Genomic DNA, 69,578 nt, shown 5'->3' on the forward strand with positions numbered 1-69,578 from the left:
ACCAACTACATGAAATTCTTTTTTATTTTATTTTAGATTTACTTATGCATAGGGTGTTTTGCCTGTGCACACATTGCCTGGATGTCTGTACACCACATTCATGCAGTGTCTTTGGAGGTCGGGAGAAGGTGTAGGATCCCCCAGAACTGGAATCACAGAAGGTTGTGAGCTGTCATGTGGGTGCTGGGGATCGAACCTGGGTCCTCTGCTAAAGCAGTCAGTGCTCATAACTGCTGAGCAAACTCTCAGCCCTGGTGAGACTCTAGTTTTAGTGAAAGAAGGAAAGGAGCGAATAAAGGGGAGGAACATGGAGAAAGGAAAGGGGGAGGGAGGGAAGGAGGAGAAGGAAAAAGGGGAGAAGGGGAAGGAAGGCAGGCTGCAGAGATGGCTCAGCTGGTAAAGCGTCATGCCTGGAAGCCCAAGGTTGTCCCCCTACCCTCCACAGATCTGGGGTGGGGGATGCTGTGGGCACCCTGGGGTGGGGGGATACTGTGGGCACCCTGGGGTGGGGGAGTGATGTGGGCACTCTGGGGTGGGGGTGCTGGTGCACCTTGGAGTGGGGGAATGCCATGGGCACTCTGGAGTGGGGCAGTGCTGTGGGCACCCTGGAGTGGGGGTGCTGGTGCAAGGGTTATGTTTGTGTGAGGCTCTATTAGACCACCAGGGTCAGAAGGGCCTCTTGATTCCTACCCACAGACTGGGGAGCTGAGGCAGGGGAAGGCGTGGGTCTCAGAAAAGACCCCGCTGAGATGCAAGTGGGCACCAGAGCTCTAGGATGGCTTCCGGAGAGCCGGAGAGCCAGCTCTCGTCCTGCCAGGGCAGATGCTCCCAGGAGGCCTCCTACACAACGTGTTCACAGCAGGCAAGCAGCAGGAGAGCAAGGAGAGCAAGGAGACCTGGTGTTGCTCCGCGGGAGGCCTCAGTCAGGACTGGTGAGAATTCTGTAAAACCCAAGACTGTTTTGAAGATCGAATTTCTTGAACCATGAATTCGGCTATTTATTTACTGGTTGATTGTTCCGCCTGGTATGGAAACAGCCTCACATATTAGACAAGAAGGAACGGGCCATACTTCCAACCTCAGAGCCATGAGTCTGGGACTTTAAATGCCCAGGTCTACTGGTCAGTTCTGTCACCCTTCACCTGGTATCTGAGGCCAGAGCCTCAGTGACCTCCCTAGACTCTCAGCTGTCCGGCACTTAGCCTTGCACAGGGCCACCTCCCCCGGGATAGACATCCTCAATACAGAGACTCAGAAGACAAGGCAGGGTGATAGAATTCTGGTTTTATCCACAGTCATACAGTCACAACTGATATAGATATATATATTTGTATTTATATACCTTTAAATTACACAATCATGTACAAAACATTGCTGAGACCACAGCACTTCTCGGAGTTTCACAAGTGTCGGAACTAATGGAGTCAGGAAGCCTAGGGTGGCAGACGCAGTGGCGGCGGCGGGCGGTGGGGCAGCCTGGGCTCCTCCCTGGAACCAGGCTGCAGGATGGTGGTTTAACTGGGGACGAAACACATCACTGACCGAGCCCTGCAGGGTCCTGTGCAGCATCAATGGGGCCCTTGGGGAATACAGGAGGGGTGTGGACACGGCGAGGGTATGGGTGCCCCGACACCAGTCATGACAGGTGGGGCCAGGCTCAGGGCTCTAAGGACTTCCAGGGACCCTGCAGCACTGGGGTGCTGAGGAGCTTGAGGACCAAGTCTGGTCACAGATGGGGTCATTGAAGGTGGTTGTTCATAAGGGAAAGAGAGAGATTTTCCAGTCCCTGCCCAGGAGTGGGCAGCTAGTGTGCTGAGGGGGGCAGATGCCTGGGGTCTAATCAGGGCCACAGTCCCTCTCCAGATGCTGGGAAGCCGCTAGCGCAGAGGGGGAGCCCAGGCCCCAAGGTGCAGACATGGCGGCTTCTTGCCTTTCTGGGGTGGAGGACTCCTGCCAGCCGGGGAGGCAGGAGGAGCTATGGAAAAAGGAGGGTTCTGAATCCTGCTTCAGGTCCTGAGGGGCCCAGCACCCAACCTTGGCTGCAGCTGAAGTCCCTAGGGCAAACAGTGACAAAGGAGAGGATGCCATGCTCAAGGTCCTGAGGAAGGACTGACCCCCACAGGCCCCTGCTACCGCCTTAACCACGAGAAGGGGGTCAGAGCCCTGATGCCTGAGTCCAGGTCCTGACAGTGTCAGAAGTAGCTAAAGGGGTCCTAGAGAACATAGGGACACATGCTCTTTCCCTGGAGGCTAGAAAGCTACCCGATCCGGGAGGCAGAGTGTGTCTGTAGCTCAGAGGCCTAGCAGATACTGGCTGTGAGCATGGGACTTCTCAAAGTTCCAGATAAACAGACTCTGACCATTCTCCCCTCTGGGGTGTTATCCAGTCTGTCTGCTTCCCATGCCATCCAAAGGAGAGCTGCTACCCACTTTCCACCCACAAGGGTCCTGTATCCCCTCGCACCCCCCAGAGTCCTTTAATGGAGACTCAGGCTTAGAAAAATAGGGGGAGGGGGCTGCCAGCATTCAGGGGGTAATGTTGGAAAACTAAAAGGGACAAGAAAGATATGGTGACCATCCAGAGTTCCTTTCTCATGCCAGCCTGGGCTGCTGGCTTCCGCTTACAGGGCCAGGCTGGATGCTCCCCTAAGCCCAGCCCACGGGTCTCCCCAGCCGAGAGGGGACTTGGATTCTCCCCTGAGCCCGTGCCTCCTCAGTCAAGAGGGGACCTGGATGCTCCCCTGAGCCTGTGTCTCCCAGGTTGGCCAGGTGACAGAAGCAAGAAAAGGGAAGTTGAAAGCCTACTGGCTCCACAAAGCCGATGCGGACACAGTGAAGGGGTGGAGCATTTCTGGATGGCCATGAAGGACAGGGGACGAATGGCCAATGCCTTTTCCCCAGGGAACGGGGAAAGGCTGCTACTGTTGCTGGCTTTGCCCTGGGCTTGGGTGAGGGGGGCTTTGCCCAGTGTCAAGGCCTCAGGAGAGGGGCAGGGCCTCTGCTAGCCGCAGAGTGGCTCTGGGGAGCCTCTGACCACAGGCCCAGACAAGGCTTTCATCCCTCAAAATGGGTCCGGCACTGGGAGGTTGGCACAGCCTGGATAGGATCTGCTCTTCCCCTCACTCTCCCGTGTGCCAGGGACACCATCACTTCCTCCAGCTCTGGAGAGCCCTGGAAGCTCCACAGAAAAGGGTGATCAAAAGATCAGGGCTGGGAGAACAGCACCCCCAGGGCAGAGTGGAAGACTACAGATTGGGAGGCCTCCTTCTTGGGATGTGGAGGAGGCCTTTAAGAGGAGGGCAGTAAACTGGGCGGTGGTGGCGCATGCCTTTAATCCCAGCACTCGGGAGGCAGAGGCAAGTGGATCTGTGTGAGTTCAAGGCCAGCCTGGTCTACAAAGTGAGTTCCAGGATAGCCAGGGCTACACAGAGAAACACTGTCTTGAAAAAACAAAAAATAAATAAACAAATAAATAAATAAAAAAGAGGAGGGTAGTGGTAGAAGTGGGGAGGGGGAGCGGGGGAGGGAGGAAGAGGTGAAGAAGTCAGGCTCAGGTGACAAGGGCAGCTGCTGGCAGCCTGAGGTGGGGCAGGGGAGCAAAGCATGGTAGAAGGATCCAGAAGGTATCCCTCGGGGCTCAGGAGACTCTTTGGTGGACTCTGTAGAGCAGATGTGGCATTGGGCTAAATCCCAAGACCCTTGCCCACGCTGGGGCCGTCGTCCTAAGCCCCACTACCCTGGCCTCCATCCAGGTAGGCCGCAAATGCTGTCTCTGTATTTCTTCTTTTGTTCTGTTTTGACTTTTAAAAAAATAAAAGCTTGATCGGAAAATATGTCTGGAACTCTATGGCGAGGGGAGGGAGAGGGTGGGAGGCGGTGGACAAGGAGCAAGAGGACTTGGATGGGCAGGGTAGCTAGATGGCCTCAACGTAGTTGGCAGGATAGAGGCCCAGCTGCCCGCTGTCAAGCCGCCCGCGGCACCAGCCCTGCTCATCTTCTTCTCCCAGCTTGGTGAGCTCGTCTCCTGGGGAGGGGGACACGGGGGCACTTTGTTAAGATGGACAGGCACTCAGACCCGAACTGTCCCTTAGCCCAAAGCGGTTAAATGAACCCTCCAGAGCACCTCAGGGCTCCAACTTAATTACCTGGACTTCGATTCGGGGTTACACCCCACTCGACAACCAAGTGCTGCCCCGGACCCACTTCGGCCAGCTCCCGAGTCTCGGCCCCACCCTCCATGCCTAAGCCTCTGCCCTGGCTCCCTTACCTGCCAACCCTTGAAACACCAGTCTCCAAGCCTTGCACTGCCCAATCCAAGCCCAGTCTTCTCAGCTAGCCCCGCCCCCTCAGCCCTGCCCCCTTACCGGCCTTGAAGCTGAGTTCGTCCTGTTCCTGGCCGTCGTAGTCGTAGAGCGCCCGCACACGTACCCCCTTGGCGTCATCCTCGAAGGGGTTGGCGCCGCCGTTGGCCTCATTCCCCCCGAAGGGATTCCCGCTCTCATCGTCTGACCACTCGGCGGCGTACGGTTGGCCTCGGTCATAGCTGCTAACACTGGGGTGCAAATGGAAGTCGGTCGGGATCAGCGGTCTTGACCCCATCCTATCAATACTCTCTCCTAACCAGAACTCGGGTCCAAATTCTACCCTTAAAAGGCATTTTTTTTTTCAAGGCAGGGTTTTTCTGCGTAGCGTGTCGCTTTAGAGCCTGTCCTGGAACTTGCTCTGTAGACCATGCTGGCCTCGAACTCACAGAGATCTGCCTACCTCTGCCCCTCAAGTGCTGGGACTAAAGGCGTGCACCACCACCGACCGACAAAATACACACATTTACACATTCCCAGGCCGGTCAGAGGTTTGAATCCATTAATGTGGGAGCGTGCCTAGAATACCCTGTACCTCACTCACAGCAGGGGTCTTGAAGGGTCACCCACCTGCTTCTCAGAGGATACATGGCAGCTATAGTCTGGGGTCACTTCTTGTCTTCTTGGATAAAATGTATCTGTCCAAGTATGTTGGCCTCTCTCTCCTACCCAGGAGCTCCATGGAAGGTACTCACCTGCCGCGGTCCCCAGCCTGGGATGTGGACTCTACAGCCCCTGTGGCATTGCTCAGTGTGGCCCCCTCTGCCTTCTTAGGCTGTTTCTCCTTCTTGGCAGTGGTGTGGGGGAGGTCTGGGTTCCACTCCTGGGGGTGGAGAGAAGTCAAGCCGAGGGGTGTGAGCTGGCAGGACCCTCCTAACCTGCTAAGGATCCCCCTTTGCCACCCTGCCCACTCTCACCTCGAACTGAGGCCAGTTCATAGGCATTCCAGGGCCACTGGTGCTGCGGAACCACCTGAGGTCCTCCTGGGCATCGGCTCCCCTGATGGCCTGCTCCAGTTCTCGGTAGACATGGGTGTAGCTGTGCAGGAGAGGGCCATAGGGTTCCCACCCCGTTCCAGGAGCAGAGCTCAGGCCTTTCCTCCAGCCCCAGCCAAATGCTTCCTGGGGAACAGCTCTGGCTCTCTCAGCCCCAGTGGCCTCGCCGTGGCCATGCACAGCCACCCAGGCTCATGTTTCTGGGGTAACTAGAGAGCACCGCCCCACCCCTGCAGCAGCTGCATCTGCAGACTCCCCCAATACTCCCTGTAAGTCCCGACAACCCCCCCCCCCCCGCCTTCCATCACCAGACCTGGGACTCAGCCCGGGTACCTGCTGTTCTCCGCTAGATTGAGGTGCCGTTTGATATCCAGCAGGACTTCCTTGAGGAAGACCAGGCGCTTCTCCTCAAACTGCTGGCACTGCTCGAACACCTGCTCCATGCCCTCCATGTACTGGGGAGTGGTTTTGCCCACATCCTCCAGCACCTTCTCATACTTCTCCTGAGTCTGTGGGCACCAGGGCGGAAGATGGGGTGAGGCCTTACCAGACCTGCAGCTCCCAGCTGCCACCCTCAGGCACCCCCCACCTCCCCACAGGGACCCTTTACATGTCCTCCCGACAGGTACCTTTTGCACATCCTGCCTGCACTTGTCCACTTTGTCCAGAAGTTTCTTCTGCTGTTCGGGGGTGACTGACTGCTCCGTCTTACTGTTCATCTCCCGAGTCATGGCCAGCTTCTCCTCTTTGCAAGCCAGATGATAGGCCTTCTTGGCCGCCTCCAGCTGTGGAGAGAAGGCCAGGGTGGGTGTGCACGTGGTCACCCCCCACCAATACCTGCCTGCCCATCCCCCCTCCACTGTGGAGCTGCCCTTTTAAGAGGCAAGCCGCTGTTGGCTCTGGCTATGAGGCTTTATGTGATGCCCTCGTCTGCAGGAGCTGACCCACACGACACTGCTCACAGTCTCTGCAGACATGCCAGTCATGAGATCACATGACATTGTTCACAGTCTCTGCAGACATGCCAGTCATGGGACCACACGACTGCTCACAGTCTCTGTAGACATGCCTGTCATGGGATCTGCGGAGCCAGCTGGCTGTGTGCTGAGGGAAGCACACAGGGTGCTAGAGACCCCATGTGGACAGTTCTTTCTGCAGGCACTGTTGTCCTCTGTGAGTGCCCTCCCTCTCCACAGATGCCCTCCTGTGAAACGCCCCCTGCCCCGCCTGGCCTGTCTGAGGCACCTCCTTCATCTTCTTGGCCCAGGGCTTCTGGGCCTTGCGGAAGCCGTCCTCTGCCTCCTTGGTCTCCTTGAAGCCACCCATGATCTGCTTGTGGTAGGCGTCCTTCTGCCAGTTCTTGACTTTCTCCAGGTCCTCGTTCAGCAGGCTGTTCTTCACCTCCTGGTGCAGCTCGCTCACCTTATCTGCCTCGGTCATCATGGCGCCCCAGGCCCGCTCCAGGCTGCCGTACTGCGGACCTGGGGGAAAGTCAGGGAGCTACAGGGACCCCAGCACAAATTGCCTACAGTCCTCTCCGCCATCTCCCTTTCTCTGACGCTTCCCCTCTTCCAGTGGCAACAGAAACCCCTTCCTGCACTGTCCCCAAACTTTTATCCATCCTCTTATTTTATTTTATTTTTTTAAGTTTTTGACTTTTTGAGACTGGGTTTCTTTGTATAGTCCCGGCTGTTCTGGAACTCGCTCCATAGACCAGCTGGCCTTGAACTCACGGAGACCCACCTGCATCTGCTTTCCAAGTGCTGGGATTAAAGGTGTGTGCCACCCTGTCTAGTTTTTGTATGAGCCTTTTAAACTCCCTGATTATGACAGCTGAAGGATGGTGGCCTGAGCAACTGGTGTTCTTCGATATTTGGAGAGTTTGGGAATGGGGGTTAGGGTGATAGTGCTAACTTCCCAAAAACAGTTCAGAAAAAAATGTGCATGCTAATGGAGGAAAAGCCTGGGACAGATCTCAAATTTATGGCCAGCCTGGGCTACATGGCAAAGCCAATAAAAAGAAAAGGAAGAAGGAGGAAGAGGAGGAGAAGGGAGAGGAGGGAGCAGACACAAGAGAGAGGTGACAGAGGAGAGGGGGAGAGAGAGAAAAGCTAGGCATGGCCACTACACCCGGAATCTTCGATTTAGGAAGGTGGGGCAGAAACACCAGGCTTTCAGGGTCATTCTCAGCCACACAGGGGGTTGGAGGTCAGCCTGGGCTACAAGATTCTGTCTCAAAATGAAACAGAAAGTGCCAGTGAAATGTCAATGTTAGCTGGTGAAGCCGGCTAAGGGTACCAGGGCTTCTCTGCACTAGAAATGTGACTTTTTTGGAAGTTTCTTTCAAAAGAAAAACTCCTGATTGTGTGTGTGTGTGTGTGTGTGTGTGTGTGTGTGTGTGTGTGTGTGTTCACTCTCGAGTTGTACAAAGCAGGAGAATAAAGGGACACCCCGATTGTGAAAAGCCCTGTGGCTGGGATGCTGGTGCACTGGAGTCCCGCGGGTCCGGGGATGGGGCACCTTTCTCGATGAGCTGGCGCCAGCGCTTGGCCCAGTCGGTGAGCTGCTGCGCATAGGCTTTCTCGATCTTGGCGCGCTCCTGCACGCAGCTCATGAGGTCGTTGCACAGGCGGTGGCCATCGTCAATGCGTTTCACCGTCCGCTTGTAGTTCCCCACCTGGCGGCAGAGCAGCAAGTGACCGGGCAGCCCCTGTGCTCCTGGCTCTGGCCTGCAGGGGGCGCGGCGCCTCCTGCCATCCACCTCGCGGAGTCCCAGAACTCCACGTCAGACCCCACGGTCTCCACCTACCCTCCTCCTCCAAAACCTCCTTACTGCCATAAAAAGCAGAAGGGGTTTTATATAATTTGGACTTGGGCTAGAATGAATTATTCATTTTGCTCTTGTGAGCTAAATCTATTATATTTATACGAGTCATATAAGCGAGAGCGGAGCTACTGTTTCTTGACACAATATTATGTTTTGTGGACATCTCATTAAGCACTTATTAATCTAGGCCTGCCAGTTTCCTTTTTGGTTCCAAAGCCAAAAGCAATTTTTTTTTTTTCTCCAAGGCTGAAATACTCTCAGAAGCCCCTGAAATGCTGGCTTATAGTCTTGCCTCTACCTCTGTGAGGTTGTTGGATCCCGGGGCTCACCCAGCTCTCGGGTTCAGAAGTCCACCCTCTGCCCACCACGCAGGGGGTAGAGCGGGAACAGCTAGGGAGGCTATGAGAACTGTGAAGCACAGCAGATGCTGGTGGGAAGGGCTGGAAATTGTCCAGTCCAGAGGGGCCTGGTCCCAGAGTGTGAACTGCTACAGGCAGCTGGGGCAGCGTCCAGGGAGCAACCGCAGGCCATGGCTAACCCTACTTTCAAGGCCTCAGCTGCCTGTTGGACACTGGGGATTCTGAAGAGGCCCAAGGAGTTGAGGTCACAGGTTGAGTCGGGGTACAGACAAGAGCCTAGACCTCTGCTCACCTCCCAAAAGCTGTCTGTGACCTCGTCCGAGGCTTCATCATAGGAGCCAGACATGGCGTAGCTGGGGGGAGCCGGGCAGGTGTGGATCGGCAGTCAGCAGGCTTCGTGCTCACAAGCTGCAAGGGAAAAGGCCACAGAGATGAGGGAAAAGGTTCATGTCCTAGTCCAGGCCTGTGTCTCTGACTCTTGCAAAGGTGCCCAGCGATGAGTCAAGGATAACCCCAGGATTCAGTCTGTAGTTTCTGGTGCCCATCTCCACGCCTGCCCCTCCTGCCTCCCGGGATTCTGCTGCGAGCCTCTCCTCAAAAGCCAACTCCCTGAGGAAGCCCTCTCTTCCAGCTTGTACATGCCTTCTCACATACCAGAGAGTGCCGGTTGGTTTCCTAGCTGGTGCCCCCCTCTCCTCAGCACCGCCTGACCCAGCTGGACCCTGACACTAGATCCTGGATTCCCCTGGCCCCAACACAGAGCCTCTGGTCTTGTCCCCTGGTGGTTCAGCTTCTGTCATGACAGGAGATCTTTTTCCCACATATATCCCGAGCTAAGGGTTCCCCCAATTTTTCCAGTTGGATCCTGCCCATCTTCTTTTGGCTGTCTAAGTCCTGCCTCGACAGCCCCACTAGCTTGGTTGCAGTCTCCCCCACACGGCTGAGCACTTGGTTCTCTGGCCCTGGGGTCACACTGTGATCTACACAATATCCCTGGCCTGTGTCTGCCCTGGATCTGTCATCAGGCATCACAGCCGACCAATCTAGGCCATACTCTGCCCCGGGGGCCAGGGGGCACACCCCTCCCCTCCTGGGCCTCGCTGTCACCCAGCTGAGAATGGTTCAATAATCAGGAAACAAGCCACAGAGGGCCAAGGGCTTAGCCTTCAAAGAGGCAGTCACGGCTTCTGGGCATTTCCTTGTCTGTGCAATGCAGCTATGGGCTTGAACCCTGACCCCTGAGGTCTCTGAGTGAGGGCTGGCCAGCACTGCAAGCTTCAGCTCCACCTGGGAGAAGCCACTGTCCCTCAGGCTCAGGGCAAGTGGTACCAACACGTGAGGATCCTTGGTGAAGGATGCCCCTCCCTCAGCCCCGTCTCTCTCGTTCTGGGCCTGGTGCCCCATTCCTGTGATGATCCAGTATGGCCTCCTAGTACCACCTGGGACTGAAGATCTGAACTGCCACAAGCCTCTTGGCCTCTGTGATGGGGGATGGGGTGGTACTGTGGAGGGACCCACTCCTCATGGCCTGGTCTCACAGGATGCATTCTCCCCCGCCATGCCACCGCTAGGAATTCCCCTTCAGAGCGCAAGCCAAGCATCCACAAGCTGGTTCGGTGCAACAGGATGGGTCAACACAAAGGCTGGGGGTGACCCAAGTCCATGCTGCTGGGGCACTGGCTAAGGGAATGACAGTGCAGACTTGCAGCTTGCACCTGTCCCAAGCCACACAGGCCAAGTGACGCGACACCACACAGAGCGGCCTGGCAGGAAAGGGGACTATATATATGGGACTATTTTAGAAAGACCAAGGAGCAAAGTGGGAAGGGTGGTCAGCTTCGGGGAAGCGTGGGACTGGGAGCGGGATGGAACGGGTCTCTCACACTGGATTCGCCTGAGCGTCTCACGCTTCTGCTTGTAATAAATTGAATTTCTTTTAAATCATGCGTGTGATTTTAAGAATCTCCGTGGGAGCATTCTCTTCATTTAGTGTTGACGTAGGAGGGCCCAGCCCGCTGTGGGCAGGACCACCCTGAGCAGTGGTCCTGGGTCCCATGAGGAAGCAGGACGAGCCAGTGGAAAGCAGCATTCCCAGTGTTCCGTGTTTCCTGCTTCTGCTCTTGTTGACCTCCTTCAGCCACCAAGAGTGATTGGGGTGTGTAAGTCACATGAACCCTTTCCTCCCCAGCTGTTTTCTGTTGTGGTGTCTGTTGTTACATTAACAGAAAGCCAACTAGGACACGTGGTGACCAGGGGTCAGGTTCTCAGGTCCGTGTGGGAGTGCTTTACCCACTGAGCCATATCCCCAGCCCACGAACCGTATTTCAGAAACAAAACTAAAGTCGTGTGTGTGGGGGGGGGGATGCGTGTGCACTCACATGTGTATGTGTGCATGTGTGTGTACGTGCGTGCACGCACGTGCGTGTGTATGGTGTATATGTGTGCATGTGCATGTATGTGTGTGTGTGGTGTGTGTGCGTGTGGTGTTTGTGCATGTCTGCGTGTGTGTGTGCATGTGGTGTGTGTGCATGTGTGCGTGTGTTTGCATGTCTGCACTTGTGTGTGCATGCATGTGTGCGTGTCTGTGTGTATTCGTGTGCACACGTGTGCGAGTGTGTGCATGGGGTGGGGTCTGGCTACTCTTCCAGAAGACCTGATGTCAATCCCAGCACCCACATGGTGGTTTACAACAAGCTAACTCTGGCCTCAGGGGATCCAATGCTCTTTTCTGGCCTCCAGAGGCACTGTATACAATGTGGTACACAGATGGACTTACAGGCAAAACACCCCTACACACTAAGTAAAAAAATTTTTAAAAAAGGTTGGACTGGGAGGTGGTGGCACACATCTTTAATCCCAGCACTCAGGAGGCAGAGACAGGTGGAGTTCTGTGAGTTCAAGGCCAGCCTGGTCTACAAAGAGAGTTCCAGCTAGGGCTGTTATACAGAGAAACCCTGTCTCAAAAAAGAAAAAGAAAGAAAGGAAGGAAGGAAGGAAGGAAGGAAGGAAGGGAGAAAAAAAGAAAGAAAGAAAGAGAGAAAGAAAGAAAGAAAGAGAGAAAGAAAGAAAGAGAGAGAGAGAAAGAAAAGTTAGGTGTGGTGGGTGGTGGTACAAACCTTTAATACTAGCACTCAGGAGGCAGGAGCATCCCTCTGAGTTTGAGGTCAGTTTAGTCTACACAGGACATCCAGCGCTACATAGTAAGACTTTGTCTCAACAACAATCAAAACCAATTCACCCTCTAGCCCTGGAGTAAGAATCAATGTCCTGGGAGCTTGGCTGAAGGTGTCCTCCCAGCATGCGGCAGGGACAGTGTGGCTAGGACCTGGAGTGTCAGGCCGAGAGTGCCTAGGCTCAGACAGCTTGGCTTGCAGGACTCTCCTGGGCTCCCAGCTGAGGTAGCATGTGGTACAAGAAAGGTCCAGTACCAACTTGCTCTGTCTCTGGGCAGTTATGTGGTCCCTCTAGGCCTTCTGGAAAATGACCTGACTTCAGAATTAGACGTGGGACTGGAGAGACAACCCAGTCGCTAGGAATGCTTGCTGCTCTTCCAGGGGACCTAAGTTTGGTTCCCAGCACCCACGTCAGGTGGCTCAGACTTCTGTAAGTCCAGGCACCAGACCCACACACAAATATGCACAATACACATGATTAAAAATAAAAAGTCTTGGGGGCTGGAGAGATGGCTCAGAGGTTAAGAGCACTGAGTGCTCTTCCAAAGGTCCTGAGTTCAATTCCCAGCAACCACATGGTGGCTCACAGCCATCTGTAATGAGGTCTGGTGCCCTCTTCTGACCAGCAAGCATACAGACAGACAGAACACTGTATACATAATAAATAAATAAATCTTTAAAAAAAAAAAAGTCTTGGGGCTGGAGAGATGGCTCAGTGGTTAAGAGCACTGCCTGCTCTTCCAAGGTCCTGAGTTCAATTCCCAGCAACCACATGGTGGCTCACAACCATCTGTAATGAGATCTGGTGCTCTCTTCTGGCCTGCAGGCATGTATACAGGCAGAACACTGTATACTTAATAAATAAATCTTTAAAAAAAAAAAATATATATATATATATATATACAGAGAGAGAGAGAGAGAGAGCAGATTCTAGGCCCTCTGCATTCCTACCACTCTGGGTTGTACCCACATGGGATGTGCTTAGAAGGGAAGCAAGTTAGATGGTGGAAGGGGGGTGTCAAATGAGCCCCCAGTGCCCGCCCCCCACAGGCAGGAGGAGGTTCCCCTCCTACAAAAGGCCACGTTCTTCTTAATGACAGGGCTGTTTCTGTCAGGGGTCAGGAAGTGGGTGTGACTGGCATCTGGCACTTCCTGTGACACACCCAGCAGGCTCCTAGGCAAGGCAGAAGGTCACCACATCCGTTTCCCTATAGTCGTTCATCAGTATCAACAGGTGGCAATCACCAAGCCACAGGCTCAGGGAGGTCACTGTGAGGAGTCTGTGGGGGCCTGGGGAAGTATGACAGGGTGCCCGGGAACAGTCGTTCCAAGGTGACCAGTCACCCAGCAGGCTCAGGGAGGCCACTGTGACGAGTCTGCGGGGGCCTGGGGAAGTATGACAGGGTGCCCGGGAACAGTCGTTCCAAGGTGACCAGCCACCCAGCAGCTAGCACTGCTTCAGGCCATGAGGGTGACGGCAACAGCCAGTAAGCACGGGTGCTGTCCGTCCTGTGCTTGGGGATGGAGCAAGGACCAAGCAGGTGGGAGACTCTAGGGGCAGATGCCCACTTGGTGGGACTGAAAGGGCACACCGGCTGGCACATCCCTGGGCAGAGTGGAGGGGGCTCTGGTGGAGAGCGTGGTATGAGGGACGGACACAGGAAAAGGAGGCTTTCCCCCAGGGTGCACGGGCATCTACAGCCGGGGGTGGAGGACAGAGGAAAGATAATACTACTGGAGGCACTCCTGCCCAGCCACAGGGGAACCCCTGCTTCCCCAGTCCCCTGATGCTGGGGTTGAGATATATACCAGCAGCTCCCCACTTTCCTCTCTCTCTCAGCCTAACGGAAACCCTCTTCTCCCCCATCTCCTTCCAGCTGCTGGTCTGTGTCTCTTGGGAACCCTAACTAGCAGTCCCTGAAGGGAAAGAGCGCCTAGGATTGGGAGCCCAGAGTCCTGCTCCAAGTCCACTTTCTTTATTATATAGCACTTATTATTGTTGCTGCTGGCAGGTCTTACGTAGCTCAGGCTATCTCACATGTCTTATGTAGCCCAGGCTGCCTCACATTCACTATGTAGCAGATGATGATCTTGATTTTTTGATGCCCCTGCCTCCACCTCCCCAGTGATAGGATCACTGGGCTATCATGCCCAGTGTATACTGAACAGGACTTCTGCGTGCCGGCAAGAGCTCTCAGCTGAGCTGGAGCCCCAGCCACTGCTGTAGAAGCGGTGTTGGCATCAATCCTGGCGGTCACCAGCTCATATTTGCTGAGTGTCCACTCTGTGCTAGGTACTGGTCTCCATGCTTTACACATACCTCATCTACATCTAAAGATGGAGAAACTGAGGCACAAGGCAGATAAGATGGCACAGTCAGGGCCACAAGGTGGTGAATGTTGGAACTGGGTCCAACCCTGGCCACAGATACAGTCCCCACTACTCTTCCCGTCCCCTCCCCAGGAGGAGAGAAGGAAGCCAGAAACAGGGATGAGGCCAGAGAACATGGGTGTGTGTGTGTGTGTGTGTGTGTGTGTGTGTGTGTGTGTGCACGCGGGCAGAGAGGTGAAGCAGCAGGCCTAGGTCATACAGCACGCAAGGCACTCTGGACTGGCTGGGTCCTCCTCCGTCCCTGCTCCCAGGTGTCCAGCACTGCAATGTCCTTCAGAGTCCTGGGTCAGTCAGAGCAGCCTCAAGTTCCACACACACCCAGTGGCTCCCACATCTCTTCTCCCTTAGAAATCATCAGGGCAAGCCAGGCAGTGGTGGCTTATGCCTTTAATCCCAGCACTCGGGAGGCAGAGGCAGGATCTCTGTGAGTTTGAGGCCAGCGTGGTCTACAAAGATAGTTCCAGGACAGCCAGGGCTACACAGAGAAACCATGTCTAGAAACAACAACAACAAAAGAAATGGGCAAGGCAGACAAGCCTCTGTTGGGATGCCAATGCAGCACAAAGAAGTGGGCTTAGTGGTGAGGTGCTGTGTTGTCCCCCCCATCCTGCCCCGCCCCTCCTCCAGTCCAGCCTCTTCTGGCCATGGTCCCTCAAGCCTGCTGCCCCTAGTTACTCACACAGAACTCTCCCAATCCACTGTCTCCTTATACCCCTCCTTCAGTGTGGGTTCAGGACCCCACACCGGCTTTTCAGCGCACTGCTCCCAGGCCATGGAGGACTGAAGACTGGGTTCAAATCACAGCTCTGCCACTGCTCAGCGGTGGGACCTCAGCAGGTTACTTCAACTACCTGTGCCTCAGTTTCCTCACTTGAGAAGCCGAGGGAGTGCATACCACCTATCCTGGCCCAGATGGAGAATGCAGTGGGCCACTAACACTGTGGGTCACCAGCACAGTGGGCAGAGGCAGGCCTTGCTCTACGGTCAACACCGCTGAGTCAGCTAACGGATGGCGCTCCTCCTGAACTGCCGGGTTCATCTAGGACGCCGGGGTCCTGGTGAGAAGTCGGGCCTGGGCATGTGTAGCGGCACACACCTGTTCTCCCAGCAAGCAGTGGTGCAGGCAGGAGACTCAGTCTTCCCTATGCAGTTAATTTAAAGTAGCTTGACCTACACGTCTCGGATAAAACAAACAAATGCTTTTGACCCCATTTCACACGCCTGCAGGTCCCCAAGGGACTTCTCTTCGAAATGATGGCTTCACAGACGCTGGCTCCTAAAGGAGACAGGAAACAAAACTCCTGCCTCACCTGTGCTGCGGGGCACCAGGGGGCACTACTGAGCAACCAGAAACTTGGTGGACTCCGCCAGCAGAAGGGGTTGGAGGGCAGATCCTCCGAGGGCACCCTCTGACCTGCTCTTACCCCTATCCTACCTGCCTCGTGTGAGCCGAGCACCCTTTCTCCCCGCTCTGGAATGTCACCCCCAAACACAGTCCCACACTCAGCCTACTCCCAGCCTGGTGAAAGATTCAGCATGTCCAGCCCCACAGATCTTCCCTGGGTGAGCTTCCCTGAGTGAGCTGTCGCTGGACAGGGAGGCACAACATGTCCCCGCCACCTTAGGGGACACACATTCTGGTGAGATGGTGACAGGAAAGAAAGGCCAGGTCCCAGGGGCTAGAACTGTCCAGCAGGAGTGAGGCTTGGCCTTCACCCCAGGCCGTAGCTCCAAGTCTGCAGGGCACAGGGACCCAAGGGACTTTACCTTCTCATCCTTGTCTCAAGGCAAAGTGTGAAGGGTCTTAAGTGAGTACCCAAATATGGAGAGCAGAGGTGGGGGAGCTGGGAGCACAGCTGTCTGCCCTCTGCTCCAGATTCACCCCTTAGCCAGTGATCAAATGCCAGTGCCCTCTCTAGACACCAGTCTGTCCAGTCTGTCTGTCCTGACCCATGCATCCAGGACAATTTTGAGTAGTGGCTGGGCTGCCAGCTATGCGGGCGAGGATAACACCCCTGGTAGGGACACGATGGGGTTTTCCCACAGTATAGACCCCAGGTGACAGAAAGAAGGGAGTATTGGCTCTTTGGTGGCAAGATGAAGTGTGGTGGTGGCAGCTGCGGCAGCTTCCTCTCCCAGCATTCCAGTCTTAGGGGAGTCACACCGCCATCACAGCCTAGGGCCTTGAACCACTGCCCAGGTAAGGACGCTGCCCTCCCACTACGGGCACCAAATCCCAGAGCCCCACTAAAGCTCAGGAGTGCACCAGCCCCTCCTGAGGCAGGGACCCTGGCTCTCAGGATAGAGGCAAGCTGCAGTGGGAAGCTCTGAGCCTGGGACGACATTCTAAGGTGCTGGACTGGCAAGAAACCCGAGGCTGGGTAAATGGGTGACAGAGTAGGCTACATACTGACAAGATCTGTGGAGAACAGTGTCATGGAGGGGGCAGGGGACCACGGCCGGGGCCGGGAACAGTGCTATACAAAGACCAGAGGGAGGAGCATCCAGACAGCGCAAAGGCCCTGAGGTAGAACCACAGTACCTATGGTTGCAGCAGACTGAGTAGGGGGAGGGAAGGGAGGGGTCTGGGAGGCGTAGGGGGGCCAGATGGAGGACGCAGATGACTTGGGTCTTCCAGGCCAGGAGACCTGAAGTTTTCTCCCAGTGACAGAGGGAGAGTTGGGGTGAGGTCTGGGTTTTATCTCTAAGGTTTCCCTAGAAGGCCTACAGTGCGGGCAGGAACAGGGCCTCAGAGCTCACCGCTGGGGGGCAGGGCACAGGAAGGGGGCAGAAGGTGGGTACACAGGTCCTGTTACTCTGGACTTCTAGTGGTTGGGATACTGCTGAGAGAATTGGGGGCTGGGCAGCTGACATATACGTGGCCTGGACAGAGCCCAGGTCTCTCTCAGCTCCAGGTCTTTGAGTACCAGGGCCCCTGGTGGGCTCTCCATTGTGTGGGAGGAGCTCCTGGGGAAAATGGGGTCTCAGCCTGGTTTCCAAGGTGTGGTCTGGCTGCAGATAACTGGGTAGGGGAACTACACCCCGCTAGTGACAATGGAGTATATAGCAAACACCAAATAAAAACAGAACCCTGTCAAGAACGGGGTGGGGGATGCGACAGACGAGGCAGGAACAGGGAAGTGGAGGCCAGGCGACCGGCAGGTGCTGGTTAAAAGACCCTGTCTTCCAGAGATCACTAAGCCCTGTTGGGGGACCAAGGTGGCGCTGATGACCCCAGGCCAGTGGGCCTAGCTTCAGAGGGCAGAGCATGCAGAGACTAGTTCAAGGCTTCGTGAGGGAGGAGTGGGGAGATGGAGTTGTGAGGGGAAGATCTGCACCCCCTGACCCCATCCTTGCCAGCCCACCTCTGCTCTCTTGCCTCCCAGGCAGGCCCCTGCCTTCCAGGCGCGAAATCTGTGCCCACACTCCCAGAGTGTGTTCTTGACGTTTGCAGAAATCAGCAATCCCATAATCTACAGCAGGCTCCCACCATGCAGCCCGGCCTCTGAAAGCCCTGGGGAAGGAGGGAGGCCCACTGGTCGTGCAGGACCAAGCAAAGAACTCAGTCAAATGGCCAGCAGGCACAGAAGTAGGGCCCTAGCCTGAGGTAGGGTTTCCTGGCTACCTCTGCTCAGCACCTCCCCAACGCTCCACTCTGCCCCCTCCTCCTCCGGAGCAATAGCGGTAGCTTTTCTGCAGTGATCCTGCTATCCCAGCAGCAGTGAGTAGGTCCCGGGCAGCACCACTGCAGAGGGACAGAGAAGGGGGAGGAAGACCACAAGCCACCCACCCCAAAGTGGAAATCCTTGGCTGGCCGACGGGTTGGGTCGAGAGCCCTTTGAGAGTTGCAGGGTCATCCCATCCTTCCCATCCCATCCGGAGGGGGAGGGACTTAGATGGCCTGACTCGGAGACCAGGGTACAAGACCACCCAGGAGTCACCCCAGAGGTTCTGGCGTCAGACGGAGGTTTGGGACAAATGGCCAGAGATTAGCAGATCCCTGGGCGGGGGTGGGGGTGGGGTGGGGTGAGCAGCGCACTCCTTTCCACGCCTGGCCCCTCCCTGTCTGGCATGGACCTGGGGGAGCGCCTGAGCCCATTGCCTCTGGGGAGTGGGGCAGCTCTACAAAGTCACACCTGTGGTGCAGACAGGGAAGAAGGTACAGAGGAGAGACAAGACGACAAGACGACAGACAGGAGACAGTCCCAATGCGACGCGGAGAGCAGATCACTGGCTCCGGGAGCCCCTCGGACCTGCACGTTTGCTACCAGGTGCACCAGCAGAAAGGCAGGAGCGCTCGGTCCCCACTCTCCACGCAGACTTCTCCAGATCCCCATCGCCTACCTGAGCTCGGCTGGGCACCAAGCTGGGGACAGGTGAGCTCTTACTGCCCTGGCTGAGCCAGGCCAGGGCCGGAAGGGCTGCTTGGCCACCTGCTCCGTGGTGGCAGGTGGGGCCGGGGCCTGGCGCAGGACTCGGGGCTCCGTGTCCTCGGGGTCCCCTCCGGCGAGTTCTGGCTCGAGAGGCGACAGCGCCCGAACTGCAGGAGCCAGCTCCCTGCCCCCACGCGCCGGTCTTCCCCCCCCTTTTCCCGACCCGCCTCCTTCCCCAGCCACCCACCGCCCGCTGCTCGTTTCTATGGCAACCGGGTAATGCTGCGCACAGATGTCCTCCTTGGGTGGACGGCAGGGGACGCCCTCTTTCTGCACCACGCCGCGGTGACCCGGGAACACTTGCGCATCTCGCATCTCGTTGTCTTTTCGCTGCCAGCACCCTCGGTCGCACATTTCCCCCCCACCCCGCCCGCATTGGCCGCCAGTCTCCCTGCAGGGTATGCGGCGCTCCTGCTCCAGCCTTCACACCTCATCTCACACTGAGCTGCTCGCCAAGACATTTCAGTCAGCTTGATCATCCCGGCTCAATGACCAGACCCCCCAAGTCCTGCCAGGTTGACTGTGAAACACACACAACCCAGTGCTATGAGAATTTATACCCATTATACAGATTCATACATTTATATTCGAGATCGTCTCACTGTGGCCCTACTAGCCCGAGCCTCACTGCGCAGACCCACAGAGATCTTTCTGTCTCTGCCAAGTGCTGGCTTAAGGGCGGTGTGCACCACCACGCAGCCTTACTAAAAGCAAAGATCATTTTTTTTTTTCGAGACAGGGTTTCTCTGTGTAGTCCCGACTGTCCTGGAACTCACTTTGTAGACCAGGCTGGCCTTGAACTCACAGAGATCCTCCTGCCTCTGCCTCCTAAGTACTGTGATTAAAGGTGTGTGCCACCACCATCCAGCAAAAGTAAGGATAATTTGTTAATGTAGATGTGTGCAGAGCCCAGTGGCCAATCCTCAGGAGCCTTGAGACAAGGTCCCCTCCACTGAACCTGGAGCTCACCCGTGGGCTGGCCATGGAGCCCTGGGGTCCTCTTGTCTCCACCTCCCCAGTGTTGGGATTATAGGCATATACCACTAAGTCACTGGTTTTTATGTGGGTGCTGGGGATTTGAACTCAGGTCCTCAAGCTTTTGAGGCAAGCATTTCACTGACTGAGCCATTTCCACAAGCCACAGATTTATTTGTTTGTTTGGTTAGTTGGTTTTTAGTTTTTGAAGACAGGGTTTCTCTATGTAGTCCTGGTTGTCTTGGAACTTACTCTCAAGAGCAGGCTGGCCTCAAACTCAGAGATTCATCTTCCTCTGCCTCTCAAGTGCTGGAATTAAAGGAATGGGTCAGCATTCCCAGCTTGAAGATTTGTTTTATTTTTTTTTAAGATTTTATTTATTATCTATACAGCGTTCTGTCTGCATGTATGCCTGCAGGTCAGAAGAGGGCGCTATATCTCATAAAGGATGGTTGTGAGCCACCATGTGGTTGCTGGGAATTGAACTCAGGTTAAGAGCAGCCAGTGCTCTTAACCACTGAGCCATCTCTCCAATCCTGTGTATGAATATTTTGCTGAGTCATCTCACCAGTCCCACATTTACTTGTCCTGTGTGTGTGTGCACATGACTATGTGTGTGTATGTGCACACGTGTTCATGCCCACCCTATGTTACAGTGAACTGGAAATTAGGGGACAGCTTGCAGGAGATATGGGTTCTGGGGTTGAACTCAGGTGACCAGGGTTGGCTGCAAGTCCCTTTCCCCACTGAGTCATCTCGCTAGCACTCTCAAAAAGTCTCTTTAGTTTTCAATTGGGGGCAGGATCTCCATAAATTGCTCAGTCGAGTCTGGCTTTGCCCTTGCTCCATAGCCCAGGTTGGCCTTCAGCCTCCATCCTCCTGAGAGCGGGGATCACAGGGGTTAATGACAACCTCATCCACATCCATCACCCAAGTCCCTCTCAACCAGAGCACTACTGCCAGCCACAGACTGCAGAAGTACACAGCACTGGAGATATTGGCACAAGGCGGCAAGTTCCCTGTGAACTAGAGGGTTCAGGCTGCCCCACCAGCCACCAGAAGGCTACAGAGCCCACTAGGAAACAGGCTCTGAGACTAAGACATTTTCCCAAGGTGATAAAGTCAAGAAAGGGTTGGGCTAGGATTGGAACCCACTTCCCGACAACCTTTATAATCTTTGTGATTGTGTTATGAAAGACTTAATTAGAAAACGTGGCAACAGTGACCCAAAGTCTGTAAGATTCATAGCCAAGTTCAGTCCTCATCTTCGGATCAAAAGTGAAATAGAGAAGCTGTATCTGAAGCTTCGGTCAGTCTAGTAGTGGCACAGGGCCCGAAAATGACCTTCGAGGTAACATCTAGCCTTGGGGAAAGTCCACCATCAGCTGTTCTCAGGCCTAGAGGGTGGAGGCGCTGAGTGCTCCAGAGTACAGGCTCTCTGGAGACGGCCACGGCTGGGGGATGGGAGAGATTGGGTTCCCAGGTGCTGGAGAGCCCCTCTGCACACCCACCAGCTCCCAAGCCAAGATCGTGTTTCTCCCAAAGAGAGGCTCCACCCAGGGACACCGAAGACAGCTGCCCCCTTCCAGTGAGCTTGACCCAGCCCATCTGCTGCCTGGAAGACCCAAGTCCTGCCTTCCCACACTCAGATACCAGACCCTCCTGTCACCTCTCCACAGAGAGCATCCCCGCCACGACACCCCTACCATTAGCCCAATCTGGCCCATCTACTGCTGAGAAGGCCCCCTCACTTGCCGCTCCAGTTTCCCCATGACTTCCTCAGCCGTTGTAGAGACAGGAGACAAGGATACTGTCTTACTTAAAACACAAAGCAGTGCCCTCCTGCCCTTCCCCGCCATATCCACTTCCACCACCCCTGTTGTGTCTTCTTGCCCAGCACCCAAAACACTCACTGCCCCTGCCCCCACCCTGGCACAGTTATCCACGTGTTCCCCAGCACCGGGCCAATGCAATCAGGGCTCATTAGCTGCTGCTTTGCATATCATTTGCATAATGTTCCCTTGACTGTCAAAATTCCAGAATCCTCCTCAACCCCTGAGCAGCTTTGCAGAAATACAACAGACAAAGCTCCACTGGTGGGGGGGAGGGGGGAGCGGCGGCAGGGGTCTACACAGGAGGCTGAACACTGGGCACGGAAAGCAAACAGACAGAAGCAACATTCAGAGCCCCTCAGGCCCAGAGGAGGGCACCGGACGCCAACTGAGCAACCTGCTGAGTCCAGGCAGCAGCAGGCACAGGACTTTGTAGGCACGGAAACTGAGTCTCGGAGCAGCTAAGGCTCCACTGCTCAAAATGTGGGTCCAAGGCTGGGGGGCGGGGGGGGGGATGTGAAGGTCGGTGGGAGAACACTGCGCATGCGCGCACACAGGACCCGAGACTGCAGGGTAGGCCACGGTCATCATCCGAATTACCCATCAAGACATACAGGACTCTGGTCCCCACCCCACACGGAATCCATATTCCACAAGAGCCTGGCACTTTATGTGTGAGACCCACTGTCCAACACAGCAGGACGATGAAGCTGGCACCAATACTGCGCGGCGTCAGGATGAATCCCAGGCAGTCAGGCAGTGGTGGCGCACACCTTTAATCCCAGCACTCGGGAGGCAGAGACAGGCGAATCTCTGAGTTAGAGGCTAGCCTGGTCTACAAAGAGCGTGCCAGAGCAGCCAGGGCTGTTACATAAAGAAAACCCTGTCTTGAAAAACAAACAAACAAACCCCAGGCTAGAGCCTTGAGTGTGCTCGCCAAAGATTTCCTGAACACCTACTGTGTGCAATACTATCCTGGGGGCAGGATGGGGCACACAGTAGGTACTAGCCTGACAGGATCCACAAGCTCGAGGACATTTCACGTCAAAAGGGGAGCTACACCACAAAAATAATGTAATTTCAAGTGCTAGTCTGTTATCAAGAAAACAATGTTGGTAGCTGGGCAGTGGTGGTGCACGCCCTTAATCCCAGCACTCAGAGGGCAGAGGCAGGCGGAGCTCTGTGAGTTTGAGGCCAGTCTGGGCTACAAGAGCTAGTTCCAGGATAGACTCCAAAGCTACAGAGAAACACTATCTTGAAAAACCAAAACCAAAAAAGAGAGAGAGAGACAGAGAGAGACAGAGAGAGAGAGAGAAAGAAAATAATGTTGGCTAAGAGGAAAGTTTGAGTGGGAGACCATTTTAGAGCTTGTGGTGCGGGTGTGTGTGTGTGTGTGTGTGTGTGTGTGTGTGTATGTTTGACCTAGGGCCTTGCACACGCTAAGGAAGCGCTCTACCATTGAGCTATACCCCAGGCTACAGCCTCTCTTTGAAGAGTTGACATCTGAACAGACCGAAATAAAGGGGGAGAGGGAGACCGTGAAGGCTTGGAGGAAGAGCATTTCTGGCCGAGGAGACAGGAAAGGCGAGGGCCTTGAAGTGGGAGGGACCCAAAACTGGTGAATGGGTGGATGGATAAGTGTAGGGGTGGGTAGATAGGCGGGTGACTGGATGGATGGGTGGGTAGATGACTGTAGGGGTAGGCAGGTGGGTGGATAATAGATTGACAAATGGATGGGTAGGTGGGTGGGTAGGCCAGGTGTGGTGATGCACACCATGCACACCTTTAATCTCAGCACTGGTGAGGCAAAGGCAGGTGAATTCAAAGTCGGCCTGGCCTAGATGGAAGTTCCAAACCAGGTAGGGCTATATACTAAGACCCTGTCTCCAAAAAAAAAAAAAAAAAAAAAAAAAAAAAAAAAAAGCAAATTGATGACTAGGTGGATGGAGGATGATTGGTAAATAGTTAGATGGCGGGTGGCTAGATGCATGGGTCAGTGGGTAGGCAGATTGGTGGAGGCTGTGTGGATGGGGAGATGGATGATGGCTGGATAAGGAAACAAGTGTTTGGATGGATATATCGATGCAGAGGTGGGTGGGTGGGTGGATGGATGGATGGATGGATGGGTGGGTGGATGGATGGATGGATGGATGGATGGGTGGGTGGATGGGTGGGAGAGTGGGTGGGTGGGTGGATGGATGGATGGATGGATGGATGGGTGGGCAAATGGATAGGTGGTAGATGGGTAGATGGATCAGTGGGTAGGTGGGTGGGTGGCAGGAAGAACTACCCAGACAGATAGCAACAAGGGCAGTGTAACAAAGAGGGAAGCAGGGCTTCAACACTATAGAACCTTGTCAGTCACACTGAACATTCAAATTCCAACCATGGAAGGAAGCCGTTTTGTTAGCTCACTGGAAGGATTCAACAGCAAAATACAGGTAACAGAAGAGGGGAAAAACAGTAAACCTGAAGAGAGAAAAATGGAAATTACTCAAAGCTCAGAAAATATTCAGTCTGAACAGCAGAGAGAAAATGAGTTGTGGGGAGTGGGAATGGACAGAGCCTCAACAGACTGTGACCATAACCAAAGATCTAACATGTATGTTGTCTGAGTCTAAAAAGACAGGGTCCAAAAGAGTCAGAGAGGAAGGGTAAGAGCTAAGAAAGCATTCAAAGAGAGGACAGAAAACAAAGCCCAAATAGATAAGAACACAAACACCACCGAGCACCCCACACTGGGTTCTGGAGAAGCAGACGACACGGGCTGAGAAAGGCACCTTGCCTAATGGAAAACGGACAACAGTGGCTCGCTCAGGTGACAGTGAGACCGTACGGAAGGGTCTGAAAGGGAAGACTGTGGGTGACTCAGAGTAGGGTCTCAGTGACGGACGGTCCCAGGAGAGCCCCAGGAGAGCGGCTGGAGTAACAGAAGAGAAGACTTGTGGGAGAGCCAGGCGGAGAGTAAAAATGGGGGCAAGATGGCAGGCGAGACTTCTCGGGAACTTTCTAACTGTGAGCTGAAGTAACCGTTATCATGTTGTTATCACACTGTCTGCAAGGCTCTCACGGGAAGGGAGAGCCATCTAGATCAGCACAGAGGGCTTTAGACTCCGGGTGGGTTTTCTATAACCCGCCTCAAAAAGTCAACCGACACCAAGGTGACAAAAAGTTAAATATTTTTCATGTTTTTGTGTTTTTATTGGTGTTTATCCTGGGTAGGAGCTCTCACATGAGGTATGCCTCCTGGTGACATATTTATATTTTGGTTATATGGTGACATATAACCAAAAGGTTAAATATTAAAATGTACATTGAAGTCAGGTGTGGTGGAGCGCATCTTTAATCCCATCACAGGGGAGGCAGAGGTAGGAGAATCTCTGAGTTCAAGGCCAGCCTGGTCTACATAGCTAATTCTAAGACAGTCAGGGCTACATAGTGAGATCCTATGAAACAAACAAGTCAGTTCCCCAGCTTCATTAATTAATAGCACAGCTGTGGCTGCCAACTGGATCTTCCTGCACTAAGAAGTCAAAAGGACATCACTAAGAGGTGCCACCAAAGCACACAAATGCAAGGGTGGAGTGTGGCTCACCTGTGGAATGCTTGCCCAGCACACATGAAGCCCTGGCTTCCATCTCCAGCACCCCATAAAACAGACAATGCTCAGGAACTAGCGGCAGGAGGTCACCCTCAGCTACACAGTGAGTCCAAGACCCTTTCGCTAGCTAAAGAGATGGCTCAGCGGTTAAAAGCATCAACTGTTCTAGAGGACCCAAGTTCAATTCCTAGCCCTACACGGCAGCTAACAACTGTCTGTAACTCCAAGATCTGACCCCCTCACACAGACACACAGGCAAAACAACAACATACATAAAATTTAAAAAAATAAAAAAGACCCTTTCACAAAAGTTTAAAAAAAAAAAAGGAAAGAAAAGAAAAGAAAAAGGCTGGGGAGCTGCCTCCCTGAGGTTCACAACCAAAGGGCGCCATGGAGCCCACGGCACACTCCTGCACATCACACGCTAATCTCCTCTGCTGTGACAGGCCCAAGACTCACTTCTTTGACAGAAAAACATGACCCCCATCTGTGTAAAACTGACACTTCGGGATGCAGCAGCCTCTACAGTCATGAGCTATATTTAGAGATGACGCTCAGCACTCCCATAAAGCAGCATTAGCAGTACCGTGAGGCAACTAAGCCCAGCTTGCTGCCCCCAGGGCTGTGCCTTCGATCATGCCGACACCTTGACCTTCGGAGACCTGCAAGGCCCACATCTTTTTCTGCTGTTTCAACCTGTCCTGCAGGGGACAGTGGGGACATCAGACTCAAGAGTGTCCCACAGTCCTTCCTCCTCTGCCTTCCCAACCAGGGTACCACTGCACATGGGAGAGGGCACCAGGGTGTGGCTCAGTGGTACACACGTACCCAGCATGTGTGAGGGAGACTCTGGTTCCACCCCCAGCATATGTGCACACATGGAGAAGGGGGGACAGGGCACACAGAGTGGTCTCCAGCAAGGCTGCACACAAACACACACACACACACACACACACACACATGCACGCACACATGGGGGCGGGGAGTACAGGGGCACACACACACACACACACAGACTGGTCGCCAGCAAGGTTGCATGCGCGCACACACACACACACTCATGGGGGCGGGAAGTACAGGGACACACACACACACGGGGGGGGGGAGTACAGGGACACACAGAGATTGGTCTCTAGACTCAGCACTGGTTGACATATGGGGCTGTCCTGGCACTATGGGTCCTGAGCAGCATCCTGGCCTCCCTCCACCAAGTACTAGCAGTATCCACCCCCAGACATGCTAAAAACATGCAGACATTGCCAAGTGTCCCCTGGGACCAACTGTCCCCAGACTGAGGGGTACTGGGCTGCAGGGTGGGGCCAAAGCTTTTCAGCACAGTGGGCTCTTGCTGAAGCACAAACTGCAGGCTACCATGGTGACTCAGGCATGTCATCCCAGCCTGGGAGGCTGAGGAAGGGGGACTGCTAGTTCAAGGTCTGCCTGGGCTACAGAGAGACCAAAGCCAGACTGTGTTAACTCAGGGTACCCTGTCTCAAAACACAAAGTAAAAAGGCAAGTTTAGCAGAGCGGTGGTGGCGCACACCTTTAATCCCAGCACTCGGGAGGCAGATGCAGGCGGATCTCTGTGAGTTCAAGCCCAGCCTGGTCTTCACAGTGAGTTCCAAACAGGCTCCAAAGCTACAGAGAAACCCTGCCTTGAAAAAACAAAAAAGCACAGGTGTCTTTAATGGCTGGGCCATCCCTCCAGCTCACCATTGAGCCCTGGTCATGCCTGGCCTTTGAAGGTGGGTGCAGGGGCCTTGAACTCAGGGACTTCTTTCCCTTGTCATTGTCTTCAATGTCACCCATACAGTAACAAGAAGCAGCTTTGTCATGGCTCAGTAATATTCCATCTCACGTGTACACCACGTCTTGTTTATTGTTCCTCTGCCAATGAACAGCTGAGCTACTTTAGCTATTGAGAACAACGACCCTGGGGGCCCAGTATCTACCAGTCTCTCTTTTAAGAGACCCCGAGGTGCTTAAAGTTTTCAGCGCCCAGAAGAACTAAAGACAAAGATTTAGATTCCTGGATCGCACGGAGGACCAGCTGCTCATCCGAATGGCTGTACCGTTTCCCATTCCTGTGCACAGGGTCCCAGCTTTGCAACGTCCTCTCCAACAATGGCCATTCTCTATTTTTAGGCTAATGGCCGTTCCCAGTGAGTGTGAAGCGGCATCTTGCTGGGGACTTGATTTGCATTTCGCTGGCCATTACTGACAGTGGACACTCATTCACAGGCCACCTGCCTGTCTTCTCAGGAGAAAGGTCCATTCAAGTTCCTTTCCCGTTTGGTTTTGACTTTAGTTTTGCAGAGCTGGAGATAGAAGCCAGGGCCCAACCACCCAGCTGCAATGCTTTTTATTGCTTTATTTATTTATTTGTTTGTTTGTTTGTTTGAGATAGGGTCTCACTTTATAGATCAGGCCGGCCCTCAGAGATCACCTGCATCTGCCTCCCACGTGCTGAGAATAAAGGTGTGTGCCATCACTACCCTGCTAAAAATTAATAATTTTTTAAAGATTTATTTACTTATTATGTATACAATATTATGCCTGCATGTGTCCTCGCAGACAGAAGTTGGCACCAGATCTTATTACAGGTGGTTGTGAGCCACCATATGGTTGCTGGGAATTGAACTCAGGGCCTCTGGAAGAGCAATCAATGCTCTTAATCTCTGAGCTATCTCTCCAGTCCCAAAATTAATAATTTTATTATGTTTCTGTGTGTATATATCCAGTGTGTACACATGCCCAGGGAGAGTGTGCCATTCACCCTGGAGATGAAGTGATAGGTTGTTGGCGCCACCTGGTGTGGGGGCTGGGAACAGATCACTGGCAAGAGCAGCCAGTGCTTTTACCCACCGACTCCTCTCTATGGTCCTATATGCTAATTTTCTTGGCTTTGTTTTGTTCTGTTTTGAGGCAGGGTCTAAATATGTTGCCCTGGATGGCCTAGAACTCACAGAGATCCTCCTGCCTCTGCCTCCTGAGAGCTTGCATTAAAGCTGGGAGCCACCATGCCGCATACCCGGCTACATGCCCACTTTAAACTGTTGCTGAATTATATAAGTTCTGTATAGCTGGGCAGAGTGACTCACATTTGTAACAGAAGGGTAAGAAACCCAAGGTCCGCCCAGACAGCTCAGTGAGTGTCCCACAGCACAAATGTGGGCTTAGGGGTTGCACAAGCCAAACAAACTCCTTCCACCACGCGGGTCCCTGTGAGCAAACACTTCAGGCTGGTCAGCCCGCGCCTCCATCTGTTGAGCCATCTCGCTGGCCCCCAGCTTCATTTCTGCTTCTATTTTCCAGTTTTATCTTATTTATTTATTTATTTATTTATTTTTGGTTTTTCGAGACAGTGTTTCTCTGTAGCTTTGGAGTCTGTTCTGGAACTAGCTTTTGTAGACCAGGCTGGCCTCGAACTCACAGAGATCCACCTGCCTCTACCTCCCGAGTGCTGGGATTATAGGTGTGCGCCACCACCGCCCGGCTATTTTATTTTAAAGATTTATTTGTTTTGGGGGGTATTGTGTTTTGGCTGTATGCACGTGCATGACTTTAGCAGGGACTGCTGAGGCATTCTCTGGAGGGCCCGTCCATGTTCTCTCAGCTCGGCACAGGGAACTGTGGTCTGAATGTTGCTGACTCTGCCATGCAACATGTCAGGGATCCATTGCTCTGTGGCTTTGCGGGCGGCAGGGTCCGGGAGCCTCCAGGGAAGTATCTGCAGCAGGGGTTTGATCCCAGCACCCATTTCCAGCCCCAGCAAACACATTATCACACAACTAGATAGCAACTCAGGTGGCTGGCGCATCCAAGTCCCCGCCGCCTGCTCTGAGGGGCGCAGGAAAAGGGTAGATTTTGCTGCCTATGAGGCCTGGCTCCTGTGCAAAACGGTGAGTTAGCAACAGAGACCCTCGGACTAAACTGCGATTGCAATCCAGGACTAAGTGGTTTAACTCGGCCTCCATCTCCCAGAAAGAGCCCAGGACTGGCTCCACCTACTTAGAACCCACCCCTTTCTATTTCAAGGCTGTGTTCAGAGTGCCTGTGGCTAGTTAGTGAAGCCAGAGCTTTTCCACCCCAAAGGGGGGTGGGCACTGGGAGCCTCATGAGGCCTGCTGGTCCTCAGAGCCCAACTGCATTGTCCTTCTCACTTGTAGCTCAGGCTGGCCTTGAACCCCCTGTTCCTCCTGTGTCCCTCTCCCAAGTGCTGGCACAAAAGACTTGCACCCACATGGTGGCCCTGACCATCTGTACCTCCAGTTCCAGGGGAGCCAACCTTCTGCCTTGGGTACATGGTATGCATACACATGCAGGTCAAACACTCACATACACAAAATAAAATACATAAAATATTTTTAATAAAGTAAAAATAAAGGGGCAGTGGTGGTGGCGCACGCTTTTAATCCCAGCACTTGGTAGACTGAGGCAGGCAGATCTCTATGAGTTCAAGGCCAGCCTGCTCTACAAGAGCAAGTTCCAGGACAGGCTCCAAAGCTACAGAGAAACCCTGTCTTGAAAAACCAAAAAGGGGGAGGGGGGACTGGAGAGACGGCTCAGTGGTTAAGAGCACTGTCTGCTCTTCCAAAGGTCTTGAGTTCAGTTTCCAGCAACCGCATGGTGGCTCACAATCATCTATAATGAGATCTGGTGCTCTCTTCTGGTCTGCAAGCATACACGCAGACAGAATACTGAGATATAATAAATTTACTTTTAATAAATAAATAAATCTAAAAAAACAGTTAATTAATTTAACTAAAAGTAAAATAATAGTAAAGGCCATAAAAATACTCAGTAGAAGTTCCATGCTAGGGCCTCAGAGCCGTCTGTGACCACTGTGCGGTGCTCAGCCCTGCCCTCCCAGGGTAATCCATCTTCTCCAGAATCACAGGGTAAAGAGACGGCTCCACCCACTGCCACAACCAAGTGTTGTGGGTTCACACATCAGGCCTCATGATTCCACTGGAGCCGGTAAACCCACGACACTTCAACCATGGCTGCCCCACCAGGCATGTTTCTTCTGTCCCCGTTGAGAAAGATACTCCTTTCTCCCATGTAAAAGAAAAAGGGACCAGTGATGGTGTTTCAGGCATACACCAGCACATACACACACACACACATACACCCAAGGAGGCCAGAGGACAGCATCAGATCCCTGGGAACTTAAGCTAGGGATGGTTCTGAGCCATCTGTGGGCGCTGATAACCAAAAGTAGCAGGTGCTCTAAGTCGTTGAGACACCTCTCCAACCTCCTTCTATTTTTAAGACAGTGTTAGGGTGGTTTAGAGACACCACGTCCATGCCAGCTCTTATTAAGGAAAACATTTCATTGGGGTGGCTTTCAGTTTCAGAGGTTTGGTCCATTACCATCACGGCAGGACATGGCAGCGTGCAGGCAGACACAGTGCTGGAGAAGGAGCTGAGAGTCCTACATCTTGATCTGAAGGCAACAGGAAGTAAACTGTGTCTGCACTGAGTGTAGTTTGACCATAGGAGACCTCAAAGCCCATCCCCAAAATGACACACTTCCGGGCTGGAGAGATGGCTCAGAGGTTAAGAGCATTGCCTGCTCTTCCAAAGGTCCTGAGTTCAATTCCCAGCAACCACATGGTGGCTCACAACCATCGGTAATGGGGTCTGGTGCCCTCTTCTGGCATGCAGGCATACACATAGACAGAATATTGTATACATAATAAATAAATATTTTTTAAAAAAATGACACACTTCCTTCAACAAGGCCACACCTACTCCAATAAAGTCATATTCCGAACAATGCCACTCCCTATGAGCTTATGGGGACAATTCCATTCGAACGACCACATAAGGTCACAGCTCAAGTGCTCAGAAGGCACAGACAGCTCACCCAGCCTCTCCCAACAGGGTCCTCTATCTAGGACACCCTGGACCCACTCAGGAGGTATATGATGCCCACAGAGGCATCATAGCTTCCCATACCCACACCCGGGCACTGGTCTGGGCGGGTGTGGCGACAGGTGTCTGCTGTCACAGGACCACACAGTTGCCGTCTTGCTCCGAGAGGTCTGTCTGTCCAGAGAGGTCTGGTGTCAAGCTCCTGGCACCACTGATCCCCTCTGTCTGCCTGCTTTTCCTTCCCTTGACCCTCACACAGCCACACAGCCTTCCCAGACCGGCTCTTTGACTCTGTAAAAAGCATTTTAGCTCAGCCGCGTCCTTTCAAGCCTTAATGGCTCACATCTCTGAGTGCTAAATAATTGTCTGGACAAACTGCCCACTACTTCCTAACTTTTTAAAGGGCATCTTGATGGCTTCTAAGTCTCGGCACTTCCTTGGCATCCATAAGCTACAGCAGCACAATAAAGGCCTGATGAGTTCTTCTGTAACGAAAACCCTTACCTGGGTGTGGCAGTAATCCCGGCAGGAGGAGGGGAGTTTGAGGCCAGCCTGGGCTACAGGAGACTCTGTTTCTAAAGTAAAGGAGGGGCCAGAGAGTAGCTCAGCATAGGTAGAGGCCAGCTGACTCACCTGCAGACCTGAGTTCAATCCCTCAGACCCCGTGGTGAAAGACCCCACCTGGATGCCACGACAGCTTTGCGCACATGCATGCAAATAAATTAAATGTAATTTTAAAAGTGATGAAGCTTTTATATCAACGAAAGAAAAAGGCAGGTATGGGCTGGGACATACATCAGTTGGTAGGGCGCTTGCCCGACATCCTAAATTCTATCCCAAGCACCAGAAAAACTGGGCGTGGTGGTGCACACCTGTGACATTGGGGTAGCGGGCAGGAAGATCGGGTGTTCAGGTCATCTTTGGTCACACAGTGAGTTTGAAGTCAGTTTGGGACACAGGAGACCCTGTTTCAATAAAAAAGAACAGCCGGGTGGTGGTGGTGCAGGCCTTTAATCCCAGCACTCAGGAGGCAGAGGCAGGTTGATCTCTGTGAGTTCGAGGCCAGACTGGTCTACAAGAGCTAGTGCCAGGACAGGCTCCCAAACTACAGAGAAACCCTGTCTCAAAAAATTAATCAATGAATAGATAGATAAACATAAATAAATAAAAAAGAACAAAACCCCCTCTCATAAATAAATGTTCCCTGAGTGTTGCCAAGGGGGCACAGTCCCTGAGGGAGTCCCAGACCTCAGGCAGCTTCAGTCTCCAATGCACGCCTGCCTTGTGGAGCAGTAAGTGGTCAGACCAGCCTGGGAGCTGGACAGTGGGGAACAGGGAGAGTCAGGGGCTGGGGAGCAAACTCTAGGGAAGGTACCGCCCTGTTTCTCCGGCTCACACGCCTCTCCCAGGCGGGCTCTGCCCCACATTCCCTCCGCAGTATCTCAAGACTTGATTCTGTGAGTCTGGCCTGAAGTCACTGGCAGCTGCCACCCATTCTCAGCCTTCCAGGACACTGTGGTTGGTCCAGCCCAGCCCACTGTGCTCACCAAGCTGCCTTATGCCAAGGGGTGCGGAGACACCACCCTTGCACTGCTGAGCAAGATCTGCCCCCTTCTTCAGGGCCACAGACAAAGAGCTGGGATTGGGGCAGAGGTGAGGACCGGACTTGCGAACAGGGAGGGTCCATCAGAGGGGTCTGCCAAATAGGGCAGGTGAGATGGCAACCAGTCACCCAACACCCAGGGCCGGCAGGAGGGTAGGGCTGGAGCCGATGAGGCCGGTGATAGGGGACACAGGATACCCTGCTGGAGGAAGGAGGGAGGATGCTGGAGGAAAAGGCCTCAGCATAGCCTCTAGACTCACACACTCCCGAGGGACCTCGGTTGGAAGCCTGAGGCCTCTCCGTGGCTCAATTTACCCATCTGTAACTGGAAATAGAGGCCTGGGGCTATAGCTCGATGGGGGAGCACCTGCCCAGCATACTGGGTTCTGGGTTGCATCCCAGCACTGTAAAAAGCAAACCAAACATTGCCAACCAAACAGTCAGGGGACCCTGACTGTGAAGGAGCCCAGGCTCTGCAGGGGAACTGGGGTGCAGGGCAGAGGCTCCAGGTGATAAGGTCAGAGCAGTCAGCCCTCATGCCACACTCAATACTAATTCATCAGCATTTGGTACAGTGAACACACAGCTGGGAACACGCAGTCCAAGGACACAGGGCAGAGCACTCCACTAGCTGAGCCACACTTTGAGACAGGGTCTCATATAGCTCAGGCTGGCCTGGAACTCACTTTGTGGAGGAGGATGACCTTGAACCTCCTATTTCCACCTCCCAAGACCAGTCTGACTTGTTTACCTATTTATTTATGTATTTGTAGACTAGTCTGGTTTGTTTATCTATCTATTTATGTATTCGTTTGTTTGTTTTTCGAGACAGGGTTTCCCTGTGTAGCTGTCCTGGAGTTCAGTAGAACAGGCTGGCCTTGAACTCACAGAGTTCTGCCTGCCTCTGCCTCCCCAAGGTTGCCACCGTGCCGGCTAGAGCCTTTTACAGGACTTGGGTTTCATTCTGAGTGGCGACGATGTCCCTGAAGAGTTGCAGAGAGGAGGGACGCGTTCCTCGGTTCAGGAGGGGCTGGCAGTCCAGTGGTCGTAGCCCAAAAGCATCCAGTAGAGGCTGAGCGGAGAGCCATGGAGGTTGGGGGAGCATGGATTCTGGGGGTCCTGAAGGCAGGGCTGAGATGGTTTCCTGCAGCTGGCAGCACCAGGAGACAGATGGACCCAGCCACCAACTCACAGAGGACCCTGCTGAACAGCGCTGTGGAGCTGCAGTCGGCAGAACCCAGGCTGTGCACTGCGGACAAAGCAGATGACTCACAAAGGTACAAGATGGAGCAGAAGACACAGGAAGGGACCCAGGTTCTCAGCCAATCAGAGCAGGCCTGATTCGGGTCCTTTGTTGTCTTCTTTTAACTGTTGTTTTGGGACAGGGTCTCACGTAGTTCAGGCTACCCTCAAATCTGACATGTAGTGAAGGCTAACCTTAAATTCCTTATTCTCCTGCCTCCACCTCCGAAGGGCTGGGATTACCGGTGTGCCCCACTCCAGTCACCCTTAAACTAGAAGAGGGAGGAGGAGAGAGGGGGAGGATCCATCTGAGACAACAGGAAATGGGAATCCTGACTGACAACTGATGACATTAATGAATTGTTACTTCTTAGGTATTAATAAACAGTAGGCGATTCAGCTAGACAGAGTCTCTCCTGGGATGAAGATGTAGCCCATTGGTAAAGCTCTTTCCTAGTATGTGTAAGGCTCAGGGCTCCATCTCCAACGCTACAGAAAAAGAAGCAGGAGGAGGAGGAAGAGAAAGAAGAAGAAGAAAATAAGAAGAAAAAGGAGGAGGAGGGAAGATAGGAAGGAAGGAAAAAAAAAACCAAAACGCCGGGTGGTGGTGGCGCACGCCTTTAATCCCAACACTCGGGAAGCAGAGGCAGGTGGATCTCTGTGAGTTCAAGGCCAGCCTGGTCTACAAGAGCTAGTTCCAGGACAAGCTCCAAAGCTACAGAGAAACCCTATCTCAAAAAAACAAAAAACAAAAAACAAAAAACAAACAAGAGAGTGAGAGAGAGAGAGAGAGAGAGAGAGAGAGAGAGAGAGAATTGCCCAGAGAAAGTCCAGAGAAAGTCCTTACCTTGAGTGGACAACATGGCTCAGTGTGTAAAGGTGCTTACTGCCAAGGCTGATAACCTGAGTTTGATCCCTGAAACTGACATGGGAGGAGAGAACTGACTCCTCCACGTGAGCGTGTGTGCTCGACGCGAATGTGCACACAAATGAAATTTAAAATACTCAGTAGCAAAATACTTTTAAATTATTTATTTGTTAAAGGTAGGTGGGGGCGCACGCCCTTAATCCCAGAACTTGAGAGGCAGAGCAGGCAGATCTCAGTGAGTTCCAGGACAGCCAGGGCTGCACAGTGAGACCTCGTCTCAAAACAAACAAGGGGCTAGAGGACCTGAGTTCAATTCCCAGCAACCACACAGCAGTTAACAACCACCTATAACTATAGACCCATGAATTCTGATGCCCTCTTCTGGGGTTCAGATGTACACGCAGACAAAGCACCCATACACGTAAATAAATATATCTTCATTGTTGTTTTTCCAGTCAGGGTTTCTCTATGTGGTCCTGGTTGTCTTAGAACTCTCTCTCTGTAGACCAGCCTGGTCTTGTGCACCATGCCCTTTAATAAATAAACTTTAAAAAATTTTTTCACAAATTAAAGACAGAGGAGATTTGTTAAGTCCTGGAGGTGATCCCTAGCCACCCAATCCCCAACAAATAGAGAATATTCAGGAGGATGAGGCAGGAGGATTCCAAGGTGGAGTCCAGCTACAAAGAAAGCTCAAAGGGAGTCTAAGCAATTTAGTGATAACCTGTCTCAAAATAAAGTAGGACTAGCCTGGTCTACACAGCAGGTTCTAGGTCTGTCTCAAAATAAAGGATTTTTATAAAGGCAGAAGAGGAAACAGCCCAAGAGAGACCCCAAGTGACCCAAAGCCCTTCAATGAGTCAGTATGGGATCCTTAGCCTTGACTCCCACACCCGTGGGAGCCACTTCTTTGGTGGCAGTGACCCAGAAAAGTCATGGATGGCATGTGAGCCCCCAGAAAGACCCAGGTGCTGCAGAGTGGGGCTGCAGAGTGGGGCTGAGGATGAAGGGTCTCCTCTGGGCCCTGTGAGAACTGGCTGAGGCCTGGGTCACCTGTTCTAGGAAGTCCAACGAAGCAAGTCATTCAAAAATATCTATCATCAGTCCCAGATACGCTGCACACACTATAATCCCAGCTCTAAGTCGGAAGCAGAAGGATCAGAAGTTCAGTCAACCTGGGCTACAAAGTCAATTTGAGGTCAGCCTGGGCTACATGAGACCTTGTTTCAAAAAAAAAAAAGAAAGAAAGAAAGAAAGAAAGAAAGAAAGAAAGAAAGAGAAAATATGGGTAGTGGTGGGGATCTGACACCTTCACACCGATGCACATAAAATAAAGTTAAACAAATTAAAAGAGAAATCAAGTCCTAGTCATACACAGCGCTATCCTCTCCACACGTAACAACCACTCTTTTACGTTGTCCCTTTCCCCCAGTGTGCCCAGACACCTGTGCCTGGTACACAGCAGAGGGCAGCTGACTGAGGACAGAAGGAAGAACCCCCTACGGTTGGCACTGGGGGTGTCTGACCACATCACATCACGTCCTCCTGGTGACAGCCAGCTGACCATCGTTGCCCAACCAAGACTAAGACTGTCCTTGCTCAAACTGCACTTTGGGATTGCCCCAAAGTGGGATGGACAAAAGAAGGGGTGCCAGCACATTATCCCCCAGAGATGTGAGGGTTTGTCCGCCACACCCTACGCCAGGAAAAGGCTTACTGTGAGGATTTGCGCAGCACTGGATTAACCCTGTTTAGAGGCTCCACCTCCCTTGTCCATTTGAACAGGCAGCTGAGCACTCTCTGGGCAGTTCAGAGAATCAGTTCACTGACACAGAATTCAAAACCGCCCTGTGACCAGACCGTCAGGCCTTGAGTCTGAGTCCGTGTGACCATCAGGGCCTAAGCCTTCAAGCTGGGCATGGCAGTGTTTGTAATGCCAAGTGCTCCTACAGCGAGACACAAAACACGTAAGAACCCATGAAAGTCCGGGTGGAGCAGTACAGAACAAGGGACTCTGTCTGAAGCAAGGTGTCCTGTGAAGACGGCGGTGTCCTGAAGCCCGAGGCAACCCCTAACCTCCATGCTTGCACAGTTGCACACACACACACACACACACACACTCTGTTAGTTCTGTTCATTCCCAGTAATCACCTAGGAGCCCTCCCGCAGGACAGAAAGAGAGCAAATAGGAGATTCTGTCCTCTCTCCCTCTCCATCCCTAACCAGCCTAGAGAGGCCAAAGGACACCAGGGCAAATGAGATTCAAATAAAGGACAAATCAAGTTTAAATCACTACAGTTATTCATCGTGGAGGGGTGTGACTGTGTTCCACCATGATGTGTGGGAGTCACAGGACAGCTGTGGAGGTCGCTATCTTCTACCCTGTGAGCGTTCAGTCGGCAGCCAGCCGTCTTTACCCTCCGAAGGACAACAGCCCCAGATGCTTCTATTAGGGCGAAGTCTAGGACCGCCGCAGGAGAACATGAAGCATGTTCTGTCATTGAGATGCCATGAAAAATCCTCCTTTTGGTACAAGTTTATAATGCAACATTTGGTATATGTTTATGCTAAAAAGCATTTACATACACACACACACACACACACACACACACACACACACACAAATAAACAAATAAATTTATTTACCTGAACTTTTTTCCAGTGCTGGGATTTAACCTAGGGCCTCAGCGCCCGCTACACAGCACTTTACTATAGAGCCACATCCCCGATCAAATTCAGATTTCACCACTTAACCAGGTGCCCGCATCTTATCTGACGGCTCCATCCCAGCCCATGCCAGCTTCCAAAGTTTTTTATATATTTGTTTTATTCTATGTGCATACGTGTTTTATCTTCATGGACCCCTGTGCACTGTGAGTGCCTGGCACCTGACGAGGTCAGAAGAGGGTCCCAGATGCTCTGAAATTGAAGTGCAGTTTTGACCTGCTATGTGGGCACTGGGAATCAAACCCAGGGAGGTCCTCTGTGAGAGCAGCCAGCGCTCTCACCTAATAAACCACCCTCCTGCCAGCATTTCCACACGATGTGATGCTTAAAAAGTAGCCACGGCCTCTGGTCCTCCCAGCCTTCAGGAACCCCAGTTTGAAGGCCAAAGGCATCTCTCCAGCCCCACAGATCTCCTCCCCTCTGAGCTGGCAGCGCTCACTTCGTTGGCATCCCAGCTCCTGCTCCCGCAGCCCACCTCCACCCTTCCTCTACCCTTCTTGCAGTGAGCATCATCTAGGGTCCTGGCTGCTCAGGGTACCATCTGTAGATGTCCTACACTGGTCCCCAGCAGCAGTGCCCGAGGATGCTGGGACCTAACTGGACACAGCTCTGAGAGTCCCTCCAGCTGTTCGCAGCCTGTGGGGTTATCTGTGATTGCCATTGTCTCAGAATTAATAATAATAGTGAAGGAGAAGAAGGAGAAGATGGAGAAAGAGGAGAAGGAGGAGGAGGAGGGATGGGGTGTGGCTCAGCAGACCGTGTTTGTCATAGTAAGTTCCAGGCCCTACTCAGGACACCCATTCTCTCCGCTCCTCCTCTAGGTTACACGGGGCGGGGTGGGGGGGGAACGGCCCAAATCAGTGAACTCCTTCCCTGATGGCCTTCCCTGTCCTTCCTGGCCCACACAAGTTTCCCTTCTCCAGTAAGGTCTCCCTCATTCCTGCTGGGGACGCAGGCATCTCCTGAGGAGGGAGAACCTTGCCTGAAGTCATGGTGGAGCTACCATGTCAGGCTTTCACAAGTGAAGCCTCTGTGTCAGGCCCTGGGGACACCGGACCAGGACACGCACACACCCCTGTATCCATGGAAGACTCCATAACCCAGGGAAAGATGTCACTCAAAACCTGAAGCAGGGTTATACCAGAGGGTCCGAGGAGAGGGGAGCAGGACGGGGTGGGGATGCAGCCAAGGAAGCTTCTGAAGAGGAATGGAGAGTCTCAGAGCAGGGGAGGGTTGAGCAGGGATGAGGTGGGGTCAGCTGACTGGGCACGGTGGCACAGCCTTGTCAGAGGAGCAAGGCCCTGCAAAACCCCATGTCGCCTTTACACACAGCTCCTGGAAGAGCCAGGAGACCCAGGACAGCCTGCTGGGGGCTCACCCAATCCCGGAGCATGACATAGGCTGTCTTGTTAGAGCTAGGACCGAGGGTCTGAGCATAGCAACACAGGAGAAATCACCAGCCCGGTGGCTTGAAGAAAGGGAAACCCTCAATGATGGGCCAGATTCCCCAAGGACATTAGGGGGCCAACAAGACAGTCAGGAGCCAGCAGGGCAGAAGTCCTTCCAATAATCACAGCTGCCTCTCAACCCCAGGTCTAGAGGAGCTTCATGCTCTTTGGTTCCCGAAGTGTGTGTGGGGGGGTGGGGGGGCGGACAAGAGGAGGATGGGGGAGGCCGGGGTGTGCAGGTCGAAAATCCAGAGGGGACTCCCTTTCATCTTTCAGCTTGCTAGCAATTGCCCAGAATTTACATATTCATTCATTCATTCATTCGCACTGCAGACATTTCTTCAGTGATGAGCCCTTCTCAGACACCCGAGCAATGACAGAGACAAATCAGATTCTTAGCCTGAAGACACTTTGGTCTAGAGGGCAACAGACCAGACATAAATAACTTCAAGGCTGACAGGGTCCAGGAACATGGTGTGGGAGGTGGTCTCTCACCTGGGCCACAGGAAGCTCTCAGGAGGGGATGATCTGAGTAGTCAGGCAAACATCTGGTAAGAAAACCGGGCTGGGGGCAGAGCTTCCCAAACCATTGGCAATCAGCACCCCAGCTGTGCCAGGGCCCCTGACAATGGGAGCTATTTCTGGTTGTGCCTAGAAAAAGAAGGTGGCCGCAAGTGTGACGTCCCCCCAAGCTGCAGAGCTGGGCTTAGGGGAGGTGGGGAAAAACTGGGGTTTGAAGCTGGGTCTAGCCAAGCTCTGGGGTTTGCCACCGTGTCCCAGACACATTAATGACCCTTTAACCTTTCCACAGCCTCCTGAAAGGTGAACACTATGGGGGGGGGGGAGCGCCCCAACCGTGACCAAATGGTCTGAGGTTGGTAGAGGGAGGGCAGTGTGGCGCAGAGAGGATTCTACTGCATCTGCGAGGCCCCTGAGCATCACTACCTCTTCTCTCCTTCCACCCACCACCCACCCCAGCTGGTTGGGGGAAGGGTCGGAAGCAAAGAAGGAAGTGCCTGTAATCTAAACCAGACGTCGCTGGCTGTGCTTCTCCCCAGCCCACTCTGGTCCAGAAATAACATACGCACCAAGCTGGCACCGGCCCACCCATCCCAGCTGGTCCCAGAAAAACACACTCAACACTCGGGGCCAGGCCCCAGTTTCCCAACAAACCTATTTCCTCCTCTTTCCTTGGGGTAAAAGCCTCCCCTTCGGCATCCCTAAGGGGCCTAGTTCAGGGCCATCCTGGCATTGCCTAGGTTCAGCCCAGGAGCGTCCCCGGGTGCGCGCCTACCTCTCTCCAGGTCCCTGTCCTCGGCTGCGTCCAACGCCACCACACGCTGGGGACCTGCATCCCTCACTCGGGCCCTGGCCTCCCCGCACCCTCACTCCACCCCGCGCTCGCTCCACGCTTTAGACCCGGTACCTGGGCGCCGGAGCTCCGGACACCATCGGCGGCGGGGGGCGAAGCGGGCGGCGGAGGCCCAGCCTCAAGCCCGGACGGCTTCCCGGGGGAGGAGGAGATCGGCGCGACCGTCGCGCGTCTCTCCGGGGCTGCGGGAAGGAGGAAGGTCAGAGACTCCGCGGAGCGCAGCGCCGCGCCGGGGCGGAGGCGGCGCGGATTAGAGCGGCTTCTCCGCGAGCCAATGGCGGCGCGGTGGCTGCGCAGGTGGCAGCGTCGCGGTACCCGGAGGCCGCACCCGCCCGGCCGCTTGCTCCCAGGCTGGGTGCGTGGTTCCTGCGCGCTCCTAATCCTTGCGTCTCACGTGTGGGTGCACGCAGTATAGAGGCTTGCCTATGTCTATCCCTGATGTGATGACCCCCTCCTCTTGTGTGTGTGCGGGGGTGGGGTGCATGCAGGACAGGGCCTTTCTATCTAGCCCTGGTGTAATGACCCCCTACCCATGTGTGTGTGGGTGCTTTCAGGACAGGGCACTTCTGTCTAGCCTTGGTGTAATGACCCCCTCTTCTATCCATGTGGGGAGGGGCGCACACGGGACAAGGACCTGCCGTCTAGCCCTGGCATGATGACCCCATCTTCTACCAATGTGTGTGGGGATGCATGCAGGACAGGAACCTGCGGTCTAACCCTGGTGTGGTGACCCCTCCTCTATGTGTGTGTGGATGCCAGCAGAGCAGGAGCCTGTGGTCTAGCCTAAGAGAGAAAGCTCTCTCCTTCACTCTTTCTCATGCCCCCTCCCGGTCATCAAAGCCGACTTAAGGCCTTTTCTGAGGCTTTCTGGGACTTGGGTCCACGCTTCCAGGAGCCAGACTTCCGCCCCAGGAGTGGGGTCTAAGGCAGTTTCATTCAATGTCTGTGGGGCGCCTGCGATAAATCAGGCGCTGAGCGATGAGACAGCCGGGGAGGGGGGTGGGCTTCAATAGAACAAAACTGACTACTAATCCCATCACTGGGGAGGCAGAGGCAGGTGAGTCTCTGTGAGTTGGAGGCCAGTTTGGTCTACAGAGAGAGTTCTGGCTACACAGAGAAACCCTGTCTTGAAAAACAAAACAAAAACAACCAAACAGAAAAACCAGCTACCTCTGCCTCCCCCAACTCACGCTCAGGAGAGAGCTGGGTGTTCACATGGGGAGGAGCATGTATCTTGAAGTGGTGTGCCCAAAACTGAAAACAGATCTGTAGAGAACACAGAACTGTGGCCAGGACCGGAGTGGGTGAGGCTGATGTTGAACACTAGACTTCCAATGAGGCGGTGTGGACTCCGGGTTTGCCGCAGACCGCCCTACTCTCCCGCACCCCTGAGCTGATGCGCATGTGTCTATCCTTCCTGAATCCCCTGGCCGCGAACCCTCACTGTGAGCTCTGAAGTTCACTTCAGGGACCCAGAAGAAGGCCCGAGTACAGTGTTCCTTCCTTTGGCAAGAATTCCCTGAGCACTGGCTCCAAGCTAGGTCGTTAGAGCCTGGAGGAAGACAACACCAATCGAGCAGGCCACAGGGCAAACCTACACTGGGGTCAGAGCAGACAGTCAAGGGTGTAGACGGATTAGTCAGGGGCAGAGCAACAAAATAAATGTCTATTCCAGGGGCTGGTTAGGCTGGATAACACCGTAGAAGCCGGCTGCTGTGAGAGAGGCCGCTCCACCAGGCTGCCTGCCTCAGCGGTCCCCATTTGGCCCTGCAGGCCTGGAGGATCTCTAAAGAACCACAGTAGTTACTGGAGGCCTGCAGTAGGCACTGGGAAGTTGAAGAGGCGGGGATCTGGAGGTAGCTGGCGCAGCAGACAGGACGGATGGAAAGTGAAGGTCGGCCAGCAAACTGCACTGTTTTATCACTAGACTTCTTATAGCAGGCCACCACAAAAAGATGCCAGCCCCCGTGGGAGAGTGTCCTCTCCCCTCAGTGAATGGTCCAGGTGTTCCAGGGAGGGTTGGGGGGCCCTCTGGGCAGAGCTGCCCTGCAAGCTTCGCTAGAGGAGCTGAAAGACCAGCTGAAGTTCTGGTTAGTCACATGGCACAGGGGTTGGGGAACTTCTAGGCAAGGCCAGCACCTGTACACAGGTGTGCGGTAGCCTGGGGCTGATGAGGCCCACCCTCTGTTCCAGCCTCAGCACCTCCCAGTTCCCGTTCTCCACACCTCAACCCTGAGTTTCCCATCAGCCCCAGGCAAAGGTGTGAGGCTCGCGTGGGTGGGACAGAGTTCACTTAGCTCCCAGTGAACCCTCCTGTGACTCAGCCTTGTGTGGCAAGCTGTTTAAATGGCACGTCTGGGGCCTAGGGGAGCCACTGACACACCCAGGGCTCCGTGCATCATACTGACAGCGATGATGGCTACACTTCCCTGGTGAGATGCTGGAACCAAAGGATGCAAAGTGACTGGCCCTTGAAACCTAATACAGAGGGTGAGGGTTGAGACGGCAGAGAGAAGTCAGTGAGTTCTCTCAATAAAAATAATAATAATAACAACAACAACAACAGTAATTTTAAGAAAAAAGCCAGAGGAGTCCACAGCACCAGACTTTCAAAATGGGACAGGCATGCGCTGTCCCTTTGTGGCAGACTTTGGAGGGTGCTAAGAGTCAGGAGGAGATGCTCACAGGGCAGAAGGTTGTGATTCAGGAGGATAGAGAGGCCAGAGGCTGAGAGGGAAGCAGCTGCTCTCATAGGAGCTGTGGACCCAGTCAGGAGGCCAGGCGGGCTTTGAGGAGTTGCTCAGCTAGTGGGGTTTGTGCCTAGCACACTCACTCAGATTCCGGGGCTCCAGCTGTAGCTTCCAGTCTCTGGGTGTAGTGGTGCAGACTTGGGAGCCCAGGACTCAGGAAGCAGAGGCTGGAGAGTCAGAAGGTCAGGTCAGCATCCTCGGGCACCCAGCGAGCTTGAGGTCAGCTCGGGACCCTTGAAAATTCAAACAGGAGTGCTCGCTTCGGCAGCACATATACTAAAATTGGAACAATACAGAGAAGATTAGCGTGGCCGCTGCGCCAGGATGACACGTAAAAGAAGCATTCTATATTTTTCCTAGACAACAATGAGGACCCTAAGAGAGACATACATAGATCTAATCTACATGGGAAGTAGAAAAAGACAAGATCTCTTGAGTAAATTGGGAGCATGGGGACCTTGGGAGAGGGCAGAATGGGAGGGGAGAGGCAGGGAGCGGAGCAGAGAAAATTGTAGAGTTCAATAAAAAAAAATCAATTAAAAAAATTCAAACAGGATGGCACATGAGTTTAATCCCAGCACTTTGGAGGCAAAGACAGGTTGATCTCTATGAGTTCGAGGCCAGCCTGGCCTACAGAATGAGTTCCAGGACAGCCAGGGCTGTTACACAGAGAAACTCTGTCTCAAAACACCAAAAACAAACAAACAAAAACAAAACAATCAAAAATAGAGAGAGGGGAATGAGAAGACAGACCACGGGGCACTGTGCAGAGCTGAGGCGTGGCTGGGGCTGAGCACAGACCTTAGCAGCCAAGACGCTGGAAGGAAAAGGAGAGCACCCCACCACTCAGGCCCACGCAGTCCGTCCCTGTGTAACTCAAAATAAATGTTTCAGGAACTGACATGGAATGTCCACGCTTCCTGAATTAGACCAGCTTCCTTCTAGACGGTCTGATTGCAGACCTGCTTTCAGAGACAACCTGATCCACCCTCCTGTGCGTTCCCTGCCCCCATCCTGCTGCCTCCACTCCCGCAGGTCTGTGCGCCACCTCCACCTTTCCTCCAGTTCTGTGCCTCTGCCTCAACGTGCCTGCCCTCGCTTCTGAGCATCAAGTTTTGCTTTCCTGACATTTTCCACATCTCTAGTGTCCCTGTGCCAAGCCCCCCTCAGAGCAAAGCTTCCTCCCTCCCAGAGTTTGTGCCTCATAGAGCGAGGAGCCAGGCGCAGCTGTCCCTGAGGGTTTCCAGATGCCAGAGAGACACAAAAGACGTGTGGGCAGTGCTGAACAGGCGTGGGAATAAATAAATCAATGAATGAATAATGGATTGGTAATTGATACTGCGAGTTAGGCCTGGGAGAGGAGCAGGCAGAAGAGAGATTTCAGGTCTCCTTTCTTCCATGTAGTAAAAAGACTTGGGGAGGAAGGAGGAGGAAGGAGGAAGAAGGGAGAAGGAGGCAGGTGGGGGCGTTGATTCTCTTTCTCTCTGAGGCAGTCGAAAGTAGTTTCCTAGGGTGGCCTTGGACAGTGGAGGGTGGGAGGGTGACGTTCAACTTTTTGTTTGTTTGTTTGTTTGTTTGTTTTGAGACAGGGGGTCTCTGTCTCAAACTGCCCTGGCTGTCCCGGAACTAGCTCTATAGACCAGATTGGCCTTGAACTCATAGAGATCCGCCTGCCTCTGCTGGGACTACAGGTGTTTGCCACCACTGCCTGGCTTGGCTTCTGACCTTTCCCTCTAGAGCACTGAGATTACAAGCATGTACCCTCATGCTCAGTTTGGGGTTTTGCTGTTTTAACTTCTAAAAAATTATTATTTTCAGGCCGGGCGGTGGTGGCGCACGCCTTTAATCCCAGCACTCTACAGAGGCCAGCCTGGTCTACAAGAGCTAGTTTCAGGACAGGCACCAAAAACTACAGAGAAACCCTGACTCAAAAATCAAAAAAAAAATAATATTCACTTTTTTTGAGACATAGTATCACTGGCTGTCCTAGAACTTATTCCACAGACCAGGCTGGCTTTGAACTCACAGAGATCCACCTGCCTCTGCCTCCTGGGTGCTGGGATTAAAGGTGTGCACCACCATATTGTGGCTAAAAATTATCGATGATTATTGAATGTGTGCATGGCATGCATGATACGTGTGTTTGAGCACAAGGAGCACACTACATGTGTGAAGGTCAGGAGACAACTATTTATTTGTGTGAGGGTGGGGTTGGCAGAATGTGTAGAGGTCAGAGGGTGTCAGTCAGTACACTCCTTCCTCCAGGTGGGACCCCCTATTGAATTTAGGCCTCTAGACTTCTGTGGCAAGCACCTCTACTGCTGAGCCTTCTCTGCAGCTCTGTGCCTGCTCACCAGGCATTGTGTCAACTCACCCACCCCCGAGCCCAACCACCCTGTGGAAGGCCAGCGATTGACCCCACTTTTGAGGCTGGGGATTCTTAAACTCAGAGAGGGCGAGCGACTCATTCAAGATCACACAGCAAGTCAAGTCGGTGACAGAGCTGGAGCTGAAAACGGATCTCTGAGCTTTGATTGGGTTGTAGCCTCCTTGCCTCACGGCTACCGAGCCGGTGGAACCTGTTTGGAGGCTGGGCAAGACAAAATCGGGAATCCGACTGGCTGGGTCTTGGCTGCCCAGCACAGGGTTTTATTTTCTGAGTTTCTCTTCAGCAACGTGACGTGGAAACAGGCTGTGCTTAGGACAGCCTTACAGCCCCTCTACCCTCTCCTCAGCTTCCGCCACTTGGCCTCCCACTCGTAGAGCGGCAGTCAGCTGCCTGGTGTACAGAGACGATTGCCATTACACCTTGAATCCCAGGGTGTCAGGAGTTTTGCAGTTGTAGGTTTCTCTGCTTGTGACTTGTGTCTGGAAGCCACACCTCCTTCCTTTGGGAGGTGCCCAGATTTAGGACCCAGTGATGGCCCAGAGGCAGTTTACCCAGGACACACAGACGCTATGACAGAGACTTTCTCCGAACCAGGTTCTTTTTTTTTTTTTTTTTTCTTTCTTTTTCGAGACAGGGTTTCTTTGTAGCTTTGCAGTCTGTCCAAGCCTGTCCTGAAACTAGCTCTTGTAGACCAGGCTGGCCTCCCCAGGTTCTTTCTGGGTTTGAGACATACTAGCCGTCGTGCTACAGGCCGGGACGCGGAGAGCTCAGGTCACGCGTGCGATGTCACAGAGCTGGAACGCGTTGGAGCTGCGTTTCAAATCCCGGCACTCTGGTTCCAAGGACCACATTCTGCTCGGTACCTAGAAAGAACAAGCGCAGACTGGGGCTTACGCCAACCGCTTGACCCTGTGGTACCTAGGGCTGTGGCCTGGACACTCTCGCCACCTAATGGTGTTGGGCCTCAACTACAAGCGGAATTCCCGAGCAGAGGCAGAGTCTATCTCAAGCCTTGTGCACGTTTGTGTAGGTTTAGTTTTTTGGAGACAGTCTTCGATAGCCCAGACTGGCTGGACTCACTGTGTAACTGAGGATGGTGTTAAATTTCTCATCCTCCTGCCTCCACTTCCCAATTAATGGCGCTCTCATCTGCTGGATCTGTTACAGACAGTTGCTAGCCACCACATGAGTGCTAGGAACTGAGCCTGGGTCCTCTGCAAGAACAGTGTGCACTCTTAACCTCTGAGCCAGCTCCCCAGCCCTCTAAGGTTTTTCTGAGACAAGGTTTCATACTGTAACCCGAGTTGGTCTTGAACTCAGTGTAATCCTCCTGCCTCAATCTCCTAAATTCTGAGATCACAAGAACAAGTCCCACTGTGTCCATCTATTCCTTTTTTTAAATTATTTTTATTATTATCATTGTGTGGGGGCTCTTCCTATCTTTATGTGGTCTCCTGGATTTGAACTTGGGTCCTCAGACTTGCATCTTTGGGCAGCCAGCAAGTACCTTTAAACCATCTTGTTCTTGCTACCTTATTTTTTTTAAATTACTATTTATTTGTGACAGGGTGGGGGCGATAGGATGTGTAGAGGTCAGAGGCCAACTTTTGGGAATTGGTTCTCTCCTTCTACCACATGGGTCCCTGGGAACAGGTCCTTGGGCCTGGCAGCAAGCGGCCTTACCCACCCAGCCACCCCATCTCCATCATCTAGTCTTTTATTTATTTATTTATTTTTCGACAGAGTTTCTCAGTGTAGCCTTGGCTGTCCTGGAACTCACTCTGTAGACCAGGCTGGCCTCAAACTCACAGAGATCCGCCTGCCTCTGCCTCCCATGTGCTGGGATTAAAGCTGTGCGCCACCACTGCCCGGCTCTCCCATCTATTCTTAACATTAGCACTTGGAGCCGACATGGAGATGCACGCCTGTAATCAATCACAGGAGGATCAAGAGTTTTGAGTGTCTCAGAGGCTCCGACAGAAACTATACTCGCTGGAGGAAGGGCCACCCGCACAGGGCGTTGTTTCTGCAGTGTTCCAAGACTTTCCTGCGTGGCTAGCCTCTTACCTGGAACTTGCTCTGTAGACCAGGCTGGCCTTGAACTCACAGAGACCCACCTGCCTCTGCCTCCCAGCAGATTAAAGGCAGACTGAAGGCTTGGGCCTCTCTTTCTAATACCCTTGTTCTCATGCCTATCAGGTGGTATCGCCAGGCTGAGCCTGAGTCCTCTCATCTTAAATAATCCTGTCAGGAAACAGATACCCCCAGAAGTTTGCTTAACTCACCCCGCCCCCACCCTTGGCTGCTTTAAGATAGGGTCTCATGTAGCCCAGGATATCCTTGAGGGAGTTCTGGCGCCAGAGGAACTTCTGAGCCTCTGCTTCCCCTCTGGAGTGCAGGGATTACAGTCACATGCGCCCTCCCCCACTTCTGCTGCGCTGGGATCAAGCCCAGGGCCTCTTGCAGGCTGGGCCAGTGCTTCCCCCACCAGTCACAGAGCTGTGTCTCCAGCCTCCCATGTGTTCTTCTCTTTATGATTATGTATTTGAGAAGGTCTTGCTGGGTGGGCATGTTGTGTCTTTACGGGAGGCAGAGGCAGATCTTTGTGAGGCCAGCCTGGTCTGCAGAGTGAGTTCCAGGATAGCCAGGGCTACACAGAGAAACCCTGTTTCTGGAAGAAAAAAAAGATTAATCATTACACACCCGATAGTGCTGGAGAACTGCTTGGCGGTGGGGGTGGTGTGGGGGGTGGGAGTGGGGGAGTGGGAGGGTGGGGGTATGTGTCCAGGTCCCAAAGAGGGTATGTGGAACCCTTGGGGTGGGGAGAAGGAGGAGCTGACATGATCTGAGGGTGAATTGGGATGGCTGCCAGCAATGTTTATTGAGAAAAGAATACAGCTTTTATGCTGTATAGTTGCACATAGGATTAATAGAAGAAAAGGGGCCTGTGAGCTGGGGAGATCAGGGATTGAGGAATCCAGCATTGACACTGAGGAGAGGCACCAGGCACGTTTTCATGAAAGGGTCACAAGTTCCTCCTGCCAGAGATAAGAGGAATGACTGCTGTAGCAAGCAGGAACTTTCCTCAAGCCCCTGAAGGAATGGAGACCCTCATCCAGATGCCTGACCTTGGGAAAGGGCTTCTGGGGAGCAGACACTATACTCCATTTTCTTTCTAAATGGGCCTGTTCCCCTCAGATGCTCCCAAAAGTTCCTGATGTCTTTTTTCCCATGATGCCAGGCCATCCTGATTTCTCTGTGTTTATTAACTGGACTCTTGCCCTTAACGGCTACAGGTTCTGGATCTGAACTGTAGGAATTTCATCCTTGGGATCAGGTGTGTCTAGCAAATCACTAACTTTCCTGTTCTTGATGTAATTAGGAGGGCACAGTGGGATTCCTGGCTCCGAGGTGGCAAGGATTTTTTTCCCAAAGAATTATTTGTTTAGAGAGGCTACCAATGCATACATTTTCAGCCTTTTTCCCAAAGGGAAAGGCATTAATAGTGAGAGTCACTAAAAGTGAAAGTTAAAAGGCTGGAGAAGGGTGGGTGGTCTGCAGTGTCGCAGTGCTGGAACTTTGTCAAGCAGCCGTGCAGCAGTGGCCACCGTGTGGTCCACGCCGTTAGACTGCAGCACTGGCTGCCGTGTGGTCCACGCCACTAGACTGCAGCAGTGGCCACCATGTAGTCCACGCCACTAGACTGCAATGGCCACCATGTGGTCCACGCCACTAGATTGCAGCAGTGGCCGCCGTGTGTTCCACACCACTAGACTGCAATGGCCGCCATGTGGTCCACGCTGCTAGACTGCAGTAGTGGCCGCCGTGTGTTCCACACCACTAGACTGTAATGGCCGCCGTGTGGTCCACACCACTAACCTGCAGTGGCCGCCGTGTGGTCCACGCTGTTAGACTGCTTTGAAACCCACAATACTTTGATAAGGGAATAGACTGCGCTGATGTTGAACCCAAGCCCAGGGCTCCAAAGTTTGCATCTCATGTCAGGAGAGGTTGTTACAATTGATCGAGCAGTCTTGCTCTTGGCTGAAAAGTTGGACAACTGGCCCCCAGGTCTGGGGACACCCATGGATCTCAAGGCAGACCCATGCTCCTGAGCTGTAGAACACAGCCTCTCTTCGATCCCAGCTAGCAAAGACTGCTTTCTTCAAATCCAACCCCATCGAAGACAGGGCTTGTGCACAGACACCGCCCAGAGCTTGTGGGGAGCCTTCTAGCCTGTGCTCTCTGCTTTTCTGCTTTTTAGTGCTTTTTGGTCTTTTGTTTTGTCATGTATGCATATGTGTGTGTGCATATGAGTGCATGTATGTGTATGAATGTTTGCATGTGTGTACATGAGTGCATGTATGTGTGTGCATGTATGTATGTGTATATATATATATGAGTGTGTACATATGAGCACGTGTACATGCATGTATGTATTGTACATGAGTGTGTACATATGAATGCATATATGTGTGTGCATGTGACTGTGTATGTGTGTACATGTGAGCACATGTATATGTGTGTATGTATGTGTACATGAATGTGTATGTGTGAGTGTGTACATATGAATGCATGTATGCATATTGGTGTGTGGAGGCCAGAGGTTTGTGTCAGGTGTCTTCCTCAATCACTTCCCACTTTATTTTTTGACAGTCTCTCAGTTGGAACTCACTAATCGGGCAGGGTTGGCTGGCCAATGACACCTAGGGCTCCTCCTGTCTCTGTCCCCTCAGTACAGGATTACAGGTATGTGGCCACCATCTGGAAGTTTTACACGGATGTGGAGAATCCACACTCAGGTCCTCAGACTCACATGGTTGGCTCCTTACTGACCGAGCAGTCCCCTCTCCCTAGGCTCTGGTCTTGGGAAACATTGTTTTATTTTCTGTGTGTGGGTGTCTTTCCTGAATATATGACTATGTACCATGTACAACCTAGGATGTGATCTTGTCCCAAAAACCAAACAGAGCCTGTGCGCTTAACTATTGAACAATCCCTATGGCGCTAGTTTTCCATTGTAGTTTTAAGACAAGTTCATGAGTCTATGACCATGCCACTAGAACATACCTGATCTCAGAAGCTAAGTGAGTTTGAGCCTTGTTAGCACTTGGGTGGATGAAAGACAGAGTCTCACTCAGTCAGGGTGACCTCAGGCTTGCTATACACAAGAAACTGGCCAGGCATGTGCCACCATGTCTGGCTAAGTCTGCCATTTTACAAAGCTCCCTAGCATGTGTGTGTGTGTGTGTGTGTGTGTGTGTGTGTGTGTGTGTGTGTATGCTACATATATGTGTGTGCCTGTGTGCTCATGTGCATGTGTGTTCTCAAATGTGAGCATGTATGTGCATGAATGAGTGTGGATATGTATGTGTATGTTTTTTTTCTTGGTTTTTTGAGACAGGGTTTCCCTGTAGCTTTGGAGCCTGTCCTGTAAGTTGCTCTGTAGACCAGGCTGGCCTTGAACTCACAGAGATCCAAACTGCCAACTCGGGAACACAGGTCATCCTTGAAACAAGAATGCCAAGAATGCCCACTTTATTGCGCTCAGAGGCAGCTTATGTAGGGCTCTGGCCATGCCCCAGCTCTCGGGATCTTTCAGCTGCAGAACCACCAGAAATCACACCCCTGCCATTAGGGTCTCGTGCTTAGAGCAGCAGAAAACAAACTGTTTACAGAAAACTCAGGGTCTGGTGGTCTATGGTCCTCAACACAGAGCAAGTTCCAGGACAGACTCCTAATGTGGGATTCCCCTCTATATGCTGTGAATACTATTAGTGACTAAAGAAACTGGCTTGGCCTGATAGGGCAGAACAAAGGTAGGCTGGGAAAACTAAACTGAATGCTGGGAGAAGGAAGGTGGAGTCAGGGAGAAGCCATGGAGCCACTGTCAGAGACAGACAAGCTGAAACTTTGCTGGTAGGCCATGACCTCGTGGTGATACACAGATTAATGGAGATGGGTTAAATTAAGATGCAAGAGTTAGCAAATAAGAAACTAGAGCTAATGGACCAAGCAGTGATTTAATTAATATAGTTTCTGTGTGATTATTTTGGGGCTTAAACGGCCAGGTACCAACAAGCAGCCTTTCACAACAGACTCCAAAGCTACACAGAGAAACCCTGTCTCAAGAAAACAAAGACAAACAAACAAAAACAAATAAAAATAACTGGGCATCTTGTCACATACCTTTAATCCCAGCACTTATAAGGGAGGCAGAGGAATTATAGACCAGCCAGGACTACACAGTGAAGCCCTGTCTCAAAAATATAAAATAAAATACAAACAAAACCAAGATTGAAATCTTCACCTTGACGTGATAGAGCTAGGTACAGAGGACATCTGGAGGAGGCTCAGAGCCCTGTCCCCAGTTTACAAAAAGCCACTTCTGTGGCTGGAGAAGTAGAACAGCCATATGGTAACAGCCTGGCTGGCATTGCAGCAGCTCAGGAAAAAAAGTGAGGCAGGAGAGCAGAACACACTGCCCTTTACCCGTTCATGGGCAAGGCTCCATGGGGTGGCTCGTCCCAGTCCCCATGCAGCCTCCTCAGGGTGCAGCACCACACCCTGAGTGCAGCCAGGTGGGCTCAGAGAACCAAGTGGGGTTGCTTACATTATTGTCTTTGTTTTTTTTTTTGTTGTTTTTTTTTATTATAAACTTGATAGTTAGCTAAATAGACTGAATTGTTTTGTTTTCTTTTTTCTTTTTCCATTTTTTTTATTGGTTTGTTTGTGTTCTTTTTGTTTTTCAAGGCAGGGTTTCTCAGTAGGTATGGAACCAGTCCTGGAACTTGCTCTGTAGACCAGGCTTGCCTCGAACTCACAGAGATCTGCCTGCCTCTGCCTCCCGAGTGCTAGGATTAGAGGTGTGCGCCATCACTGCCCAGCTGCTGTAAAGGAGTAAAGGAGTGGACCTGCTTGTTCGTCCTGGCTGTCTAGCTATCTTAGCCCCGAAATAACCACACAGAAATTGTATTAATTAAATCACTGCTTGGCCTATTAGTTCTAGCCTCTTATTGGCTCTCACATCTTGATTTAACCCATTTCTATTAATCTGTATATATCACCACATGGCAGTGGCTTGTTGGGAAAGGTTCTAACTGGTTCATCTCAGGCGGAGGATCCATGGCTTCTCTGACTCTGCCCTTCTTTCTCCCAGCATTCAGTTCTGTTTTCTCTGCCTACCTAAGTTTCGCCCTATCAACTAGGCCAATGCAGCTTCTTTATTCATTTACCATTGAAAGCAACACACAAACAGAAGGAACTCCTACACCATTTCCCCTTTTCTATTTAAACAAAAAGGAAGGTTTTAACATAGTAAAATTACATATAACAAAACAGCTATCAAGCAAGAATTACAGTTACAATATTTATATCTACTTTATCTTTTTTATGGTTTTATTTGACTTATTTTATGTGCATTGGCGTGAAGGTGTCAGATCCCCTGGAACTGGATCTTCAGACAGTTGTGAGCTGCCATGTGGCTGCTGGGTGAACCCAGGTCCTCTGGAGAAGCAGTCAGTGCTCTTAACCTCTGAGCCATCCCTCCAGCCCTCTACTTTATCTTTTATCATAACTAGGAAAAACTATAACTATAAATTCTTCTTACACCACCCAGCTTGTTTTATTTTTCAAGACAAGGTTTCTTTGAATACCACTGGCTGTACTGGAACTCACTCTTTAGACCGGGCTGGCCTCAAACTCAGACATCCACCTGTCTCTGCCTCCTGAATGCTAGGATTAAAGGCATGTGATTGAATTTCTGATCCTCCTGTCTCTACCTCCCAATGTTAGGGGCTCCAGGCATGAGCACCATGTTTATTGGGCATTGTGGTTCTGGGGCTTCAAATACAGGGCCTTACACTCTCCAGGCAAGCACCTAACCACTGAGCCACATCCCCAGCTCTAGAATGACTGGACGTGACCTGCCTGCCTGCCAGTTCACCTGCCTGGGTCCAGTGCAGGGCAGGAGTGGGGATGCTCGAGAGATGGGAGTTTTCAGGTCAAAGACAGAGATGGGCTGGCCCAGCACTGCAGGGCTGTGGAACGTCTTCAGAGCTGTGCCCAGCCAGCAGTGATATTGATGGTGCTGTCCGTGAACTCATCGGTGCTTCCTTGCTGATCCATCTGGCCCTCCCTGGGCAGAGCTCCAGATTTGACTTCCCCCTGGCAGGGCCATATGTCTTGGCAGCCTGGGAGGCCTGAGAGAGATGGGGCAGGAGGCAGGTGAGAGCTAATTCCTTTCCACCATCCCGGCTGCCTGCCCTGGAGCTCCTAGAATGCACCAGGCCACTGCCTGCCTGAGCAGGACTGGGACACTGGGATGCCTCCTCCACACACAGCCCTTGGTGATATCACTGCCTTCATTACTAGAGGGCCAGGTGTCCTAGGCAACTGATACAGCACCTGCATGGGCTCTGGATTGTACAAATCTAAATTGGGACCTTTTTAAAAAAGTGATATGTATGACCAGTCAGTGGTGGTCCATGCCTTTGATCCCAGAAGGCAGGTGAGTCTCTGTTGAGTTCAAGGTTCCAAGTGAGTAGAGTACCAAGACAGCCAGGACTACACAGTGAGACTCCTGTCTCAAAAAGCAAACAAATAAACTGGGTGGTGGTGGCGCACACTTTTAATCCCCACACTCCGGAGGCAGAGGCAGGAGCATCTTTAAAAGTTCGAAGTCAATCTGGTCTAAAATGTGAGTTCCAGGACATCCAGGGATGTTAACACAAAAACTGAAAAGAAAGGGAGAGAAAGAAACAAATCTGTTTCCATAGAACAATCTGAATCAGGAATACAAGTTACAAGGTAAATCCAGGTCACCGTGATGTCACAGCAAGGGAGCTCTGGAAGATGGAGCACGCCAGAGAGACTGGGCAGCCATCTGGAAAGCCTCCCACCACACCCTGCATGCCTAATGAGAATGACAACAGATTTCAACCAAACTCAGTGATCTTATAACACCATTCAAAGAAAAATGATCCCAGGTGTGGAGGCTCCTGTCTGCGACCCAAACACCTAGGAAGTGGAGGCAGGAGGATCAAGAAAAAGGTCATCGTCCTTAGAGTTCAAGGCCAGCCCTGGTTTTGTTGCAGCCTATTTGAGAAGCGTGTGTGTGCATGCGTGTGCGTGCGCGAGTGCATGCATCTGTGTTTGCGTGGGGGAGGGGCTCATCCAGTGAAGACACATACCATCTGGCCTGAGTCTGACCCTGATTCCACAGTGAAGGAGAGAGTGACTGTAGAAGGTTGTCCCCTGCCCTCCAGACTCATGCCACCACACGTGTGAGCTCAATAAGCAAATCTGTGCAGATAATTCAAGGTCATCCTTGGGAGAGTTCAGGCCAGGTCTGGTCTGTATGTGGCTACCTCAGAACACAATGCGAGGGCCTGGGCACCCAGGTGTGGGGTGCACACTCCTTTAAACCCAGCATGCATGCAGGAGGCAGAGGGAGGCAGATTTTTGAGTTCAAGGTCGGGCAAGTCAGTCTATATAGTGAGACCCAGCCTCAAAAACTAAAGGGGGCGGCTACTTGCACATGCCTCAACTCTCCCTAAGTGACCCTAATGAGTGTTTGTCCAGGGCGGGGGATGCTTATTTGCTCTCAGCTATAGAATAGGGAGAGAAGCCTCCTGTGGAGTTTGTTTGTGTTTTGAGGAGGGGACTTCTCTCTTCACAGCCCAGGCTGGTCTGGAATTTTCCATCTCCCACTTCAGTTCCTAGCCAGTGCACCTGGAGCCTCCCAAGTCCTGTTTTAGTTTTAGGGTTTTTTGTTTGTTTGTTTTGTTGTTTTATATTTTTCAGACCAGGTCTCATGTAACCAGGTTGGTCTGGAACCCACTATGTGGCAGAAACAGGTCTGCATCCACTTCTCGAGTGCCGGGATTACAGGAGACATGGGGAGAGGTGAGGCTCAAGGTGTGCTGAAGAATGTCTGGTTTACTGTTGCAGATCACCGCCATCCTCCACACCCCAGAATCTGGCATCTTCCTTCATACACTAGAGCTCTAGCTTTCAAAATGAGCTTTCTGGAGCTGGACCGGGAACGTCCTCAGTCCTGTGAACTGTACAGCTAAAATGATAATATAAAATTATTGCGTGTGTGTGTGTGTCCTACATGTGTGTGTGTCCTACATGTGTGCAAGGGTCTGGGGATAGCAGAAAAGGGTGTCAGATCCTCCAAGGCTGGAGTTATAGGCAGTTGTGAGCAACCTGGCTGGGTGCTGGAAGCTGAACATGGGTCTCTGGAAGAACAGCAATTGCCCTTAAGCAATGAGACATCTCTCCAGCCCCTTAAAAGATTATTAAAAAAGTAACAGAAATAAAGATAGTCTCTGTGGACCAGCAAAAACCCTTCACACACACACACACACACACACACACACACACACATTGTGTGGACAGCTTGCCGGATTTAGTTCTCCTGGGGACAGTCCTGGCAGCCAGAAAGCCTTTACCCCACTGGACCATCTCACTGGCCATAAGATTCACATACGGTGGTACAAGACTTTAATTTCAGCACTAGGGAGGCAGAAGCAGATGGATTTGTGAGTTTAAGGCCAGCCTAGTCTACATAGAGATCTAAATTGGGGCCATTTCCTGACCTCTGCCTTTCTCACCTTGGCACTGTCTGATGTAGAGAAGAGTCAAACAAGCAGGTGACGGCAGAGGCGCTACCGCCAACAGGCAAAGTTGTGGTCACCTACGGGAGTCAACACTGCACGCTTTGCCTGGTCGGAGGGGACCACCAGACTCCATGCAGAGAAGTCAGAGCCTCAGCCCACGCACAAGCTGCGGGCGAGGCATGCGTGCGTGGGTGCGCTCGTGTGCTGGTTGCATATCAGGCGCCGTCTACGCCGCCGACTCCCTACTACCACAACCTCCTGTGCTGGGGAACTTTAATGGGGCCTTGCGGCACAGATGGCTCTCCCTAGGAGCCTCTGTGTGGGTGGCAGGAGGCGACGCGCTCCAGGCTTGCGAAGCTATTCTCGGTGTGTGAAGGGCGATGTGCGAAGGGGTGAAGCCCAGGGTGTCTGCTGAGCATCATCTGGGTTATTGTTTGCTGGAGAGAAAGTCTGCATCCTCTGCCTCCAAAAACCTATGTCAGCTGCGCCGCCAGGGTGCTGCCCACAGGGGGCGCTGCTCCCCCAGGCCTGCTTTGGCCGTTGACCTGAAGGTTGGATTTAAAGACCTACTAAGAACTAAGGAAGGACCTGGAAGGGCAACATCAGCCATCTTTACTCATTTCCAACCCGGGAAGACCCTCAGGGGCCCCAAGAACCCAGTCCTTGGTTTCTGCCCTGGGTTCCAGGCTTCAGCTGCTCTGCTACATTCCAGCCACCAGACTGGCTTAAATCTATTATTTTATTTTGGTTTTTGAGACAGGGTTTCTCTGTGTAGCCCTGGCTGTCCTGGAACTCTGTAGACCAGATTGGCCAAGATACAGAGATCTACTTCCCTGGTTCTTGGGTTAAAGGAATGAGCAGCACTGTCTGGCTCTCTCTCTCTCTTTTTTTCCATGTATATATATATGTGTGTGTGTGTGTGTGTGTGTGTGTGTGTGTGTGTGTACGTATACGTTTTCCAGCTAACATTTCCCCTCGCCTCTTTCCCTCCCTCTACTTATGCCCCCACCCACTCCTCCAAAGCTCTAGTCGTATGCTCTCAGTATACCTGTATATGTATTGCTTGATGCGGATTTTCTTTTGCTTTGTTTTGTTTTTTCAAGATAGGGTCTCTCTGTGTAGCCCTGGTCATTCTGTACCAGGCTTGCCTCAAACTCAGATCTACCTCCCTCTGCTTCCTGAGTGCTGGAATTAAAAGCATTCTCCACCATTCCACGTTGGCCTTAAAATAGTTTTTATTTAGTTACTCTTTTTTGTATATATTTTATTTGTATGTTTATTTAACTTCAACCAAACTTTCCCCTCTCCCTCTCCCTTCCCCTCCACTATCCCCACCATCTACTCCTCCTTCACTGGTTCTCTTCAGATGTAGGTGAACCTCTTAGGGTTATCAGCAGGCATGGCATATCAGTTGCAGTGAGGCTAGGCCCCTCCTCTTCGATTAAGGCTGGATGAGGTAATCCAGTAGGAAGAATGGGTCCCAAAGCAAGCATCAGAGTCAGAGATGGCCTGTGCTCTCACTGTTCATAGACTCATATGAAGACAGCGTTACACAACTCTAACCTATGCAGAGGGTTAGGTCAGTCCCATGCAGCTCCCTGGTTGTCGGTTCAGTCTCTGTGAGCCCCTCTGAGTCCAGATTAGATGGTTCTGTGGGTTTTCTTGTGATGTTCTAGAGCTCCCTGACTCTGACAGTCCTTCCTCCCCGCTTCCATAGGATTTTCCAAGCTCCAGTTAATGTTTGGCTGCTGGTCTCTGCATATCTTCCCATCAGCTGCTGGGTGAAGCCTCTCTGATGACAATTGAGCTAGGCACCAATCTATGAGAATAACAGAATATCATTAGCAATCATTTCATTGACTTTTTTTTTCTCATTCCTGTTTGGTTCTATGATAGGTCTTTGGGGTATCCTACCTCTGCCCTCCAGAGTGAACTCCCTCTCACAGCATGGGTCTTCAATTGGGTATAAATACACTCTTAACTGCAGTATTTACAGAAATCAGACTTTGGTGCCAACCCAACTGTCCATCAGCTGTTGAATGCAGAAACGGGTGACAGTGGTCAGGGGTGACTCTCAAGGCCTAGTCTAGAGAAGGAGGTGGAGCAGATAACACCGTCGGTGCTCACTGCTGTGCTGTTGAGTCTGGGGAGGGTGTCCTGGAGTGGAGACTACGAAAGGTAGCTGAGGAGTCGCTGGCCATATTCTGTCCCTTGGCATAGGTCAGCTGTTTTCAACCTCCATAAGGCTGTGACCCTTTACTATAGTTCCTCATGTTGTAGTAACCCCCAAACATTAAAATTATTTTTGCTGAGCTGGTGGCGCACACCTTTAATCCCAGCATTCAGGAGGCAGAGGTAGGCAGATCTCTGTGAGTTTGAGTCCAGCCTGGTCTACAAGAGCTAATTCCAGGACAGGAATTCCAAAGCCACAGAGAAACCCTGCCTCAAAAAACCAAAACCAAAACAAACAAAACAAAACAAAACAAAACCAAAAAAACAAAAACAAAAAAAGTTTAAAACAATTAACCCTTTTCCCTTTGTCTACCATTTGCCTTGGGGCTTGTCCCCTTTCTTCTATGTATCTCACTCTCACTGTGTCTCTAGCATCTGCCTGGCTTTTTGCCCTACGTGTGTGTCTCTTATTTTCTTCTCCTCCTCTTCTTGTTCCTGCCTTTCTTCTATTTATTCTCTCTGCCCACCAGCCCTGCCTATCTTTTCCTTGCCCAGCTATTGGCCATGCAGCTTTTTATTAGACCAATCAGGTGCCTTAAGTAGGCAAGGAGAAACAAATACAGCACATCTTTACATAACTAAACAAATGCAGCACAAACAAATCTTTCCATCTTTATAGCATTAGCAAGGGCAGCAGAAACAAATGTAACACACCTTTACACAGCTAAAGTAACATTCTGCACTTGAAACAAATGTAACACATCTTTACACAGAGCTGAAACAAATGTAACACACCTTTACACAGCTAAAGTAACATTCTGCAGTTGAAACAAATGCAACACATCTTTGCCAAGTTAAAGTAATATTTTTAACACTTTTGTTTGTCGATACCATCTCATGTAGCCCAGACTTGCCTCAGACAGTCTCTGTAGCTGAGGATGACCTGGCACTTATGGTCCTCCTGTCTCCACCTACCAAGTTCTGGGATTACAGGTGTGGCCACCCATGCCAGGCTAGGCAGGCTAGTCTTGAGTGCTCGGCTGGAATGCTGCCAACCGAGCCCCAGCTCCTCTTTTCACTTTGCTGAGCTCCCCTGAGGCCACGGTCCCTGTGCAGCCTGCCCTAGGCACTGTGTCCTGAAGCTGCAGCTTTAGCTCTCTACAGTCCTCCAGAGTCAGCCTTCTCCTCCCCTCCCACTTCTGACTGCTCTCTGCAGGTTTTGGCTTCCCCACTCTTTTATGAGCTACAACCTGGTTCCAGTCATTTTCCTCATATGTTCTCAATTTATAACAGGTATATGTGTGTGTGTGTGTATGTATGTATGTATGTATGTATGTATGTATGTATATGTATATGTATGTATGTATTGCCGTATGTGGAATGCATGTACCTCCCATCCATTTTAACCTAAGCTTGATTTAGGCCCAGTGATGGGGCCTGAGTGCTGGAGACTGCAAGGAAGCCAGTGAACCCTATGATGCTTATCCTGTGACAAGAAAATTGGGGGCTCTTGTCACAAAAACAAGGCACCTGAGATGGAGCCAAACACTGGGAAAGCGGGGATCAAAGAGCACAGGCAGTTTTCCTGGGTCCGATTATGGGTTTCCTGGAATGGGCTCATAGGAGGGCAGCCATCAAGCTGCCTGATTGACCTGAGATGTTTACAATATACGGTAGGAGCCTGGTCTTGGTTGTGTATATCTTTAAAAACTCAGGAGGCAGAAGTAGGTGGTCTTTATGAATTCCACGCCAGCTTTCTCTATATTGGCAGCTCCAGGCCACCTAGACACTATAAAATAAAGAAGCAAGCAACCACAGGGTTAGCAGAAGCTACTCCATTTTAAATGCTAAAGTGGCTGCAGCCATGCCTGGCTTCTCAGCACTTGAGGCTGTGGCTGGAAGACACCAAGACTGAGATCTGCCTGGGCTACAGAGTGAGACCCTGGCCTCTCATCCCAGTCACTTACCAGAAGACATCTGTAGACCTGTGGTGGAGAGAAAGAAGGAACTTAAAGCAACCTGGGGAGGAAGAAGAGGTCCTCCCCTTGGCATCTACTGTGCCTTCCCTGCTAATTGATAGACAAGAACTGTCAACACGATGGAGACAGTCGAAACTGTCTAGAATGAGTATTTCCTTGAATAGCCTTCCCCAGCACAGAGAGGAGCTGTGGGAAACATGACCCCTGACCCTCTCGTCTCCACTTCCCCTGGTGCTGCCACCATGCCCAGTTTATGAGGTGCTGGGGATCAACCCCAAGGCTTTGTGCATGCCAGGCAAGTCCTCTGTCAACTAGAGGCTTCTCTTACTGAGGAAGAGGTGTTGAGAAGCCAGCTCTTCAACCAGGCTTGGTGGTGGTGCATGCCAGTAATCCCAGGATTGTGAGGTAGAGGCAGGAGGATTTGCTGAGTTCAAGACCAGTGTGGGCTACAGAATGAAACTTTGTCTCAAAATAAATAATGTTTCATCAGATTGGTAAAGAGAAAATATAGACTAAAAAGCACAAAGTAGGGCTGGAGAGGTGGCTCAGAGGTTAAGAGCACCGATTGTTCTTCCAGAGGTCCTGAGTTCAATTCCCAGCAACCACATGGTGGCTTACAACCATCTGTAATGAAATCTAGTGCCCTCTTCTGTCTGCACACATGCAGACAGAACACTGTAAAAATAAATAAATATTTTTAAAAAAGCATAATGTAACATTTCTTTGTGGGGCATTGGTTTTGTTTTTTGAGTAGGAATCTCACCATGCACCTCTAGCAGACCTAGAACTCGCTATTTACACCAGGCTAGGCTTGAACTCACAGATAACTGCTTGCTTCTGCCTCCGTAGTACATACCATGCCCCACCTTTTTGTATTTTTATAATTTTCTAATTTAAATATATTTATTGAGCTCTACATTTTTCTCTGCTCCTCTCCCTACCTCTCCCCTCCCCCCTTCAATCCTCCCCCAAGGTCCCCATGCTCCCAATTTACTCAGGAGATCTTGTCTTTTTCTACTTTTTATTTCCCATGTAGATTATATCTATATAAGTCTCTCTTAGTGTCCGCATTGTTGTCTAAGTTCTCTGGGATTGTGGTTTGTAGGCTGGCTTTCTTTGCTTTATGTTTAAAAACCACCTATGAGTGAGTACATGTGATAATTGTTTTTCTGGGTCTGGGTTACCTCACTCAAAATAATGTTTTCTAGCTCCACCCATTTTCCTGCAAAATTCAAGATGTCATTATTTTTTCTGCTGTGTAGTACTCCATTATGTAAATATACCACATTTTCCTTATCCATTCTTTGGTCGAGGGGCATTTAGGTTGTTTCCAGGTTCTGGCTATGACAAACAAAGCTGCTATGAACATAGTTGAGCACATGCCCTTGTGGCATGATTGAGCATCCTTTGGATATATATCCAAAAGTGGTATTACTGGGTCTTGAGGAGGGTTGTTTCCTAATTTTCTGAGAAATAGCCACACTGACATCCAAAGGGGTTGGACCAGCTTGCATTTTCACCAGCAATGGAGGAGTGTTCCCTTTTCCCCACAACCTCTCCAGCATAAGTTGTCTTCAGTGTTTTTGATCTTAGCCATTCTTACAGGTATAAGATGGAATCTCAGAGTTGTTTTGATTTGCATTTCTCTGATGACTAAGGATGTTGAACATTTTCTTAAGTGTCTTTCAGCTATTTTAGATTCCTCTGTTGAGAGTTCTCTTTTTAGGTCTGTACTCCATTTTTTTTAAAAATTGGATTATGTTATCTTTTGGTGTCCAGTTTCTTGATTTCAATTTTTTTTTTTATTTGCTGTCCTGGACGTTGCCTTGCCTGATTAACATTTCTTACCCGAGAAACTACGAAGTTTAAATAAAATTTCCTTCAGCATAGGAGGGTTAATGAGCAGTGAGCCCTAATTACGGCTGAAAGGTTTTATAGTTTCTCCCTGCGAATTAGTCTGACACGTCTTTGAGTCTCAGGTAGCTCAGGCTGGCCCAGGATTTGCAAGGTAGCTACGTCTATCCCTGAATTCACAGCACTCTGCGTGCATAACACCCAAGCGCTGTAAAAACACACTTGTCTGCATCGATCGCCAGCGGGTGGTGGCGTCGCGGCCGCGACGCGTTCCCGCGAACCCTGACCCAGGTGAGAGGGTGGGGGAAGTGGGACGGACCGGAGAGCGGTGGGGGTCTCGCGCATGCGTTCTCGCGCTGCGCGCAGGCACTGCGGCGGCCACCCAAGACGGCGTGCGGGTCCTGCGGTGAGGCGGGGCCACGCAGTCCGGAAGAGACGCTGCGCAGGCACGCCCCTTCCTTTCCAGCCTCCGTCCCGGACCCTGCAGCCGCCGCGGTGAGTTCCTCTGGGTTCGGGTTCCATCTGCCTCCATCCGGGCCGTGGCGCTGCCGTGGCGGGCCGGCGTCTTCGCGGGGACACGGAGGCCATGGTCACCCTCATTACAGCCCGTCTCGCCGCGGCCAGCGGGCGGGGGACGCAACTCTGGGACTCCGGGACGCCGGCGGACGCGGAGTGGCGTCCAGTGGCGCGGGCGCAGGAGCGGAGCTTCCACGTGTGGCGGGAAGCACCCGGTTCGGGAACGGCCTCCGCCTGCGCGGGTTTCTCCCGCTCCGGGCCCCAGGCTGAGCGGTCTCTTAGGAGAGCGGGAAGCCCTCTGCCCTAGGGTCATCTGCGTCGCAGGAAGCAGAGCTCTCTTGCGGGTTTTCCCCACCGATCTCACCCTGAGAATGACCGCTTGTTTCCGGGGTCCCCGGTGTAGTCGCCCCAGCGTCTGTGTCCACCCTCCTCCCCTGACACTTTCTACAGGGGTTGTGACAGCGGAGCAGATGTGTGCCGCTGCGTCCCGTTTGCTTAACGCCCTGGCAGATTTTAGCTAAACGGTGGAGGCCGAGGAGGGATCTGGTCCCCGGACAACTTTGCGGTTGTCTTTACACCTTGTGAGTCTACCATGTCGCCTTAGTTCGGACTCTGGCGGTGGTGATGGTGAACTTGGAACTCCTGGCTTTGTTTATATAATTTCTCTGCTTGGCCTAGCAGGCTGTCATGGAGCTTAGATCAGGCTGGCCTCAAACTCTGAGCCCTGCGTGCTCCGGTTTTCCTGGCCCTGTGATGTTCTTTGACGATCACTTCTTCCCTGCAGATGTTGATGCCCAAGAAGAACCGGATTGCCATCTATGAGCTCCTTTTTAAGGAAGGAGTGATGGTTGCCAAGAAGGATGTCCACATGCCCAAACACCCCGAGCTAGCAGACAAGAACGTGCCCAACCTTCATGTCATGAAGGCCATGCAGGTACGGGGTGGGCCGCAGATGGAGGTATTATAAGCCTTGGTGTTGGCCTGGGCTGCTGCTCTGCTCCAGGCCGGTCTGCTAGTTGTGTGTTAACAGTGGTTCTGTCCGCAGTCTCTCAAGTCTCGAGGCTACGTGAAGGAGCAGTTCGCCTGGAGACACTTCTATTGGTACCTTACGAATGAGGGCATCCAATATCTCCGCGATTATCTCCACCTGCCTCCGGAGATCGTGCCTGCCACCCTGCGCCGCAGTCGTCCCGAAACTGGCAGGCCTCGGCCCAAAGGTATGGATTCCAAATAACCCAAGAGCCTCAGGAAACTTTTTGTGGGGGTTGTAGTTGTGTATTAAAGAGTGAGCAGTGTTAGGGTCTCCTGAAGTTCAGAAGGACCTTGAACAACTTTGATCCTCCTGTCTCCGCTTCCGGGGTGCTGGGGTTTGAAAAGTGTCTCACCAACCACTCCTGGCTCAGAATGTTTTCAGTTCGTTGGTGTCAGTTTTAGAGACGCCATAGAACTCAGGGCCAGGGTCTGGGAATGTCTGAACGCATGAAATTTCATTAGATTGAGTATCTTTCGTGTCTACACCCGTCCCTGATTGTCTACACGGTCTGAAGCTGTGGCAGAGTGCTGCGTGAATTGTCCTTAGCCCAAAGCAGAACTGCTCGCTGTGTGTGAAAGACGGAGTGTTTGTGTATTTCCAAGGCAGGGGAGCAGGGTTATGAGCAGATGCCAGCGGTGCATGAGCGTGGTCTGAGAAGACAGGGTTCTGGGTGGTGTCTGGACTGCTGTCTCGTAGTCTCTTGAACTTTGTAGTAGCCAGAGGCTGGGGTAAAGAGATTCTTGAACAAGATTGGGTTTGCCTGGAGAGGGGCATGAGCACAGGAACTGTATGGAAAACCTAACTGTATGGATTCTAGTGCTTAGGTGGGCTGTGTCCTCAGAGCCAAAACCTTAAGAACCACCCAGGGAAAAACCCAGGTCTGCCATGAGTGTTTACTACAGAATTGGATGTATCTCTAAAAGTTTAAGGAGCCACACCTTTAATCCCAGCACTTGGGAAGAAGAGACACTGCTGGAATTTCAGGACAGCCAGGGCTGCACAGTGAGACCCACAAAAATCAAGCAGTGAAGAAGTTTGGTCGTTGGGTGTGGTGACAACCACTTAATCTGCCTTTCACTCTGGAAGGAGAGGCAAGAGGGCTAGCTGGGGCTATGTAGCAAGACTCTCTCCAAAAAACTATTTTAAGTGAATACATGCTAAGTAAGCCCGTTGGAACGTGCAGGAGGCAGTCGAGGACCTGCGAATGCACTGTGGACAAACGTGAAAGTTGGTCTTCGTGGAATCCGGGGTCACAGGATTTCATGGCATCTTTTCTGGCTGTACTATAACTCCCTGGTCCTGATTTCTTGTTTATGGTGGGATTCTCCGGAGATCCCGCTGGCCTTGAATTTGCTCTGCCACCATAAAGGCATGGAAGATCTCTGCCTGGCCTGTTTAATCCAGGTGTGAACCAAAATAGTGAGAGTGACAAGTTCCCTAGCGACACCAACGTTCGGCTGCTGTTCCAGGCCTCACAACTGGGAGGGACGTCACTGCTCTCTGTTCATCTGCTGCCTTTTGCTTAAGGTGCAGTTTTGTTTCTGTAGGGCCAGAGGGTGAGCGCCCGGCAAGATTCACAAGAGGGGAGGCGGACAGAGACACCTACAGAAGGAGTGCTGTGCCCCGTGAGTATCTTGTGGAGCCCAGACTTTGAGCGACCCTCTGTGGACTGCAGTCCTTGCTGCCAGGGTGGCCAGGAAAGGGCCTTGTGGGAACTGGAGGAAGGCCCATGTGTAGAAACACTGAAGGCCTCGTGTCAGACTGAGAGCTGCATGCTTTCTCTTGTCCCCGTGTGGCCTAACCTCTCCATAAGAACTGGAATTTAGTTTGAGTAGAGGAAATGCTTGCCACGAGCCAGAGGAGCAGGTGCCCGTTCACTAATGGGGTGGGCTGAGTGCATGCTGGGTGCCAGGCACTTTGAGGGGAACCAAGAGTGGGTCTTGCTCCTGAGCTTTTACTAAGTGGGTGGAAATGTACATGGGGGATTTGTAGTTTTCAGGTGTGGAGGGAAAACAGGTGGATTAAGCAAACACCTGGAAGAGCGAGCTGGGCTCTCTGAGGGAAGATCACTACAGGCTTAGACTCTTGGGGGAATACTGGGGAGCCTAGGACTTAAGGGTGTGGGCCAAGCTCTCTTTTTCCTTGCCCCCTTTCTGCACATTCTGTGTTCTTAGAAGTGAACACATGGCCTGAACATTTTCTCCTGCCCCTGGATCAGGAGAAATAATTAGTGGCGAGTCCTCCTTCAGAGGGCCGTCCCGAGAGGATGATGCAGGGCGGTGTGAGCACTGGGGAGGGGACAGACTTGGTTGCGTTCTCTCCTACTGTAACACTGGAGCTGTTGGTTCTGTTGAGCCTGGCTCACACCTACCTCTAAACACGAGGGAATTTACTTTCCCTCCTGTCTGAACTGTCTATGAAATGGTGACTTGTGCTTTGCACAGTGCAGTTGAACGGGTGCTGCTTTTTGAACCAGTTTCCCATGTGCTTGCAGTCCAGGCAGTCCTGCTTCAACTCTGAGTTTGGGGTTCCAGGCATGTACCCTTCTGCCCTCATGTCTGCTACTTTTTTTTATGGTTGTTTTGATGTTTTTCGTGGGGGAGGGGCGGTTTTCAAGATAGGGTTTCCCTGTAGCTTTGGAGCTTGTCCTGGAACTAGTTCTTGTAGACCAGGCTGGCCTCGAACTCACAGTGATCCGCCTGTCTCTGCCTCCCGAGTGCTGGGATTAAAGGCGTGCACCACCACTGCCCGGCTGTCTGCTACTTTCTTGTAATGGAAGTTGGATTTTACTTCCATGGCTGTTCACTGCCCTTGCCTTCATGCTTCCCTTGGCTGAGCTTCCTTTACCAACTTGGGTCCTTTGTCCTTTGTGGTCAGGGCACCTTTCCTAGTGGAGGGGGATGGTTAGTGATTGGTGTCAGCACATTTTAGTGAGGGTGGAAGGATGGCTGACAGTCTGAGGAGAAGGGAGCAGAAGCATGCTGTGTGCTTGGTGTGGTGGCCTTTCCTGCCTGTGGGGGCCCTGTGGCATGTCTACTTACCACCCAGAGACCATATCCTGAATTGTTTTCTTCTAGCTGGTGCTGACAAGAAGGCTGAGGCTGGAGCTGGCTCAGCCACCGAGTTCCAGTTTGTGAGTATCTCCTTGTCTGCTCCCTTTAGTCATGGGGACCTGGGCCGCCCTAGTGGGGTAGTGGGTTCTGGGGTGTGCTGTCTCATACCCTCTCCCCCAGGTAGTGGAACAGTGCAGACCTTGGGGGTAGGCTTTGCTCATCTCATGCAGTGCCCGAGGCATGCTGTTAGTACTGATAGCTTTGACCCAGGCTGTGTTTATTTTGTGAAGTTTGAGATTGAACTAAACATTGGAGAGTCTGTGGGTCCCAGAATAGAAATGCTCTGGAATCAGATTGCCTTTCTCTGAAGTGGAGACAATAATGTCAGTGTAACGGTTCTTGTAGAACAGCTACTCCAGGCTGCATGCCTGGCATGGGGGTTAAAGTTCTGGAGTCCTGTGGCAGGGCTTCGCAGACAGTTACTCTCAGGTATCCTGTGTAGAAACGTAGGTAGGGGGTGGGTTTCTGTGCCAGGGGCTTCCATCTCTTTAAACTTGGTTGCAGCCCCAATTCTAACAATGTGCGGACACAGACTCGAGGTCAAAGACCCCACAGCCAGTAAGGGTCTGCTCGTCTGACTTTGCTTTTGTGGCTCTCTCCAATGAGGTCTGAGACCTATAAATCCCTAACAATCTATCGTGTGCTTTGTTTTGCAGAGAGGAGGCTTTGGTCGTGGACGTGGTCAGCCACCACAGTGAGCTTGAAGACTGTTGTTTTGAATAAACTTTAAAGGAAAGTGTGTCCACTCTGTTGTGTATTTCTAAAGGTTTAAGGGTCAGTGTGTGAATGGACGTGACCTTGACACCTTCCCAACTTGGTTTGGGCTAGAGTGGGAACAGCCTAGCTGTCTTGTTCATTTAAGATTCTATTGTAGAGGGTTTGCTTAGAACAAGAGTCCTGTGATTCAAACCTTGACATTGACAAAGATTTTGGAATTACCTTCTCAGACTTGTGAAGGCTGGATTGTTCTACTTCCAGAATTGGAAAATGGGCTGCTGGAGCTCTTACTCTGGGCACCCTGGGAAGGGGCCCTGAGTGGTGACAGAGGAAACTGTTGCTTTGGCTTGAGCACCGGCTAAAAGGCACAGCTTGCCAAGGGGCCAGGAGAGAGGTTGGGGGTGGTTTAGGGTTCCATCCTTAGTCTGCAGGTCAGTCGGGTGGGGGTTGGGGAGTTTGGCAAAGCAGACCAAGTATAGGTTCAGAGCCACATCCCTAATAAGAAAGTGTATCTGGGGTTTGGAGCTGTAATTTGTCATGGTTACCTTGGTAGTCCTTGGTAATTTTCACCATTAGGTGGCCTTTGGTTGTTCAATTGCTTTCTCTTGAGCCTAACAGTGGTGTTTGAGGCTGGGCCTTTTGCAGTTCACTCTTCTTGGGGTTGTTTAATCTGGAAGCTTCAGGGAGAGTCAGCAGTTCTTGGCCTCCTGTCCTGGGACTCATGATTTAAGTTGTGAGTTTGTTTGGAGGTCCTGCTGGGTAGAAGTACGTAGCATGTCTTGCCTTTTCCCCCCTTTGAAACATGATGGTGCACACCAGCACTGCAGAAGCAGGTGGATGTCTTGAGTTTCAAAAAAGTCAAAAACCAAACCAGGGTCTTGCTCTGTATTATAGATAACCCTCTAACTGCTCTTTCAGACAATGTCCAAGGTAACCCACAGACGTGGGGGGGGGGACTCCACAAAAACAGCCTCTTGTTACCTTGGTGACCACCTTGTCACCTTTTTATTTTTTGGTTTTGGTTTTTTTGATTAATTTATTATGTATACAATATTCTGTCTGTATGTCTGCAGGCCAGAAGAGGGCACCAGATATCATTAGAAATGGTTGTGAATTGTGGTTGCCGGGAATTGAACTCAGGACCTTTGAAAGAGCAGGCAATGCTCTTAACCACTGAACCATCTCTCTAGCCCCTATTTTTTGGTTTTTTGAAACAGGATTTTTCTGTGTAGCAGCCCTAGCTGTCCTGGAACTAACTCTGGTAGACCAGGCAGGCCTCGAACTCAGAAGAGTTGCCTCTTCCTCCTGAGTGCTGGGATTAAAGGTGTGCATCACCACTACCCAGCTGTTAGTCAATTCTTAGGGGTAAGTGTTGAATGAACAGATTCAGGATGACCGCTGACAAATGCTATAATCATGTCCTATAATGCCAAATACCAAGTCATGTTCAAACTCAAAACTGAGGGCATGGCAGGCTTGGCACAGCAGGAGACAAGATGGTTGGTTAACCACCAGGCCTGATGGCAACTTCAACCTTAAATCCACTTGGTGAAAGGAGATAGCTTGTGAAAAGTTGTCTTTTGCCCTCTATGTCTGCACCATGCATGTTTATCCTACTCCATACATGTAGTGAACAGAAAAAACTTAAATGTTCAGGGGTTGGAGAAATGACTCAGCAGCAGAGAATGCTGTCTGCTCTTCAGAAGGCTCAGGTTCGATTCCCAGCATCCACATGGCAGTTCATAACTCTTTCATTCAGACATGTGAAAGCAACACCAAAGTGCCTAAAAAAGTAAAATATTCAAAGGTTGCGACCATCATAAATGGTTAGTAGTATTGATAATGGATGTGTTAATTGCTTGATCTCATTTAACATGTATTCAGATCAAAAAACATTGGTGGTGTATGTCCTTTATCCCAGCACTTGGGAGGCAGAGGTCAGATTTCTGCAGATCTCTGAGTTTGAGAACAGCCTGGTCTACAGAACGAGTTCAGGACAGGCTCCAAAAAGCTACAGAGAAACCCTGTCTCAAAAAGCAAACAATATGGAAATGAGAATTTTTTTTTTTTTTAGTCCCCATACTAACAGGCTGACCTTGAACTTCTGTCCTCCCTACACCTCTCAAGGACTGGGACTACGGGTCTGGGTTACCAGACCAGGAGTGAGAGGTGGCAACAGAAGCACACAGGGTCTTCAAACATTGCAGCCCTCACTCCAGCAGGGAAATCCATCATTTTCTCAGGTTTAGAAAAGGAAGCCAGGACAGAATGAGGTCATTGGTGGGGAGGGAGATGAGAATTGTATGGAAGCCCAGAGGCCACGGCTGTTGAGAGCTGCTTTAT

At 51.9% G+C, this 69,578-nt stretch overlaps 2 protein-coding genes and 1 non-coding gene across 5 annotated transcripts; 2 read left to right on the forward strand and 1 right to left on the reverse strand.

Moving 5' to 3' along the window:
- Positions 1-1,269: 1,269 nt before the first annotated feature.
- Positions 1,270-40,295, reverse strand: Pacsin1 (protein kinase C and casein kinase substrate in neurons 1). Of its 3 annotated transcripts, none has more exons than XM_048451170.3 (10): positions 40,142-40,295; positions 8,835-8,950; positions 7,877-8,033; positions 6,602-6,837; positions 5,986-6,141; positions 5,690-5,865; positions 5,279-5,399; positions 5,057-5,184; positions 4,365-4,552; positions 1,270-4,024 (listed from the first exon to the last, which is right to left on the reverse strand). In XM_048451170.3, exons 2-10 carry the CDS (start codon positions 8,886-8,888, stop codon positions 3,915-3,917), a joined length of 1,326 nt encoding a protein of 441 aa, XP_048307127.1. In that variant the 5' UTR covers positions 8,889-8,950; positions 40,142-40,295; the 3' UTR covers positions 1,270-3,914. The 3 variants fall into 3 exon arrangements, with proteins under 3 accessions (XP_048307127.1, XP_085536032.1, XP_087754519.1); XM_085679906.2 differs by lacking the exon at positions 40,142-40,295 and adding an exon at positions 39,211-39,366; XM_087898393.1 differs by lacking the exon at positions 40,142-40,295 and adding an exon at positions 18,451-18,627.
- Positions 40,296-43,089: 2,794 nt separating this feature from the next.
- LOC148119193 (U6 spliceosomal RNA) lies at positions 43,090-43,192 on the forward strand. The gene has a single exon (XR_015735550.1). It is a non-coding gene; the product is annotated as a U6 spliceosomal RNA (small nuclear RNA).
- Positions 43,193-62,213: 19,021 nt separating this feature from the next.
- Positions 62,214-67,259, forward strand: Rps10 (ribosomal protein S10). The gene is made up of 6 exons (XM_048451168.2): positions 62,214-62,351; positions 63,157-63,306; positions 63,418-63,589; positions 64,953-65,030; positions 66,483-66,538; positions 67,175-67,259. The coding sequence occupies exons 2-6, from the start codon at positions 63,157-63,159 to the stop codon at positions 67,214-67,216; spliced, it is 498 nt and encodes a 165-aa protein (XP_048307125.1). The 5' UTR covers positions 62,214-62,351; the 3' UTR covers positions 67,217-67,259.
- The last annotated feature ends 2,319 nt before the right edge of the window (positions 67,260-69,578 follow it).

The sequence above is a fragment of the Myodes glareolus genome, chromosome 18 (assembly GCF_982192425.1).
Source record: "Myodes glareolus chromosome 18, mMyoGla1.1, whole genome shotgun sequence".
NCBI classification, from domain to species: Eukaryota; Metazoa; Chordata; class Mammalia; order Rodentia; family Cricetidae; genus Myodes; species Myodes glareolus.

Coding starts and splice junctions, on each gene's coding strand:
- Pacsin1 (XM_048451170.3), bottom strand. CDS start 8,888: ATGTCTGGCTCCTATGATGAAGCCTCGGACGAGGTCACAGACAGCTTT. Junction 8,034..8,834: donor TCACAGACAGCTTTTGGGAG/GTGAGCAGAGGT, acceptor CTCTGCCGCCAG/GTGGGGAACTACAAGCGGAC. Junction 5,866..5,985: donor GCAGGCAGGATGTGCAAAAG/GTACCTGTCGGG, acceptor TGGTGCCCACAG/ACTCAGGAGAAGTATGAGAA.
- Rps10 (XM_048451168.2), top strand. CDS start 63,157: ATGTTGATGCCCAAGAAGAACCGGATTGCCATCTATGAGCTCCTTTTT. Junction 63,307..63,417: donor ATGTCATGAAGGCCATGCAG/GTACGGGGTGGG, acceptor TTCTGTCCGCAG/TCTCTCAAGTCTCGAGGCTA. Junction 63,590..64,952: donor TGGCAGGCCTCGGCCCAAAG/GTATGGATTCCA, acceptor TTGTTTCTGTAG/GGCCAGAGGGTGAGCGCCCG.